Below are 72,089 nucleotides of genomic sequence, written 5' to 3'. Positions count from 1 at the left end.
ATGCTGCTAAATATATATATATATATATATATATATATATATATATATATATATATATATATATATATATAAAGGCAAGAATTTTGCAAATTCAAAATAAACCTGTAAATTGAAACACACTGACCTTGGCTCTCCAAGAATGTGAAAGACAGCCCTGTACCAAAATTGCTCAAGGAGCAGCCACAGATCTATGGTCTTGACCCATGCTACTCATTCATGGACTGTGTGACCTTGACCTGACAATGTGACCTCTCTATGCCTTTCTCTTATATCTGATATCACAAGAGAGTTTAGGTTTAGATGACCTTTCAGAGACTGCTCACAAAAGATGAGATTTCTGCACCAGTCATTGACCATGGAGGTACTCACTTCACCACTGAGTGTAAAATACAATCCAGGTTTTTCCACATGCAGACTTTTTTCCTAACATAAATCCATTTGTAGGCAATATTTAATTAAATCATAAGTTTAATCTTTAATGTGTCAGAACCTCATTGGTTGTTGAAAATGGTTCTATTCTCTTTGAACGTGCTGCACATTTGCTTCAGTACAAGGAGAAGGGAGCTGGGCCGGAAGCTCACTCTGAGTTCCCGCCCTCCAGAGGCTGAGAAGAACTGCCACGTGTTCAGAGCTGTCAATCATCCTAACCAAGGAAACCCAGATACAGAAAGACAACACATTTTCTCTCGCACGTGGATGTTAGCTTTAAACCTTTAGATGCGTGTGTCTCATCTTTCATATACATAGGTTAGGACACGATCGAGGGTCCATGAGGTGAGGGGTAGCTTTCAAGGAAAGAGAGATTAAACTGGAGTATTATCAGGAGGTGAAAGAGAATAATGGGACAGGAAGAATTAAGTAGTTTGGGAGGAATAGAACAGAGTAGAGGGGCAAATAAGGATAACTAAGAATAAAGACATTTTAGGTTTCCTAAAATTTGTCATAATTGTACATGAGTTTAAATGGAGTTTCCCTAGAACAGGACCAAATATTGCCCAACTAGACACCACAGGCTAGCAACTAGAAAGCCTAGTATAAGGCTAAGGATAAGAGCACTGACTGCTCTACCGGAAGACCCAGGTTCAACTCCCAGTACTCTCACAGCACAGCTAACAGTATTGGGTAACTGTAATTTTACGGGATCTGAGGTCCTCTTCTGACCTTTATAGGGGTAGCATACCTGACGTGCACAAACATACATGCAACCAAACACCCACACATATAAAATAAATAAATCAAAAGGGAAGAAAGAAAACAAATGGGTGAGGAAATAGAAAGAAGAGTTCAATCTATTTGCGTGGTTTGTTCCTTATATTTTGGAAAATTTCACATGTCATGTCATCTAAGACTAGAGTTTTGTGTTCTCTAAGTGCAAGTGAAGTTGAGGGACTAGAGGGAAGGGGGCAGATTCTAGGAGAGATGAATATTTTCAACTATAATTCAATTCTCCACAATACTTTTAATCTATTCAAATTTTCTAGTTATATTGAGAAATAATTCTTTATTTACTGCATTCAAAATAGTATCCTGTGATTGTATTTATTCACACACACACACACACACACACACAGAAAAAGAGCCATGATTTTTCTGTTTAATATTAAAAATTACCTGTTATTTTTGTATAATTTTCAAAGTAATTCTTTATTAACTTTACATAGACAAAAGTGAGTTCGTTCTTGTAATTCTGTTCACTTTCTACTCAGAACTATAAATGGGTTTTGTTGTTGTTATTTTTGTTGTTGTTGTTGCTGTAGATGATTAATCTGCTTTAATCTCCCCAGCAGCGGAGGGCAAGTTCCTCACTACCTGCCCCAAAACTAATATAAAAACAGCTAATTTATTCTCAAACTTCCACACTGCTAATGCTTCCTCTCTGATACTCCTGAATTATTACTTACTAAAATCTATATTCCATCTTTGCTACCCCAAGCCCTATTGTCTACCCCACCCGGGCCCTTTTTCCCAGTCCTGACATTATTGCCATGCCTCTCTTCTCTTCCTGCAGCTTTCCAGCCCAATTCTTATTCCTCTTTCAACATGGCGATTCTGCCTTTCCTTCTTGTGTTTTGTGTTTCTTGCCATGGAATTCTTTTTTTATTTTATTTTTTAAGGTTTATTTATTATATATAAGTACACTGTAGCTGCCTTCAGACACACCAGAACAGTTCACCAGATCTCATTAGAGATGGTTGTGAGCCACCATGTGGTTGCTGGGATTTGAACTCAGGACCTCTTGGAGAACAATCAGTGCTCTCAGACCGCTGAGCATCTCTCCAGCCCACTTCTTAAAACTCTGCTTCTGTGTCTCTGCCCAGCCATTAGCCATGGGCAACTTTATTTACCAATCAAAGCCAACTGGGGGCAGGGACCCTCAGTGTCTTACATGAAGACATGTGAATTCTCACATAATTGTGGGAGCCCAAGTAACAAACAATAAGCCAAGTCAGCAATAGTTTTTCTTTTGTTATTTTGGTTTATGACTTGATTCTGTGATACATGGTCTCATGTAGTCCAGCCTATCAGCCTTCTCTTCTGATCTCCTTCCACTTCACAAGTGATTTGACTATAGTATGCACCATCTTACCCCCGTACTTGGTGCTTCGGGTCAAAGCCAGGACTTTTGTTATATAAATCAAGCATGCTGCCACCTCAGCCCCATCCCCAGATCCCATTTCGTGGCTTGGTTTTATTGAGTTTTATTTGGCTTTCTTTCTTTCTTTCTATGGCTCTTACTTGCCACTGCATTCGTTCTTGTGTTAGTCATAGAGCAAATCAGTTTACAGTTTTTATTATTTTTAGAACATAGCCATTTGGTTGTATAAAATTTCATGAAAATCACCTTAAGAGCCAGATATAGTGCTATATACTTGTATTTCAAGCCTTAGAAAACTAGAAGATGATGAATTTGAGGGCAAACAAGGCTGTAGAGGAGTCTAAAGTCAGTGTGGACTGCATATCTGACCCTCACTAAAGCAATAGACACTTTAACCTTACCATATAATCTTTATTCATAAAATCAATAACTTCATTTATATTTAGCATCTTTGACTTACTTTACTTTAGCTTCTAAATATATGGAGTAATTTAAAGATATCTTTAAAAGTTACCTTACTCTTTAATGTATCTTACTTTTGGTGATATTTTGCCATTATTGCAGGAGGAACTGTGATTGTGAGATCTTCCTTCATATGTTAAGGATACGAAACAATATCGTTCGATATTTAGAATAAATGTCATTCTCAGCCTGAATACAACTTCAGATTCAGAACCCCAGCTCATAGTACATTGCTATGAACCCCTGAATTCACATAACCTACTAATCCTTCACAGACATGCCTAGAGGCTAATCTGAATTCTACATGACCCCTCAGAGGCCTTCCAAGGGACTTTCCCCTATGAGATTCTAGATCTTGTCAGGTTGACATCAGGAACCATCATATGCTGTCTAGAAATGAGCCCTGCTAAAATCACTATCCCAAGCACAAATAGAGACAGAATATTTTTTCTCATTACAAATATTCTTGTTATAAATATAAATATCCTTCACAAATATTATTCACAATCTTTAACATTTTAAAGGTATTTATAACGAGTTGCCATTATCAGAAAAATATCAGAACTAAAAGTATTAATACATTTTACCAATTATGAAGCTCTTAAGATGTCTTACATTTTAACAAGCTTTAAAATAACTCTTGACTTCTTTCAGAAAACTACTATTTATACTGCTGAGTAACTCGTCCCTAAATATGAAAGTAGTTTAAATCAACTGAAAATATAAATCTGTTCTTTCTAAAACCAACATTAGAATGTCCATGACAGAAATTGCCTCAGATAATTTATATTAGATTTTTTAAAAATATTATCTATCTACTTTTTAAAGTTTTGTATTATTTTTAATCATATTTATTTGCTCACTTATATATGGAAGTGTGCACACGTCATATTGTATGTGTTGAAGAAGGCAACTTGCAACAGTTGGTCCTTTCCTTCTACTATTTGGTCCCAAGGATCAAATTCAGATTGTCCAACTTTACAGTAGTGGTCTCACCGACTGGGACAACCGGCCAGTCCATGGTTTTTAATGCATACTAAATAATGATACGTAATTCTGAGATGTAATGGATGCTATGGTACATGATATGATGATGAAATATTATCTATCACCTCAAACATGTATCACTTCTGTGAGTTCCTTAGCCTCAGCTTGCCCAAGTAAAACTCATAGTACTTTTTCCTAACTTGCTATATTAATCCCCATCAATTATATATCAAGAGCTGATTTTATCTGTAAGCATGTCTAAGTCATTACAACTAGAGATTAAAATTATAAATAACTGTATAGAACATAATCTCAGTTTACTATGTGATTTACACATATAATCCTATCTCACATACACTTGATTTAATTAACAAAAATCCAAATGCTTTACATGTTTTACACGTTTTATATCTCTGGTATCTTAAATCTTTCTTTATGTACTTCATAAATACCTGCCAGTTTTTCAATAAAAGTTAAATATAATCTTTCTTAGAAAAACCCAGAACTCAGTTCTTAGCAACTGTCTCTCTAAAAAAACATAACTGGAACATTCATTTAGTATAGAAAACAAAGAGATTACCTGAATTTGATACTTAAAACTTCAAAATTATATTTCTGTTATGTAACAATCATAAATTTCAGTAACAAACTCAAAGACAAAAAAAAAAAAAACTTTTTCCTAAGGTGAATATGCTTTCTATACCATCCATAAATTTTGTCTGGATAAGAAAGAATCCCCTGGGATTTATCACTGTGACATAATTCAAACCATGCAACTCCAGGAAGATTAAGACTGTGTGTGTGTGTGTGTGTGTGTGTGTGTGTGTGTGTGTATGTCTGTGTGAGCATGTGTGTCTGTTTGTCTATATGTCTGTGTATATCCCTGTATGAGTATCTGTATATGTTTATGTCTGGTGCATCTGTGTATCTGTGTGTATGTCTAAGTATATGTTTGTGTGACTGTGTGTCTTTATACCTGTGTGCTGTGTGTGGAAATCTATGTGTGTCTGGAAGTCTATGCATGAGAGAAAGAAAGAGAGCAAGAGTGAGAGAGAGAGAGAGGGGGGGGGAGGGAGGGAGGGAGGGAGGGAGGGAGGGAGGGAAGGAGGGAGAGAGAGAGAGAGAGAGACAGACAGACAGACAGACAGACAGGGGCAGAGAGAGACTGACAGAGAGAAAAGGAGGGGATACAGGCCTCATTCCTGTTTTCTTTCTCTCCCCATTCTTTCTAGGACTAGTCTGGGAGAAGCAGACAATATTTTACTCAGTAAGGGCCTGTAAATGCACCAGAAAAGGTTTCTGCTGTTCCCACTCCCCAGTCCTTTCATTGTGCTGGGAATCTTTAATCTGGGCAGAGAGAACAATTCTGCTTCCTCTTAAAATGATTTTATATCCTGAACTAAGCATTTAAGCTTCAAAAGCCATGCTCGTGTTCTGTCCCCGGTGCTTGCACTCCCAGTGTGGTGTGTGTTATTTTCCCTACAGCAGTGAATAATTCAGTCTTGGTAGTTCAGTGATGAAAGGAGACAGTGTGGCAAGAGCAAGGGGGCAATGTGTCCACAGAAATGAACCAATTTGCTTAATTAATCTACCCAGGAAACGGGGCTTCAGTGCCAACAACGGTTGTCTTTAAATGCAACTAAGTACGCTAGCTCGAACCACATAGCGTACACTACCACTTCAGGGCTTGTAAAAACAAGCAAAGAAAATAGTTATGTTCAACCTAATATAAGTGCGTATGCTCTATGAGTCAGCTCATGGAATTCAGCACCGACCGTGTTTAATAGAAATCAAGGATCATTCTGAATCCCCCGTTCTCTGTTGGGACTGGCTGCAATTCTTCTCACATAATCATGCTTAAGAGCAGGCTTGCTTGCTCTTCACTTCCTGGTAGTCATTTCGACAGGCTGGGAGTGTTCTAGAGGGAGCCTGCATACTCAGAGATGCACGTGTATGGCCGTGGAGCCACACAGCTCGAGCTGTGATGTATAGTCAACACAATCAACAACACCGTATGTGTGAGCTGAGTCACCTTCCTGTATCAGAGGACACAGGAAGCAATGAGAGCATTTCCCCTTACGGGTTTGAGTTTGGGACAAATTAATATTTAAAAGTCTTATAGATCATATCATATGGTTTCTTTATATTATTATTAGACACTATAGGTTGAGTTTGCACCCATGTATTTACTGAAGGCAAATTATGAGGTCAGAAATTAGTTTATGGGTGCCAGGGTGACCATTCTCCAGGGTAAGCATGGAGAATCTGTGGGAGCTGATAATGTTTTCTGAAGTCGGATTTGGTGACTGTTATGCAATTCCATATGTTTATTAAAAATCACTGAATTTTACAGTCAAAATGAGTATTTTTTTTAACTGCATTTAAGTAGCTTAAGAAAACAGTTGAAAATACCTTTGGCCATTGTTAATACAAATATGCATCTTATCACCTGATAAAAAGATGGATCTGTAATTGAGAGGCAAAAAAGAGAAACCTGGCATTGTGTGTGTTGGGATTCTGTAAACCCCACCCCTCAATTACCTGGCAGTAGCCAGGTATGCACCGCCCCAATGACCTGACACTATAAAGGGGGCTGCTTGCCCCCTCCTCTCTCTCTCTCTCTTGGCCTCTCTTGCCTCCTGGCTCTCTTGCTCTCCCACCCCTATCCCTCCTCTTCCTCTTCCCTTCCCCCCTCCCTCCACGTGCATGGCTGCCTCTACTTCTCTATTCCACTCTCTCTCTGCCTCTACTACCCTCTTAACTCTCCCATGACCTGAATAAACTCTATTCTGTACTATACTGTCGTGTGGCTGGTCCCTCAGGGGGAAGGGATTCTCAACATGGACCCCCCAGAGGCATCTCTCTTGCCCCAGGCCTTGCCACACTCCATGGGCCATATGCCCCCCATTCTCTTCATCCTTCCCCTAACATTGGTACCAAAACCTGGTATGTTATCTTTTCACAACATTGGTGCCCCATGACTTTTCCTTTCAGTGACTTTTTCTTTCAATGGTGCCCCGTCATCTTTTCCTTACAGTGTGAAGAGTTGTTGCCATAGTAACTGATTAGCATTTTTAACATCCCATGTATTGATATTAAGGAATATATCTTTAGCCATCCTGCCATCTAAATATTCACACTGTTTGTAATAAGTGTTACTTCATTGTGTTTTGTGGTCTTCATCAGAAGGGAAGCTGAGTGACCCGGCAATGAGGACAGCACTCACTAATCTTCAGACAGTAGTCACCGTGTTTAATATACAGGATATTGCCATCTGAAAGATTATTTTCTTTGACAAATCTCATATGGGAAATGAAGCAATTTTAACTAGAAAAAGATTTTCCGTGTCCTCATCATATGTGCATCTAAAGAAGGAAAAACAAACTTCCTTTAGAGTGGTTTTAATTATTCACAGTCTCTGACGTGATTTCTACATAATTCAACACAAATGCCGCAGGATTCTTCTGGGCCAACTCTGGGGAGCACAACAATCACCCTCTCTACCACTCGGTAGTGAAGCCTTTCCCTTTCCAGACCACACTGGACTCAATATTCAAAGCATTCAGATAGACTGTTCAGCAAAATGGAGTCAGCCAGCCAATGCTTACATAGATCAAGCCAGTTTCCTAGGATTCTCTGAAGACCCATTTGCATTCTTTCTTGAAACAAACGTTTAAGGGAAAAAGAAAAGATCCAGGCTCACAGAGTGCCTGCCACCTTCATATGAAGCCTTCAGCTCTCCCCTGTACAAAGATCCACATTACTTTGCCAATATTATTTCCCATAACTAAATCGTACTTACTCCTTCCTACTTCACTGTCCTGTAATCTGCCAACACTCAAGATTCCTTCCTACCAGCCAGTCTTAGCTGAGGGAAAGACCATCTTCAAATGTCCTGCACATGAAGCTATTAAATTCTGCCCCATTTTTTAAGAATGCTCTAGTGCTACCCTTCTACAATATATTTATGATATATTGCAAACCAAGAACCATTCCTTACTCCTTTTGAGCCTTTTAGAAATTTTATCTCTTTAGCTATATCTATTACATTGTCGGTATGTGGCAATACGCTAATCCCCTTCATTACTCACTCTAATATTAGCTTGACAGTAATGAGCATATCACAATGTCTTGGACTCTCTATTCTGCTCCCACACGTATCCCTACCCAATACCATTCTTGGAATTACAATGTGCTCAGTAGCATAGTTCAAATGAAATAGTAAAAGCTACACCATCCTGACCTATAGTAACAACTTCCCAGTACAATATCAGTTTCCATGGGGAGAACGATAATCAGACAGGCTTTATCTGTCTCATTTGTGTAAGCAGTGGGAAGTCTCTAGACAATAGCATGGATTCTTGTGACAGTTTTGTAGATGCTTCCTCCTGTTGCCAACATTTCTTTGTTCATGCACATACATATTTCCTAATGTCTCATTTTCTATGTTTCTACCCAGGCCTGGGTGTTTGTAATGGAACTCCACCTTCTGCAGTACAAGACAGTGTGACATAGCAAATGTTATCAGCCTCAATTCAAGTCACCATAACCTCTGTTCAAATTGTGTGGCTCAGCAGGCAGACATAAGCACACTGTTTGCCCTGCCGTTCAGAGTCCGCATCACCAGTACAAAGATTGTAATAGCAATTCTGTGCAGTTATTGGGAGGAATGCAATGAAAAGAGCATGCTTAAGGTACTTTTTACCATACTTGGCAAATTAAAGGAATTTAAAATGGAATTAAATGTATGAATTCAATTAAATAAATATTTATCAACAGACCACTGGGTGTGATGAACCACTTTGGGGATGTGAAAGTGGGCAAAACAGACAAAATCCTCTTTTCCAAAATCATTGAGCCTTGTGGAAAAACCACAAACAATTCAACATCTAGACACAGTGAGTGCCTTGTAGTAAGTTGTAGGAAGGCCAGTTCACTGTTAGGACACAGGTCTTGACATCTATTAGATCAGAAGACTCGGTTTTCCTGCATCATCAAATCATAGCCTAAACGATAACATAGTACCTTCAAACTACAGCGGTCATTACTAGTCCATTTTTTGTCCTATGACTGAGGCACACAACTTAGCGCCTACACACTGCGGGCATGATTAGCAATCAGGTCTGTTTGCTGTCCCCATGCTGAAAGGTGCAAGGCGCCACATTACAGATGGGCTTATGCCTTCTGGATCACACTTACCTCTAGAATCCAAAAGCATCATGCTGTAGAGAACCAGGAATCAAATGTACACATAAATATCCATCCCTTAGATACAAAGAATAGCCTCGGGATGAAATATAATCAATACATGTGTCGTGTATTTGCATAGTTTCCTATTTTGGGTAATAACAAAACTCAGTTTGAAGACACAGGGGCTGATTAGCTCTTTCTGCAAAGCAGATGCCCTCCCCTCTACCCCCACCCCGCGCCTGTGCTTCTAAAGCCTGTTTTCCTCATTTTCTGAAACAGCATGCTAATTTTAAAAAGCAAAATAATAAAAGACATTTGGGTTGGCAAATGGAAAGTTTCAGACCCAACGATGCAATTTCCCCTCAGAACAGCCTTTGGAGAGAGGAGAGAAATGGGTAAGCTGCCTTTCAAAGAGGAACCTGCGTGTGGTAACCTTAGGAGACCCAGAGAACCATGGTAAAATAAATCACACAATATTAGGCAAATGGAGTCTAATGGCTTCCCTGATTAACAAGAATGACGTCAGCAGCAGACCTTGATTCACTCCGAGGCGCCTTGTCCTCTGTCGCTGAAGAGGGTTGAGAAGAGCTGCAGAAGGAAGAAAGTCAAGGAGACAACTCCCTCCTTAGATTGAGCTTTGCCTTCCTCTGAACTTCCCTGGCTCTTCTTTGCTCCCGAGAACAGGGACTGTGGAGTTTCACCATTGCATGCCTTTAATGTAAACTGGGCGTGTCTTTGGTGAGAGCAACTTAGAAATGTTTCTTTAGAATTCCACCCATTCATTCCCATTCAACTTCTTTTCTAAGGGTATCTTCTGGGCTACTCAGATGGCTCAGTTAGTAAGCTACTTGCTGAAAAAGCCTGTGAACCTGAAACTGGATCCACAGGACCATGTAAAAAGACAGGAATGGTGCATAGTAATAGTAATGCAGGAATAGTGCATGCTGATCCCTTCCCCATCGCTAGAGAGGTAAAGACAGGAGGATTCCTGGGATTTGCACTCCACCCAGTCTAACTGAATCAGCAAGCTTCAGGTTCAATGAGAGATCTTTCTTCATAAAATAACACAAGAGAGATAAATAAATAAAAACACTAACTTCAATGTCTGGACTCCTCACACACATGCACATATATGCACACAGGCATGCATGCATGTACACATACATGCACAGACATGTAAAGGACACTTTGCAACCAAGAAATGTAATTATGATGTGTAAATCTTCTAAGTCATCAACAGAAAATAAATTAACATAAAGTATTAATTCAAATTAAATTATTTCTCTTCATTTTACTTTGGTTATCCACAACTTTTTCATACATACATAAAATATTGGATTTTCTGATGTTTCAGTATGAGGTAAGCTATGAGTAGGCTGTTGATGAATATTGTCCAAATATTGCAACATAAATTTCCTGGTGTCCTAGTTTTTGCTCAGGGGTAATAAAATGAAAAGTAAATCCTAAATGCACTGGGGTCTTTTCAGATTAGAATAGTACTCTCAAAACTTCGTGAAAGTTTAAAGAAATCATGATGCTCCTCTTACGAGTAGCCCCATACCTCTCAAATTTCTTTACTACAAAAAAAAAAAAAAATTAAGCTGGTCATATTTGCTTCTTAAGGTTACTGCAAGGACAAAGTCAAGTTACTATCTGAGATCTTAAGACACACCCATAATGAACTGGACTGCTAGACAGTGTAAAGTGGGAAAACACCAATCCAGAGTCTCAGCACCAGATGTGTTCTAACATCTGGCCCTAAGTCTTGCAGTGGGTACTCCCTGTCTCTGTCTGGCTTTCTCATTTGCAGTTTTTTTTTTAATTGAACAACTTTACTTTAAAAACAAAGATAAATGTACAGATTTTAAGCATTTTTGCATAAAAGTATATGAATACATTTTTGTCCGTGCTTGGTTTTTTAAAAGGTTTGATAGTGTGCATTAAGATCTTACTAGTTACAATGAGCATAAAATACATGTAAAACAAGATGTAGCCTGGAATTAGTCAGTTTTCATGGTGTGTAAAGATTAAGCATAATGGTTTTCTTTTTTTTTTTTCTTTTTTTTCTTGAACTTCATATAGTCTGTGAATTGTGTCTGGGGTGTTCAGAGCTTTCTGAGGTTAGTATCCAATTATCAGTGACTGCATATTAAGGTCAAATATTGACAAATGGGATTTAATGAGACTGCAAAGTTTCTGTAAGGCTAAGGACACTGTCAAGAAAACAAAACAGCAGCCAACAGAGTGGGTGAAGATCTTTACCAACCCCATATCAGATAGAGGCCTAATATCCAAGGTATACAAAGAACTCAAGAAGCTAGACACCAGAAAATCAAACAACCCTATTAAAAATGGGGTACAGAGCTAAACAAAAGTTCTCAATTGAGGAATATCGAGTGGCTAAGAAGCATCTAAGGAAGTGCTTGGCATCCTTAGTCATCAGGGAAATGCAAATCAAAACAACCCTAAGATTCTATCTCACACCAGTCTGAATGGCTAAGATCAAAAATTCAGATGACAGCAGATGCTGGCAAAGATGCGGAGAAAGAGGAACACTTCTCCACTGTTGGTGAGGTTGTAAACTGGTACAACCACTCTGGAAATCAGTCTGGCGATTTTTCAGAAACTTGGACAAAGTACTACCTGAAGACCCAGTTATTCCACTTTTGGGCATATACCCCAAAGAAGCTACAACGTACAACAAAGACACATGCACCGCAATGTTCATAGCAGCCTTATTTATAATAGCCAGAAGCTGGAAAGAACCCAGATGTCCTTCAGTAGATAAATGGATACAAAAATTGTGGTATATTTACACAATGGTATATTTACTCAGCTATCAGAAACAATGACTTTATAAAATTCTTAAGAAAATGGATGCATCTAGAGAATATCATCCTGAGTGAGATAACCCAGTCACAAAAGAACAGACATAATATGCAGTCTCAGCTGCAGTTTTAAAGAGTCAATCTTAATAGACTATAATGTACCAAGAGCTCATATCAAATCAATTTTATGGATCCTCTAGATTAATTATGGCTCTCAAACAACATCCATGACATCTAATGTCTTATGTGTGACCTAGTACTTAACTTTGCAAGGAAATAAGTAGCTCGTATACAGATTTTGATAGATGATGATGGTTATAGCACATGATGTCTCCCCGGAGAACTGTCAGCAAGACCACTTGAACTAACCTTCTTCAAACCACATCCTCCTAGGCAGTTTGACCCAACCTCAAGTTCATTTGTTTCTGCTGTGAGGACCTGACTGCTGTGCAAGATGACGAACTTATCTCTTAGGGGCCCTCCATGCTTCACAGATGCTATCAAAACCCAACTCACTGTCGTTGAGGGAAGCTAGTCCAAAAAGTCATTCTGATGACTAATCTGAAACATGAGCAGTCAAGTGACTTGCTCATCAGTACCAATGATCAAAGTGGGTGTCTATTCTCTATGCATTCATTTAGCCTCGCAATTAAGTCAGTTGTTGCTGTCCAGGCTGATGATTGCTGTTATGAATCTTTCTCCTGGTGGCTGGTGCAGGGGTCTTACTCTGAGGCCCCGGTTTCTGGGTATGTATCATCCACTTGCTCCCACTCCACTGCCCTTGATTCATGCAGAAACATCATAATCAGCAGCACGGCATTTGCCTTCCACACACTGCAACCTGATGCTTTCTTGGTATTTTTTGAAACTAAATCATTAGGTGTATTATTTGAATGGTTTTTCTTTAAAGCCCATCATAAGGAATTTTCAATTACATGCTACGTTTTGCCTTCTGGCATCTACCTTCTAATCTTTCCAGAAACATCTGTGAGATAATGTGTGGCATTCAATGCAAATGAAATGAAAATAAAGAAGACTCTGTTTAAAATATATTGAGAATTGCAAGAGACACACAATAGGGCCTTGACCTTCTGGGCCATGTGGGCCAGGTGTAAGAAGTGCCAAGTGCACATAGAGCCAGTGTCTCACTTCTATGACACCTCTACAAAGGTGAGCTACAAAGCAGTACCTTTCTCACAAAACAAATGACAATATTGGCTCTAGGGTTTTATATTGTAATGTATTGACATGTTAGTTCTCTGTGTCAAATTCTCAGAGATAATGCCATGAATAAGACAATTCACTGGATAAAATGGGCCTAATGAGACCTGGGAACTCTAATCCCTACAGTTCCATTCAAGAATAATTTCTAAAATCTTGGCTACCTTTTTAAGTGATGAACCCATCTCTAGTTAGCCAGGAAATTCCTGTGCACTTGGGCAATATGACTCTCAATTCATTGCTAAGTTACTTTGCAGGTGGTCCTCCTAGACAAAAGACTTGATCCTGAACACAGACTCTTCAGGTAAGTGATTGATTTCATGGCAGACCAAACTTTCAGATTCTAGAGCCAATAGCATATCTGCAGGCTAGAGCTTGCCCAGCCAGTTAACAGGGGCTCCAGCCTGAATCAATAAGTGGAGCCTAAAAATAAAGCCACATGATCCTTTTGGGAAAGTGCTTGACTTAAAACAGACCCAAGTGGAATATTCCTTAATTACTGCTGTTTTGCAATACTGTTTGACCCCTTCAGCTCAGGCATGTTGTGGCTCCCCAGGGTATTTCTAGGCATTGTACTTAGTAATTTAAGCCTGCTTCCAATCTGCTGATAGCATCATTTCTTTGACCAAAAAAACTCTGGTCCTTGGCAGAAAGTAAAACTGAAATAAAGAGAAATATACCAAGTGTGTTATATATTCTACTATCAGATGCAACTAGTGTTTTGAAGTACTAGAGTTGCTTAGAAGTCTGAGTAATATTTATACAATAACCAATTTAAATGTATGTTCTTTACATCATAGAGTTGAAATACTGAGCATCGACTGATTCAAAACTTTAAGCTCGAATTCATTAAGGAATCTTTATGGGAATCTTTCCTCAGATAAATTGTATTTTGTTTATAGTAATCATTCCTGAATCTGGTTTTCCCTCGTGCAGTTTATTATATTCTGATGTTTGTAAGTATTGCATTCCTTTTAAGAACGGTGCTCCAGTCTATGGCCTGACATTTAACTCAATAGAGTGACAGTAACAGCACACAGATCCAGAGACCATTGTCCCAGTGTGGAATTAAGCAAATACCATACGCGTAGCTCAGTGGACAGAGGCAGAGTTCGTATGAACCTGGCATTGGTGCCATATCTCTCCAGTAAGAAAAGTGAACATCAGGACAGACGGAGAAGGAAAGTTGTGTTTCTTTGATTTTCAAGGCAAAATGACAAGCCTTGTATTAAAACGTTATCGGAGCACCTTGGTCTTAGGGGGCCTAACATCAGCCTTACTTCCTGCACATGTCCCGGGAGCAGCAAGGTAACACATAGGTTAGTTTCTTTACCCAACTACCCTGAGCCTTTAAAGTCACGTATTTAACCTTTCTTCAAATTCTAAATTTTAGGGATAAAATTCCTACTTTAAAATATGGTTAGGAAAGCTGTCTCTGAAACATGTTCTGTTTCCTGTTTGCACAAACAATACTTAAGTATACAATACTCCCGTTACTGTAATAATCACCTCCACAAACCACTTTCATGAAGATCCAATGAAAGCTGATAACTCTTAAAATTTTTTATTTCTATTTTTGACTTCTGCCTTCTGGGGTAAACTGGAATTACTGTCCACCTACCTGGGAAAAAAGGGGGCAGAGGTCCTAAACTTCCATAGATGGAGATTTTTTAATACAGTTAAACTGAGTTTATCTCTTATTACAAATTATTTTCTGTGGAATTTGTAAATGTATCTAGGAAAAGTAGATATTTTTACTTTTAAATTCGAAGCCGACCTTCTTGTACGGCTTGGTCGCTCTCACTCTAGGTTCACTCTGCTCCCATTGGCTTCACCTGGAACACTAACTCTTGCTTCGGCCCTGGTAGACACTGTGCATGTGGAATGTCTTAGGTGGCTCCAGAGCATCCAGAACCATGTCTCCAACACAGCATTCAGTGTTCCTTTTCCTTCGGATATAATTTTATCTGGGCAAAATGGTTTTTCCTTCACATAAAAAACAAAAATGTTTGTAAGACTATGTTTGCTTCGCACTAGAAAAAAAAAAAAAACATTTACTTGATGCTTAGCTTTAGTTTTAGAGTTGCTAGGGGGCAGGTCCCCAACTATTCAAACTGGAGGGGACATCGTGTTCATTTTTAGTGAAAGAATATTCCAAGTACTTTTCTAAAGCCTTGAGGATCACACTGATTTTTGTTGTTATTTCTTACGTTTCCTAAATACTAAAGTTGCTTACCCAATTTTATTTGCCTATCATGTCCCTCCAGAAGTTTCAAGACAGAATTTCAGTCTGTTATTTTCAGACAAACACTGGCTTTGAGTTTCATTGTGTTTCCTTATTGGATAGTTGCAAGGACTCCATTGTTCAAATTTGCATGCGCTATGAAAATATTTATTTGTGTAAATTATACTTACAAAGTTTAGTATTTCCAAATGTGTATCATGAAGACTTCACTAATTATAGAACATGAAAGATTAGAGCACAAAAGCAGGAATATCCTTTAGGAGGGGCTGAGATATAGATAAATAATCCTTCTCTAGCCTCACTCCTAAATTTTTATATAAATAAAAGGAGCTACAAACAATGCTTTCAGCGTTTTTCATAGATGAAGCCTTTGAAATGCACTTATTACTTGTTCAAATGGTTATTGTGACTAAACTATACGAGTCTCAACATCATATCCATAAGTGCAAGTGACACATCACATTCATCGGAAGCAGGAGATTCTGTCTCCAATTGCCTTCTCCAAAGAGTTACTTTTTGCTATCCACCTCCCTGAGTGACTGGACACTATCTGGGATTCCTAGAAAGAATGGTGTGCCAACCACCACTTATCTTTGCATTGAAGGTAAATTTCCTTCAAATTTAAGTCGTCATACTCTTAAATGGTGACTTACTCACCTCCCCATCAAGAAAACAGGAAATGTAGCATTTCTAAACTTCTAGCAACACATCACTGAGCCCTATGTACTCAAGACATTCTTCACTTGAAGAAGCAAAGGATGCTGCCTCCATCGGCGACAACCAGGAAGAGCTAAAGTTCCACTCCCCTTTATATTTCACTGCATTTGCTCTTATTTACAAGTACATATATAACATTAGGCTATATAAAGTGAAATCTAGACTTGAGAATACTTAGCATATCTTGTGACATCTGACTACCAAACACCTAACATACTAAAGGGAGAAAAAGTGACGGTGAGCATGAAGACCTGAGTTTGGGTCCTAATGTAAATGTTAGGGGACTGGAGATGCAGCTGTAATCCTAGCGTGTAAGAGGCAAAAACAAAAGATTCCCAGAGCAAGGGGGCTAAGTAAAGTAACTGAATCAACAGCTCTGTGTTGAAGTGAAAAACTCTGCCTCAGTAGGTAAAGTAAAACATCACAAAGGAAGGCAACCATTGTCAACCACTGGCTTATACATGTACACATACATATATGTGTACAATGTACTGTACACACACACATTCTTGTACCCACATGCTTATGAACACACATACACATATGAATACCAAACAAATACACACATAAAATAGTTAAACATCTGTTAAATGTACAGTGAAGTTTGCAAAAGGAGAATGCCCTTAGAATCAGGACTCCTAATCCAAAATGGTAACCTAGATTTAAAATACAAATGAGTTCAGAATCTGATAATCTCAGTGACTAGAAATCCATATTTTAAAAATCTCTTTTACCCACCCAGGCCCAATGACATGAGCCCATGCTCCCTCTAGTATAGAAGTTGAGTCTAGAGTATCGCTTGGGTCGTGATATGCAAAGCCAGTATAGTAAGTGACCATGTAAAATATATTAATAAGAAGAATTCCTCAAGAGTCACAAAATTTGATCTAAGTATGATAAAGCTGACCTTACTATCCTTAAGTAGGGGGCTGACAAGATGGCTCAAAGGTTAAAAGCACTGGCTTCTCTTCCAGAGGAGCCTGATTCAACTCCCAGTACCATGTAACAGCTGACAACTGTCTGTAACTTTCAATTCCAGGAATTGAATATATATATATATATATAATACATACATAAGATTCTTAAACGAGGCTGGAGAGATAGCTCTGTGTTTAAGATTTCACATTGCTCCAGCAGAGAACTGAAATTCAGTTCTCAGAACCTACTTCTCCCAACCACTGTTATTAGAGCTTCAGACATCAATGGGCATTTGCACTCACATGCACATATTCCCAAGATGGGCAGGAGAGATAATTTATTTTATTAGATATTCTCTGTATTTACATTTCAAATGTTACCCCCTTACCCCCTGCTCCCCTCCCACTCTACTTGTTTCCATGAAGGTGCTCCCTCTCCCAAACACCCTATCCACCTCAGTGCATTGTCATTCCTCTACACTGAGAAAACGTACCTTCACTGGACCAAAGGAATCTTTTCACATTGATGCCAGAAAATGCCATCTTCTACTACATATGCAACTGGAGCCATGGGTCTCTCCATGTGTGATCATTGCTTGGTGATTTAGACGCTGGAAGTTCTGGAGGGTTTGGTTGGTTAATAATGTTGTTCTTCCCATGGGGTTGCAGACCCTTTTGTCTCATTCAGTCCTTTCTCTAACTCCTTCATTGGGGTCCCCATGTTCAGTCCAATGGCTAGCTGCAAGCATCCTCCTCTGTATCAATATGACTCTGGCAGAGCCTCTGAGAAGGCATCCATATCAGATTCTTGCCAGTAAGCACTACTTGGCATCAGCGATAGTACTTGGGTTTAGTGGCTGCATATGGGATGGATCCCCAAGTAAGGGAGTCTCTGGATGATCTTTTTTTCAATTTCTGCTTCTATATTTGTCACTTTATCTCCTCCTATGAACGTTTTGTTCTTCTTTCTAAAAGGGACTGAGGCATTCATATTCTGGCCTTCCTTCTCTTTGAGCTTCATAAGTTCTGTGGATGGTTTCTTGGGAATTCCAAGGTTTGGAGAATAGTATTTGCTTATAAGTGAGTATATACCATGAGTGTTCTTTTGTGACTGTGTTGCCTCACTCAGCTTGAAGTTCCATCCATTTGCCTAGGAATTTTATGAAGTCATTGTTTTTAATAGCTGAGTAGTACTCCATTGTGTATATGCACTATAATTTCTGTATCCATTCCTTTATTGAAAGACATCTGTTTTTTTTCCAGCTTCTGGCTATTATAAATAAGGCTGCTATGAACATGGTAAAACATGTGTCCTTGTTAGATGGTGGAGCATCTTTTGGGTACATACTCAGGAGTGGTATAGCTGGGTCCTCAGGTAGTCCTCTTTTCAATTTTCCAGGGAACCACAAGACTGATTTCCAGAGTGGTTGCATCAGCTTGCAACCCCACCAATAGTGGAGAAGTGTTCCTCTTTTTCAACATCCTGGCCACCATCTGCTGTTACCTGAGTTTGGGGTATATGCCCAAGAGCAGTATTTTAATTTTTAAAAAGTCCTTAAATTGCTATGCATTTACTGAAAGAAAGAAAAATATAGGAAACTAACCTGTCAATATTGATGACAAAGAAGCAACTCTGTGATCCTCTGAATTTGTAGTTTAAACCTCCCCTGCCCATTTGGTCCAAGAACTCTATGCCAAACATAAAAATAAAAAGCAGAAGACCTACCATGATAATGCCTGTCTCCCAAGCAGAGCCAATGCAAATCATCTTCAGAAGAGCACATCTATGGCTCAGTCCTCAAAGTACTCTATCTCACCACATCAGAGAGAACAGTGGGATTCTAACTAACCAATTAGAATCTGGTGACAAAGCACTGGCCGATCTACTCAGTGCTCCTGAGAATGTGGTAATTAAGTCCACCATCATTCTTGGCGATTCCAAAGGCCAACAGTTCCCCCTGACAGGGAAAAACCAATAGATTTGTAGCAACTCCAGGAGAAATTAAGGATGACTGGAGTTAGTGACTGACACATGGAATGGTGTGATGGTGATTATAATTAAAGGCACGTATAATACAAGTCTTTGGAGTGAATACAGATAAGACTGATTGCTGGCTTGCATGCCACTTATATGCATTTTGTGTAATAGTGTTGAATACCCAATAATCCAATTGTTGTTGCCGCTGTGCTTAATGTTTATACAAGTCGGCAGCCAAAATAAGTTTATCAACAAGCCAGACCGGACAACACTAAAAGGAGATCTGTACTCTCCTGGGCGCAGACATTAAGTGGCAATTGTTTGGGTCATCATCTGGACATCTGGGTAGTGTGTCAACGTAGGCAAGCAGTAGTTGTTCAGAGAGATAAGACACTGGGAAGAAATTCAGCAGAAGGAGCCAAGATTAATAGAAGGCTAAGAGGAAAGGGCCCAGAGTTCAGGAAAGCAGCAGATAGTGATCTCCCTCCAAACGTCAGCAGTAAGTGCCTGCTGGGTATTGTTCACGCAGACTTCCTCAGTGTATAAGAGCACATACTTACTGCTTGCAGAATCAGTTATATGTACTGAGGCAGAAGAATGGGACTAAGAGTAAGGTCAGGAAGCCTTACATAAAACCTTACAAAATTATCATATTCAATAAACAAGTTGGCAAAGAGGAAGGCTGGAAAGCCCCTCTGCCAAGGTTGAATAAATTCAGCTATTGACAGTCCCAGAGCACTCTTAAGAGTCTCAAGGGAATCCGTGGCTCTGTGAAATAGTAAAACACCTCATCCTCAGTAGAGAGGTAAGATGCTAATAAGATATGGGAGGCATGAAGTTGTATGTAGACCTACACGTAATGGCATTCATGGAAGACACACACAATACAAATAAGCAAATGGCCTGAGCTGTGTGGCATAAAGCCTCACCCTTTATGCTGTAGGTCTGCTGAACTGCTCAACTTGTTATGGGCTTGAACCCACTTTCTTCAAGCCTGGAAATGTACTTTGCCTTTAAACTCTGTCAGGTTCTGTTGCTCCTGTCTCTATTCAACTGTTTAAGCACAAGCGATTCAGGAATCTCTTTAGAGATGCCCTCTAAGCCCTGGTATTAGCTAATATCTGCGCTTTCTGTGGATGCCATGCAAAACCTATGCGATGTCACTAAGATGCATTGAAAATGAGTTTATTTACCAACAAGCCATTGATAATCAAGTAATCACAATTCTCATTTTCAGGTAATTGTTGAAAATGGCCAAATCTTGGTATTTAAAAGTTCTCAAAGGTCATTATTCAGTTCTTGTAATATTCATTTTAAATTCTAACTATATAAAATTATCAAATCCCACAGAGAAATATTAAACAATAGCTACTTGTACATGTTTTAACTTTTTTGAGGGGGGTAGCCTGGGTTCTGCTTTATTGACCTCGGAGCACCCTTTGGATACATAGACAATAAGAACTGAGTCCAGGCTGAAAAATCCCAACCAAAGAGTATTTACATAAAATGTCAGGTGGGGGAGGGGGGAACATGAGGCAACTTGGTGCTGAGTTGAGGGGTAGCCAGTTGGCAGAGAAGCAGTCAGTGACAGAATGCCAGGTCATGCCTCCTTCTCATTAGTCTGAGCACTCACCACATTGCCGTGGGTGAGAGTCGGGATAAGCTTCCTGTCACTTATAAGCATGGCTCTTGCCTATTCCACTTTTGTACGTGGACCAGTTTGCCTCCATCCAGTGTCATGACTGAGTTGACCTTCCTGTCATCTGCTGTTACCTCTTCAAAATCTACTCCCAGGTGCAAACTGATCTCTGTGCTCTTGAAGGTTCTGTGCATTCTTCTTGACTTTGGTAGGCTTGATCATGCTGGCCACTTGCCTGACACTGGTGGCAAAGCCCACACTGAGTGACTTCATATAGTCATCAAAATTCTTGCTGTCCACTAGCTTCCAGGTACTGACAAAGGCATCCACTACGGTGCAATGAGAGAGGAGGCATGCAGGCACGAAGAACCACCATGTTTTAACTTTTATTACTTTGGACTTGATTGAAAGAGAAATAAAGGGCTGATCACTGTGAATGGAAACAGAGTCCCCTTCCAGCCAACCCTGACCATTCTTCATTGTCGATTTTCAGTGATCACCTTGTGAACAACAGCCATAACCAGTGGAACAATGCAAATAATCTCAACGTCCTGGAAGTGATGAATGAATAATAAAATCTGGACATAGACACAATGGAATCCTGTTCAGTTCTAAAGAAAAGCTGGAGACACGAGACTTGCAGGTAAATGGGCAGAGCTTCACAATATTATACTAAGTGAAGTAACCTACGTCCAGAAGAGCAAACATCTCATACCCTCTCTTATTTGTGGGTCGTCACTCAAAACCATCCTGTCCCTCCTTGCTATTTTATTATTTTATGCCAATATTTCTATGAGAGAATCACACACACACACACACACACACACACACACGCCATAAGGCAAGAGCACTAAACATCTCCCTATAGTCTGCATTCAGTAGATCTTGTCTGAAGCACTGTGTTCAGTTCAAAGTTGAGCTGGTGCGTCAACAACAGACTGAATAACAAGTCAACAAACAAACAATAACAGTCAAAGTACTGGCTCAGAGGGACAGCAGGAAGAACTACGAGGTTAACAAGGGAGGGTGGGCTTAGATTGTTTCAACTCTTTAATCAATTGACTACTGTGAACAGGTTGCTGTTAATAGTTCCCATGGCTTAATAATAATATTTGCAATGGTAGTCTGTTCATTTATACTCAGATCTTTTTTAAGGGGATTTTCCTTTAGGCTGTACATTGACAAAAGCTTGAAAAATTAATTATTCAGAGGAGTTTTGACTACAACTGTTGAAAATAATTCTCCAGGGCTGCTGCTTCCAACCATCTGGATATGTCAGATGTTCTGATAAGTTTAGATAAAACCTCTTTTATCAGCAATGCAATGCCCCAGCACTACTTTCCATATGCAAAAATAACCCCCCTCTCTTTGCATAGATATGTGTCTGTAAAACTAGAATTTCATAGCACAGAGCCTTGGAGTGCCACCGAAGGTCATTATACAGACAGTGGAGTGTTTTTATGCCAGGAAGAAATAAAGTACTTGGTGTCTCGTGCAATTCCAGAGCCTGATTTCCAAAGGATCGTAATGAGGAGAAAATAAAATGTAGCTGGGTAGACTGCTTCACAGGATACATTTGTGAGTATGAGATTCAGTAAGAGACTTGGTCAATAGAAGAATGTTGTCTTGATATAAATTCCTAAGGGCAGCTGACCTGCAGCGCTGCCTGGAGGGTATCGCTTTCTCCGGGAAAGAAATGAAATTGTAACGACCTATTTCTTTCCTGGCTTAGATTTTTCTGTATCTTGAAATAAGAATTGCTTTCTATAAAGATTAAATAAGCCTGTGGGAGATATATTGCAGTTTTAGAATATGTTCTTCTCATGTGGTTTTTATGTGTATGATAGACATATGAAATCAGAAAAGTTAGGATTATAATGATTGCTTCTTTTACCTTATTAGCTCTGTTAATTCCAATGAGTTTTTGGGTTTTTTTTGTTTGTTTTGTTTTGTTTTTTTTTTTTTTTTTTTGGAAAGGGGGTGAGTAAGGTCTGTCAGAAGCCTTGTTAATGTGGTTAGTAGAATATCTTTTTACCTTATGCTGTGTCTAAGGACAACTTCACAAAATTACAGTTTTTAAAGGGAAGGAATTTTTATACTGTTGCTAAAAGGAGCTGGTCACAAAGTAAAGCCACCCAGGTTTCTCCGGTCTGTACTCGACCTGCTAAGATAAAGGAGAATGCGGTGGAGATGTGTTGTTTGGTTGGTTTTTTGAATAAGAACAGAATTTATTGATTACCTGTCAGAACTAAAATGGATAAATTTTAAATTTATTTATCTTTATTTTATTTCAAGACTTAATTTAAAGACAGGAGGATATATAAGTCTATGTATACCACAGTATGTCTAAGACTCATACTATTAGCAGAATATTTATTAGTAGTCTATTGATGAGATATGCTCCTTTTAAACAATAGTCATCCAAAGAAAATATTGAAAGAAATATAAAGAACAATATTTAAAATAAATATGCTATGCTTACAGGGCTATAAAAATGGGGTTGAAGATTTAACTCAGTGGTAGATTGCAAAAGGCCCTGGGTTCAGTCTTCAGCTCTAAAAAAAATTAAAAGGGTTGCAAAAATACACATTAAGTTAACCCACAGAGTATAGGGGGAAAGTCAGCAAATTAATACATAATTAAAATAATCATAAGGGAATTAAATGAAAACAATGAGGAGACATGGTTCATTTCATATATGTTTTGGTAATCTGTGAAATAATATAAAAGTTATTGGTTGGAAACAAAGAAAAAGGACTTGTAGAAATCCTTGAAAAATGTTATATTTTCACACTAATCTTTCCACTTCCACTTACTTTTTTCATTACTTTATTCTTAGGTTAGTGAAATGTTTCTACATCATTGCACCAGCATGAGAAAAGTAGGATCATCACTAATCTGAAACCTGGTGAGTTTATCCACAATACAAATCTGTCTCACATGACATCAACTTAGGTCCGAACTCTCTTTTCTACCAAAATAAAATTCAAGTTCTCGGGAGGATTTGAGGTTACCTTTTTTGTTTGTTTGTTTTATTTTTACTCTAATTTGAAAAATGTAATTTAACTAAAGGTGTACTTAGCTGGATTTATCCAATAAAACAATTTTAAGTTGACAAGTGAAACACATTTCTTTATGTGCTTATTACACTTCTTTTAAAAATTAGAATTCACCATTTTTTAAATACTGACTAAAGTTTCTCTGCTGTGACTCTGAGACCACTTGACCTTGACATTTCATATTTTGGTAGAGATTAAAGATGAAGATCTATGATTTAATGAAAAAAGATCTCCAGATGTGTAGTGGTCATGATTTCTTTTTATTTTTAAATTAGAAATATTTAGAGAATACTTATTTTAGCATTTTTTTGCCCACAAACTGTGAGTTGTGTGTTATTCATTTGGGCAAATGAAATTTCAGTTTGTGTTTCTTCTCATTTTAGAGAGCTCACAATTTTAACATTACCTTCCAACTGCTTCCAGGCTCCCAAAACAACTTTAAAATATTTTGTTATTTTTACTTTCTTCTTTACTCTTTTTCCTCCCCCTTCATGTTTTAAGTCTTGTATGTTCTTTTTCTCTTATTTTTATTAGTGTTTTGATTGGAAAAGTGTGAATTCAACTGGTCAAACTGACCTTTATATTTAAAGTTAAATATTTGTGACTTGCCTCTTTACTTCAATCTAGAGAACATGGTAAGATATAAAAGTGTTGTCCTTCATCCTAGCAAAGTTATGGTACATGGTCATGAATCCAACAATAAACAATATGAAGGCACACAGGCATGTGGGTGGGCATTTAGTTCTACAACTCTTAATGTGTAAAAAAGGACCAAAGGTCCCAGGAAGACCTGAAAACAGACTCGCAATGCCAGGACTACATCCATCGAGTCCTATCTTGATGAAAGTCTGAGAATACCATAGAACACAATTCTTTCTGTGTTCTATGTATTCTAAGCATAATATGTCTAAATATTGTCTGCAATTTAATCATTGCTAATTTTATGACACTATAGTCTATTTATATTCTGTCATCTAAAAGAAAATCTTTGATTATGACTTGAGACACATCAATAATATGAAAACAACTGCTACAAATGTTATTAAATAATATACACATATATAGCTATTAAATATATATAATAATATATAATCAATCCCTTCTCATGTTGCCCAAGTGATGAATAGCATGTGTCACAGAAAATTGTTCTGTATCAATCATGTAGCTGAGCACAGGGTATTGTTGATCTAGACAGAGCATTGCTGGGATGAGAAAAATTAGAACCACATATGGGGTCTTGTAGCTTCTTGAGGCCCTGTAGCTTTGCAGGGGTGCCCATATGAATCTCACCCTCCTGTTTCCCTTTGAACTGAGCATCTACATAAAAGAAACAACCTGAGACAATCATCTTCAAGAGGACAAACTTGGGGAACTGTTCTCTGTCACCTTTCTACTCTAGCACTTAGACTTCAGGCCCTGCAAATACGATCTTGTGGCTTCTGTCCTTCAGTATGACATATTCCTAGAGGATTCTAAATACCTAAAGCTGACTCACCCAACTCCATCTTTAAACTAATCTCTAAAACAGTAACAAAATATGAGGTAGCCATAAAAAAAATCAAAGGAAAACACAACAGTATTTGCAGAGTATATTCACATGTAAGAGAATGAGCAATATTCATAAGGAAAAGTAGTCATCTGAATTGAAATTTAAAAAGGAGGAAGGACTATAGGTCTGATAGGATGCATACTTCCTTCCTGCAAATGTGTTTGGGAAATGCTTCCTGAGTGGCGGAGTACATGAAGCTAAGGGTCAGATAAGCCGGAACAGAAACTTTGCATGCATCTATTTTTCTAATCTTCATTGTTCCACTTCAGAGAAAAGGAAGCATCTAATCTGAGAGGTAAATTAATACACCCAAGGTCACACAGCTAAGAAAAGCCTCAATTCAAGCATGTGTTAGTCTAGTTTCAGAACCCTGAGCTATCTGAATATACCGCTCTCAGAAGCTCTGGGAAAACCCCTAAAGACAAGTACACTCACATAGTTCTTGCACTGGGCATCTAACCTCAGTGACTGTTGCATACTGGCTGCTGTGGTTTTGTCTGATTCCATTATATCTACTAAGAATATTATAATTATAATGTATATATTAGAGTTAAAGAGATGATAAAAATATAAAAGTATGTGCACATTGCTCTAGAAGATAGATGGAATGAAAAGACAACGAGACAAAATCAATTGTTGAAGAAGAAATGGTTAGGCCTTGTAGGAGACAAGGATGAGTAGTTGCAATAACTGTGTGGATGTTCAAGAACAAGTGAAAGACTTTGATATGGAAACTCAGCTTCACTAATAGAGTTCAGGGCCCAATTATATACAGCAGCATTATAAATAGCCAGTCAATGCCCTGGTTCTCTTAGCCTCCATTATTTCATTATAATCTTAATCAATTTTTAAAAAGACTTCTATTTTCATTCTTTTGATATCTTAAAACTTTGGTAAATTACTATTAACCACACTTTAAAATGCAACTATTCCTTCCTGCATTTAAAGTCATCCAAAATCTAGTTGCATACACACATAGCCACAAAATAAACTTTCCTGTCTACTTATCTTACTATATTTGCAGTTGAAATAGGCTTAATCAATTAACCTTCTTTTCTCTCATTTGTTCCCTCGTGAACATCTATGTAGCTGTACAATGTTTATTCTATTATTCTTCCCACTTCTCTTATGTCTTCTATCCATCATATCTTTTAGCAGGTTTACATGGTCACACTAATAAATTCACTGGAGCACACGACAAACAAGCTAGCCAGAACAGTCGAGAGAGAGAGAGAGAGAGAGAGAGAGAGAGAGAGAGAGAGAGAGAGAGAGAGAGAGAGAGAGAGAGAGAGAGAGAGAGAAGAGAGAGAGAGAGAGAGAGAGTCCTGCCTCTATATCCCTGATATAGCATTCCTCAACAGTTTTCACAACAGATAGAGGCTGAGAGGATGGGCACTCCATTTTATGACTTTCTCCACCTTGTTGCTGCCCATTAGGTTCCACGTTGCTCATGAATGGCATTCTAAGAGATCTGGCAGCATCTTCCTTTCCCTTCTGCAACTAAGCACCACCTCCTAACCTTTACCTAAGCAAGCCTTCCTCCGTTCCCCATTTCAGCATAGCCCATTAGCTCCCGTTTGCACCAAAGCTTACTGGAATGGCTTTACTATTTCCACCTCTGACTCAGTTCTCCTCCTGCAGGCATACAGGCCCCTAAGAAAATCCTACATGCTTTGTTTTGTTTCATCTTGCCCATAAGAACCGAAAGAGGAGAATCAAGGTCAATGTATCTCACTCCCTACCACTGAAAACTTGGCAAAGAACAGAAGTTCAAGAAAGTTCAACAAAGTCATAGAAACTCACTACTGATCCCCGGTGACTCACTTCATAGAACTTCCTATGTACAGTTAGTAACCTATTTCCATATTTTATATAAAACATGAGTTCAACTATTTCTGGCAAGTGTTTAGCTGTTTCTTTCAAAGTCCCAAGTTTCAAAAAAAGCCTACCATGACATGCATTGCTGCATACACACTTTACCTAGACTGAGTCAACACTGTCAGAATTTCAAAGTCACAATGTTCAAAAGTGACCAATTACCCTTCTCAGAATGCATTCTTAGGGAGTATTTATTGGGCTGTTTATGCTATCTAATTTTACTAATTATGAAGAGGCATGTTTTTCTTCATATATTCAGGGAGCACTCTAAAAATAAGAATTGTCCTCAAAAGTAACCTTTAGAAGTTGATTGTCAGAGACTTCTAATCAAAATATACTTCTCAGAGCTCTAGATCTTTTTAAAAATTGTTTTTAATGAGTAGGTGGGTAAGAGGAATTCCAAAGTTGCTGAGAAATCTAATAACTTACATTCTTATGGAATATATATGAAGTGAGGCATTTTCCTCATTTTTTCTTCATGACCCATAGTGACATCTAGTAAGTTTAAAAATTCATGTTTTTTTGTAATTTATGCCTTTATATGTTTTGAAAATTGACTCATGAGTTGTCATTTTACATAACTAAATTACATTCCTATATACTTTTTTCAGAAAAACAATGAGCAAGCATATCTGCTGGATGTGTAAGCTATGCAGAGATGAATCTAAGAGGTTCCCTTCAAAGTAAGTAGTTTTTAAATGTCATGACCATTAAAAAAATTCTTGGTCACATAATAAATAGGTACATATCTACTTTAATATATTTTGCTCTAAATATATTTTGCTGAGAAAAAAAATATTTCATTAATACCTGAGAAACTCCATCAAAGAAGCAATCATGTGTCCCGCTAAAATTCATTTCTATAATTTATGGTGTACATCTTAAAACTTGATAACTTGAATATTACAAACATTCTTTACAATACAGTCTTGTGGTATTTATATTAAAGAAATTTTTTTACTCTAACATATTCTCATAATTGAGCCCTTTGTAAGAAGTGACAAACACTTTCATTTTTCCCTGGGGTTTACAAGAATGGAAGCCTACAAGCACTCAGTCTTCTCTGAATGCAGGCACATTTGTGTTTTCTTTGTTTGCTTGTTTTTTACAGTGTCTCTCCATACAGGCCAGGCCATTCCCAACCTTGAGATCTTACTACCTAAGCCTACTGATCTAGGATACATTTTATTGTAAAGAGCCAGCCTCCCTCATGACCTAGTAGATTAAAATATAAAGGGTAACTGGAAAGATAACCAACACTTGGCTTTAATCACGAAAATATTCACAGATTGTAAATTAACCCTGTTAGACTAGCCACATATGCCTAACCTAGGTCACACTGAAGGCCTGAGTTCTGAATTCATTCTTGTGGATCAGAACTCTTGACCCATCTGACCTCCCACTGAAGTAAGAACAATCTCAAATGGTCACAAACTATGGCTTGGTGAAGTAAGGTAGATGTAGTAGTGGTTGATAAATTCCAATGTTCACAATTCTAGTGATCAGTTGAAATTTTGTGAGCCATGCATGTATACCCATGCAGAAAGCTATAACTAAATGACCAAAATAACTTTCTTCTACTTATTATCCCTAAGGCCTATCATAAGCAGAGGTTGTATTTTTTTCTTCTCTGCCTGATAGATTCTCAATAGAAAGGAAGAGTTCAGAAAAAGAGAATTCATATTTATAAGGCTGTCTAAGGTTATTTGATAGGACATTTTACATTCATAATAACTCTGTCAGAAATAGAGATAATAACAAAGCTAAGGTGTAGAGATGTATTAAGTCCTGCATCAGGATTATATGCCCCAACCCTTAGATGCTAAGCATCAGTGCCATGAGATTCATAAAGCCCCATGTCTGATTACTTTTCACTTCCTCCCCTGCCCAGAAAAAGGAAAAAAACAAAACAAAACTGAAGAACTCAGATCAGGAAACCCAGGTTGATCTAGAGGCAAAGATGCTTAAAATAATCTTTAAATACTTCTGAGGAAATCATCTTCAACATGGGCCAGTACAAAATCTGTGAGACAGAAAATGAGGAGAACAAAAATGAAGTTCAAATAAGACAATTTCTCCTATCATGGTCTGCATCTGTAAGTCTCATAAATCTTACAGGCAAAGAAATTTTCTTCAAAGCAATTTCCCAACACAGTGATATTTTGTCCCATAATTGGAGATTTTAGTCCTTTCTCTACAAGGAAATCTGTGAGTTAGAAAAGTATGCAAGAAACCTGCCTCCCACTTCCCACTCGAATAAATTGAAAGTGTTATTTTAGCTTATTCCTCTGAATGTTCTAGTGAGTGAAAAAGACAATGAGTCAGAAATAATTTCATACAAATGTTTTTGAGAGCACTCAGCACAGTGCACTGTTCAGCCTAGAAGCTGATATGAAGGTTTTCACAGAGCTGACAGGACCATCAGAATTGTTACAGGACTAATATTGTTTCATGTTCTGGATTACTTAATTTCTTCAAGCTTTCCTTATGATCATAACCAGTTAATGCTGATACTCACTCTTGAAAAATTAACATTCAGACTAACTCTACCATGCAGCAAAGAGAAGGCTTGGGTTGCATCTTCAGTTTCCTTATAACAGTACAAAAGATGGGAAGATACAGGAGAAGCAGGAGCTGGATGCTGATGAATATATTAGCAACTTTGATTTTGGAAAATGAAGTTATTTATGTGTAAGAAAGCAAGATAACTTGCCAATCACTTCATGAAGCTCACCAACCGAAACCCATAATGAAACATTCAAGTCACCTTCAAGTGTAGCTTTGTTCATTCTGTTAGGTCAAATGTAACTTGACTCTCACTAAAGTAAAAATATTCAAAATTCAATACATAAGTACATACATATAAAATAAGAAGCTGCAAACATGATAGACAAGACAGTTCTTGAAGATGTACACATAAGCTTTGTAGATAAATTCTGCATTCATTATGTAAGCGGGTACATGTGTGACAGTAGTAGAAAAACAGGAGAGAATCCCATGGAGACAGTGTGGGAATCTGTGTCTGGAACTTTCAAAGTGTGTGCCTTCTATCGGTTTTCAGTCAGTTTCTGCCACCCTACAAAATTACCACAGCTATACTGCCATACATGCTTGACTGCCCATAGCTTTAATGGTGAAAAATAAGAAATAATCAGAATTCTTTATACTAACTATATACACTCTGAAAGGCCCCTTGTAGAATATTACACAGTCAGGAAGATGTTCTATATAATTAATGTATAAGTTAAAAAGTAAGATCATAGTAATCACATATATAATGGGAACATGAAGAGCACAGACATAAAAAGTTGGTATGGAAAACATAGTTTCTTGGTTAAAAAATGCAAACACATACAAAAAAAAACTAATCTACCACAATTCTAATAAGAAGTAGGAAATGATATTATACAACTGACCTTAATATTTATGCAATTATCTCATGTATATACCTTTTATATTTTTCACAGTTAAAAGTTCAGTGAAAAATAAAACATAAAAGATGAAAGGATAATAAGCAATGTAAATTATATTCTTCTATTATTCTCAATATAGCATAGATTTATTTAGTTTAGCAAAACCTTGATGATACCTAAGCCCAATCAGCGCTCTTGTTTCTTTTCAAAGCCTCACTTTGGATGAAGTTTTAAAATGGGCCCAATCTTTGGAAAGTCTGATGGCTACAAAATGTGAGTATGATGTACATGTCATCTTTTAGTGAGTGGCCTGTTTCACATTCATAGTAGTGGGGGAGGGGTACCAGATGACAAGTGTGTCTCTGCTCACTGCCTTCTAAATGGCAACTGACACAGTTAAAAACGGAAAACCTGAAAATAGTTTGTCATGCCAGCCTCTGTCTTTTTTTTTTTTTTTTTTTTTTTTTTGGTGTTAATTAAAACAAGATTAGTCTCTGTGGGTCTCTATTCTTCACAAGTATATGTTTAAAACCCATTGGGATTATGCTGAAATAGTAACACATACTAAAATATACTGCCTTGCCATAGCTTGCTAAAGTTAGTGCTTGGAAACTATTTAAAATATCCAGTAAAAAAAGTTGCTGTTCTAAGTGCCTTCCAAAGTAAGAACCAATTAAAAACTCGTTCAAATTCAGTGGAGCTCTTCAGTCTTTAATTCCAGCGGTTCTGGGTATAAAGGTACAATCATCAGAATTCAAGTGATACAAAGGAAAAGTCAAAGCTATGTAGGCAAAATCGTAACTTTAGAAGCTGAATGCAGTTAAAATAAAAGATGAGGGGCACTCGGGGGAACTGTCTATTATGTTTGGAACAAAAGCCTGGTAGATGATAGAAAATGATAATAACAAGAAGACAAGTTAAAAGAAAGTAGAGGTTATTCAAAACTCGGCTGAACTTAGTTCCTTTCTAATATTGCAATCCCTATTAAATGTCTGCTAATCTTATCTATGAACATATCTTTTTATTTGGGACTTCCCTGTGTGAGGCTCTCTGTGAGTAATGAGTTGTCCAGATCTCCTGACTGTGAACAGGAAATAACTGTAGTACTACGGTATTTCGATGAGTGGGTGCACACAGTTGTTCTGTATAGCACATCCTGTCATTCTTAGGGATATCTGTGTTCCTAGGATACTACCTGCTCTCACAGCCTCAAGATCGTCGTTTAATACATTTGTTTTTGCTGACTCACAAGGCAGTGGTGGGAGGCTTGATATTTTTGACTCCTAGCTTTTACTATTAGAATTCCTTGGTCGCCCTAGCTCTCTCCTCAAGTTGTACATCTCCAGGTCTGGGGCACAATCTAATCTATTTGTTGTAAGCTGTTCCCCTGAAAATGTGCATGCCATAGTTCCTTTCTTTAATCCACTTGAAAGGAAGTTTGAGCTATGGCTTTAACTTATATCGAGTATTGCTTCTAGTTCTCTGATGTAATTTGCCAGCATGACCATGAATTAAGCAGTATATCTTTGCACAAAAAACGATAATTGACCTCTTAAATGGAAAAATAGAAATTTGCGTGTTAAATCATCTGTATTGATTCTTCTACAAACAGTTTTAATATGAGCTCTAGCCCATGTTCCCAGTGTTGCTAAGTCAATCTCACTTTTGTACAGATGTCTCTTCTGTAAAGTGAGAATAATATCATCTCTCTATTCAACACTACTGTATAGGTTGAACATGAAAGACATAGTTCGGTGAATAGTACACCTTGAGCACAAAAATAATTGCCATTTACTTGTATTAGTAATAACATTCACATCTCTGAATACACTCATTATTTCCTCTTTTTCCTACCAAAAGTCCAAACTCTTAGTACTCAGGATCCATGATACCCTAACCCAATTTATTTTCTGAAACTTATCTCTAGTTATGTAATTTATGAACCACAACTTGCACCAATGTGACAACTGCTCCATCCCTTACTTACACATCAGCAACTCTCCTGCCTCATACAGGAGAGTTTGCTCATTGTCCATTTTATTCTCACCCAATCCTGCACACCCTAAAATATTGAAATTCCAGTCCCACCTTTTCTATGAAATGATTTAAATATATTCTTCTGTTCTGTTTTGTTAGTACAATAATTATAACAAGTTAGGGTAATAAATTTATTTCCAAAAGAACTTCCTCAGTAAATTGTGAAACTCTTTGAAGAATAGATATTGTTTATTCATTTCACATTCCATGGAGAGATTAAAAGTGCCATTTGTACCTAGTAGGCATGTACTATTATTCAATTAACTATAAATATTAGTAAGGAAAACTCAACATACCAAGCTATAACTATTATGTCAGTTTATGTGCCAGTGTGGAAGACCTGACAAAATGAATGGAATGAATAGAGCTAATTACTTGACATAAGTATCAAGTGGGCACTTGGTTAGCTAGACTCAGTAATTGAGAGATAGTGTCATAAGAATAAGTAAAGCTTACCAAAAAGTCGAGGGGAAAAAAGGCATCACACTATTCTTTATAAAGCCAGTAGAACCATGAAGTCAAATTCGTATGAAGTTCATTTAAAAATCCTATAACACATATTCAAAAGGTGATTCAAAAAATAAATCGCGCTACAGATAGGACTAGTCAACTAAAACAACTAAGAAAGCAGACACTCTATATTCTATGAAGCAAGAATGTTTCAACTAACAAAGGACACTAAAATGTATCCCCTACATTTAGATATGCAAACTTCAATTGCTACACAGCCTTTAAGAATAAATAGATTAGAAACCCACATGAAAATGAAATGTGTTATTCTGGGCACCCGGAAATAATGAGAAACTAATACAGGAAGTAATTATTGGAAAATCATTAATTAATATCTGCATTCAACACAATGCCATTAAACTAAAGAGCTTTATAAAAAGTGGAAATTAGGAAGCACCAAATTTATGTCACCTTTTCTAAGACAGTTTCTCAGCAGACTTCCTGATATCCTGGTGTTTACAATCTTTCTGAGTCCTCTTGTGCAACATTCTTTTAGCCACATGTGTAGGCGCTGAATTATAGACATGTCAACTAGCCCTGTTCTGCCAAAAGCCTGCTAATGTCTATATTGTGTCCAGTTTGGATTTTCTGCCATTTTCTGTAAAGGGAGGTTGTTTTATGGTGTAGTTAGTGACATTTATCTGTGACCACAAGAATAATATTTGGATATAAATACTAGAGAAGGAATGAAACTGTCCTAACATAGTAGTGACAATAGATTCCTTTCTAAGGGCCATGGCCTCCCTATCCTTGGATGCTGGCTAGGTTCCCAGTGCCATGATTGTCTTCCTGTTGAGTTAGCCTTAAGTCCAGCAAGACTGCTTTTAGATGCTACCGTCATTGAAGTGCCATTTATTGTACCTTAATACAATCCTTGCCAAGATGAGAATAATGTAAATATCAATAAGCATATTAACTTGGGGGTCAAATGTTGTGGGATCCCATCCATACACAAAGAACCACAGACCACTAACAACTAATGGAAGAAATAACATTAGTCTCTCCCAGAAAATAATCCCTTATTGGTGTGTCCAAATAAGAGTGATAAGTCCTGAAATCATATTCACACAAAGTCTCAAAAGAGTAGACAGAGAGATGGTAGATAGATAGATAGATAGATAGATAGATAGATAGATAGATAGATAGATAGGCAGATACCCTTAGGTATGCATATGTATGTATACAACACACACACATACACACACACATATATGTATATGTACATATGTATATATGTGTGTGTGTATGCAATAATAATCAAAGATGGGAACATGGGAGAAGTTCAAGAAATGTTAGCTGGGAGGGACTATAAAAAAATGGTGAAAAGTGGTATGGTTCTATTTCAATAAAAAACATATTTTGAAGAAAGCAAAACAAGGAAGAAGAAAAAAGAAGAGGAGAAATGAAGAGCGGAGGGGAAGGGGAGGAAGGGGAAGAAGAATAAGTGAAGAAAGAGAGGGAGGGGAGAAGGAAGAGAAGGGGCAGGAAAAGAACAAGTTGACAGAGCTATGATAAAGTCAGATGTTAACTCAAAGTTAAGAATGTTTGTAACCTAGACATATTCTAGACATTACAGGATGGTACGCCACTAGCAAAGAAGTTTTCAAAGCTTTGAAGATACTTTTAAAAAATAATGTGTGCAAAGTCACTTAATGAGTAGATACTAAGCCTGTTTTGGTTTTTAGGTACCATGCTTGAAGAAATGCTTAGGGATCTATCACACATAAAATTCCACAGCAGGGGAGGGGGTTCTGAAATTTGTTTTTTAAGAAGAATTTTAAAAACACCATTTATTGTAGACTATGGGAAGTAATTATTGCACCAATCTTCAAAGCAATGCAAATGGAATTCCAAAGGCAACAATACTCTTGAAAAATAACATCATTTGAGCAAAAGTCTTTCCTAAGACTACATAGAGGAATGAATGGTAGTAGTTTATATACATTAAATTACTTAAGAACTAATGCTAGTACCAAATGAAGAAGTGCAATGTATTGATTTCTTGGTGTTTGATGTGAAAGTCGGTGTCAGTTAAAATTTATGTACACTAAATGAAGAAGAAAACATTCTATACTTTTAGTAGTCTTTTCAAATATATAATATTTTAGAAAATATTTTTAGAAGTGACAAAAACATAAATGTAACAGGAAAAGAACCTTTCATTTATCTAACAAAATCCTGGAGGATTATCTAAGATTTTCCCCCAAATCATAGAAACCCAGACTATGTCAGTAAAATCAAAATTGCTATCAAGGCATCAGATTTAACAAATATAAATATCAGAAGAATAGTTCGGTGGATGTTATTGGTAACTAAACACTAAGTGAAATTAGCAAAACCAGTAAAGATACAGAAAGATACATTTGAAATTATAGAATGCATCCCTCTTATGAAAACTTCATAGTGCCTTCTTGTACCACAAAAGCCAGTCCCTCAGGGAGGTCCTGTGTCTGCAGTTCATGGTGTCTTCAACAATAGGAACCTAATTCTATCTCTGGGAGCACACTAATTTTAAAAAGATAACAATAAAAGGTATTTCCTGATGTATCTTGTTTTATACAAATAAAAAGACCACTTGGATGACTCAAACAATCCTACCAAGTATGTGGAGAACAACATGAGAATGGAGATTAAATGAAGGAAGAGATAGATAGATAGATAGATAGATAGATAGATAGATAGATAGATAGATAGATAGATGGATGGATGGATGGATGGATGGATGGATGGATGGATGGATGGATGGATGGATGGATAGATAGATAGATAGATAGATAGATAGATAGATAGATAGATAGACAGGCAGACAAATACACACACACACACATACACAAAACATACACTCAGCCCATCTACTCCACTTAAACAGAGGCGACAAAGAACAAGAAAATGAATGCATAGATAATTCCATTAAGTGGAAAGGGTTTTTTTAAAAAATAGAATCAAGTGATGTGGAAAGAAGGTGCACAACTACAGTAATACAACTGAGAGTTGTCGGCAAGGGAAAAGCTGTCAAAATGAGTAGAACTGCCAGAGTCTCTGAGAGACAATAAAACTGTCAGAAGGGATAAGATTTGAACAAAGTGATTAGTCATAAGAAGCAGACATCTGTGCTGAGGTCTTTGGATATGAACCGAAGGAAAACATATCTGAAAGTTTCAATGATGTAAGAGAGAGGTGCTTGCAAATAACTGAAAAACATTTTAATATTTTGGCTGCCTAAAGTCTTATGAGGCCATGTGAATGATCTCATCCTGAATATTAACCAAAAATCTTTGTAAGAAAGTGCATATATATTTTTGAAAAGATCCCTTAGCTTTTTCTGAAGAAAAATGAAGGCAAACTAGTTATAAAGATAAGCCAGCCTTAGAGAAGCATTCAGGAGACAATACAAAATTGAAAATAATTAGCATCGAGAGCCCAGGATTACTAGAAGAGTAAAGATAAAGAGGGAAGAAAAAGAGATTGTGCTTGGGAACAAGGTGATGTTCCAGATTTGGGGAAAAAGAACCAGTGAATACAAGGAAACATCAAGTAAATTAAAGATGAACAAAATTAGTGTGTTACCATAGAAGCCAAATGATGCATTTCTCTCAAGTGCTGTGAACTGTGCTGAAGACTGAAAAGAAATAAGGTTATAGCCAGGCCCATTTTTATAACTAAACAGAAGCATTTACAGCCACATGATGGAAGAAAGGTAGAATTTATAAAGTAATTTACATAAATTTTGATATAAAAATTAGAAGATAAAAGAACAGAGATTGGAAGGTGGCTGTCTAGGAAGTCTTTGTGCTTTCCTCTGTAGCAAACTATGCTACAGTCAAACTGTCAAAACTAGAACTAAATTTTATAAATTACAGTAGGCTAGCTAGAAAGATTAATGGTAGATCCTTGGCATATTATACATGAGTTTATAAATATAGGTCCCAGTACCGTTTGGGGTGTCTGTGTGTATGCGCGCATGTGTACTCATGCATGCACATGTAAGTATGTGTATATATATAAGTATATAAGTATACATGCGTATGTGTGTGCATGTGTGTATGTATATATATACAAATATTTATATATATGCGTGTGTGTGTGTGTTAATTGTGTTTGTTTGTAAGCAAGTAACTCAATAAACAAAAAGCTCTTTCCTGAAAGCAGGAAGAGAAAAGCAACAAGTCATATAAAAAGAATTCCCATCGGATAACAGCAGATTAATCAGTACTTTTCTTACAGCCAAGAGAAAAATGGCATTATATACTCAAAACTGAAAACAAAAAAATTCAACCAAAAATATTATACCCAGCAAAGCTATTCTCCAAGGATAAAGGATGGTAAAAATTTCCAAAACAAAAAACAAACAAACAAAAAACCTCAAGAAACTTGTTAGCATTTTATCAGCTCTACAAGAGATGCCCAAGGGACCAGTTTATAGAAACTGAAGGATGAGCAGCCGCAGATCATTTTTATTTTTGCTGCAATAACTACCAACATAAAATGCACAAACTACAAAAAAATCCACAAAACTGTGCAAAACTATAAAGGTGAAAGAGGAATATAACTCTATTGGCACAAAGAAATCACTAAACCATAAATGAACAAGAGAGAGAAAAAGCATACATAAAGCCAGAAAAAAATAACACTACCTTCTTTATTTATCACTAATAACGTTAAATATCACCCCAGAAGTTCTTGTTTCTTTTCCTGGTTCTTTTTGCGGCAGCAGAGGGAGAAGAGCTTCAGTGAAGGTAACACTAGGTTTTCCCAGATACTTAGAGTTGTTGTATAAAACATTTTCTTTTCTTAAGTCTAAGTTACTTTACTACAGTAGATTGTCTGAGTGTCTGAGGCAAGAAACTGTTTAGCACTTCATCATTAAACATCAGGAGGTAAAGGAAAGTAGCCTTTTGTTCAGTCTCCACAGGGATTGTGTGGCTCTAACTTTCAGCCTGCTAGTTGAAGTCATAGAAAAAAAAGTGTTGGGAGGGACTCTTGAAAAAGTAATTCTAGCATTTATTTCAAGATTTAAAAAGTTTCCTATGAAAGCTCTATAAGAAAAAGAGAAAAGAAACTTGTAAGAAAGGGGAGATAAGATGATAAAAAAAATCAAAAGATAAACCAAGAAAAATAGGGATTAGCAATGCTAAGAAGGGTAAAGAGTGTCCTCCTCTTTGTCCTCAGCTCTTATACATCTTTTAGAAAACATAATCACATGGTAAAATGTTCACCACAGGTTTACACATATTCTTGTCCCTGCATTTCTTTTAGACAGGAACAATTTTGAATGAAAATGTTAGAAGGTGGGTTAGTAATCCCATCCCTCAATTGTGAGAACTGTTTGGCTACTGGAGGTGGTCTCTAGCTTCTGAGAAGTGGATGAGACAATGATGAATAGAGAAAAGGTAAAGAAGGGCACAAAACTGTGATTTGATGACAATAACTTCATTTTTTTCTTCTTCAAACTTTATTTTAAAAAACATGTACAGATTATTAAAAGCATTTTGGCATAAAACTATATGAATATATTTTTGTCAGTACTTGATTCTTTTAAAGGTTTGATAGCATGCATTGAAATCTTACTAGTTAGCATAAGCATAAAGTACATGTAGAACAGAATGTAACACGGAAAGAGTCAAAGTTTTCTTGGTGTGTATAGATTAAATATAATGATCTTTGAATACCAAAAATTGCCACAAAGCTATATTCTTAGCTCTTCAGTTATTAATGATTTAAGGTCTAGGTGTATCACACTCTGAGAGGGTGTTATACACTTAATCTTTTTTTACTAAGAAGGACTGAGGCTTTCACTTCTGACCTTTTATTATTTTTTTTATTTTTTTATTTTTAGCTTCATGTGTCCTGTGAGTTGTTTCTGGGGTGTTTAGAGCTTTCTGAAGCTAGTATCAAATTATCAGTGACTGAATATTATGTCTGTTCTTTTGTAACTGGGTTACCTCACTCAGGATGTTATTCTCTAGATGCATCCATTTTTCTAGGAATTTCATAAAGTCATTGTTTCTAATAGCTGAGTAGTACTCTATTATGTAAATATACCACAATTTTTGTTTCCATTCATTTATGGAAGGACATCTGGGTTCTTTCCACATTCTGGATGTTATAAATATGGCTGCTAAGAACATGGTGGTGTATGTGTCCTTATTGTATGTTGGAACATCTCTGGGGTATATACCCAGAAGTGAAATAACTGGGTCTTCTGGTAGGACTATGTTCAATTTTCCGAGGAACCACCAGACTGATTTTAAGAGTGGTTGTACCAGTTTACAACGCGACCAACAGTGGAGAAGTGTTCCTCTTTCTCTGAATCCTCACCAGCACCTGCTGTCATCTGAGTTTTTGATCTTAGCCATTCTGACTGGTGTGATGTGGAATCTTAGGGTGGTTTTGATTTGCATTTTCCTTGTGAGTAGGATGTCCAGCACTTCCTTAGATGCTTCTTAGCCGTTTGATATTCCTCAATTGAGAACTTTTTGTTTAGCTCTGTACCTCATTTTTTCATAGAATTGTTGATTCTCTGGTGTCTAACTTTTTGAGTTCTTTGTATACCTTGGATATTAGGCCTCTATCAGATGTGGGGTTGGTAAAGATCTTTTCCCAATCTGTTGGCTGCTGCTTTGTTTTCTTGACAGTGTCCTTAGCCTTATAGAAACTTTGCATTCTCATTAAGTCCCATTTGTCAATTTTTGACCTTAGAGCAGGAGCCATTAGTGTTCTGTTCAGGAAATTCCCCCTGTGCCTATGTGTTCTAAGGTTTTCCTTACTTTCTCTTCTAATAGTTTCATTGTACCTTCTTTAATGTGGAGAGTATAACGTCTAATGTAACCTGCGAGGATGAACACGTGTGAAGGCAAATAATTAAACATTTAAAACTAGGCAGGAGAAAAGGGCTTTGAGTGCTCCCAAATAGTACATGCCTGAAGTTATAAATGTCAGTTTTTCTAATCTAATCATTACACATAGTACACATAAGCTACAACATCACATGTGTACAACATACTAAGAACTGACACTATTTGTCAGTTATAAAAAATAGACTCTCAAGAAAAACAGAAAAGAGGATTTATAGAAATACTTGTCAGTAAAATGTCTTGTAAGCATGAAGACCTGAGTTCCATCCCCAGAGTTTTCATTTTAAAAGAACAATAATGCCTGGGCTTAGTTGTGCATATTTACAATTTTAGTTTGGGGAAGGCAGCGACCGGCAGAACGCTGGAGACTGTGGGCTACCCAGCCTACCCTACTTTGTCAGTTCCAGACTAGTAAAAGGCACACACACACACACACACACACACACACACACACAAATGCAAATGACAGAGATGGGAACGAGATATATGATCAGGAGCAAGAAGGAGGTGTGGGGTTAATACTGTTTTAATTTAATTCTCAACCAATGATGACAGACAGCAAATGGTGAGGGAGGCGTAACTGAGGGTGGATAATGTGGTAAAAGCAACTGGGAAAGGTAAAGTACTAGAGAAAGTAAAGATGGAAGGGAACCTGGAAAAACTTCAGTACAAAAGGAGCCAAAATATGTCTTTGGGGAAATTCTTGAGCTATGGTATCATAGAAATAGCAGCTGCCAACTGCACATTGTGGAGTGATCATTAAAATGATTGCAGAGATCACTTTAACTCAAGAAGCAGAGATGTGGGCTTTCCTGTGCACTGCTCAGCCGCCTAGCGCTGACATTCTGGGTAGGCAGGAGCTCTGAATAAGAGCTAACATTAATCCTTTACTTTGGCTCAAAATTATACTTTTATGTACTTTATACTCCCCCTTCTAATGTATCATAATTACAGGTAGACAATCTTTAAAAACACTGAATTTAACAGTGTAGGGTTGGCAAGCTGCTCAGGGCAATGAAATAAATCTCTCCCTCCTCAGAAACCACTGGGCCGGTGGAGCATCTTTATTGATGCCGGGGCACTTGGCTCACATGAGAAGTAACTGGTGGATTGTGTTACTCACTCTGTGCAATTTCTCAGCTCTCTGCATCTGTGAGAGATTTCCTGCCTCCCACTCAGGATTGGCAGCTTCCTACGCTACCATTTATCCTAATGTCTTCTAACCACTGCTGTTGTCATGGTTACCTTCATCACACTTTATATTACCGTACAACTTTGCCTCAGCCTTTCCCATTTAGCAAGTTTTGCCTTCTCCAATTTCTCATGCACTTTTTCACCTGCCAAAGAGAGGAAAGAAATGGCCTTTTATAGACATTGATGTTCAGCTAGCACTTTTCTTCCCCACTGTCAGAAAATGAAAAGCAATAATATACTATTATAGTATCCCCAGGTCTTCAGTACCTCCTGCATGGGGAATGACTGGAGCCTACTTTATTTTTTAAGATCTATAAAAGGCTCTAAAATGTAAAGCATGAGCAATATGGAAGCCTAGATTATAAAATATTCTATCCACCAGTACCTGCCATTTAACAGTGAATAGAAACTCTATATATGGTAGTTAATAACATATAATCCTGCTTCTCATTGTTTCTCAGTTGAACAGGAAGAAATAGATAAATACAATAGAATATATATATATATATATATATATATATATATATATATATATATATATATATATATATACAACCATGAGAGTTCATAGAACTTTTCTGAGAGCTGTGATATATAAGATAAATCTTAGATCAAGAATAAAAAGCAACACCAGGAACTATACAGATGAGTGACATACCACATAACCACAAAGTGTGTTTAGAGAAGTGCATCTGAACACGGCACAGGCACAACATTTATGAGTCACTAAACACAGGTGAGAGCGTAGAGAGAGTACAGTGTCCAATAAGCCTGGCAATTAGAATCAAAAGCAGCAGCTTCTATCATTTGAGTCGCGGGAAGATAGATTCGGTATGGTATAATAATATAACCACATTTTTCTAAAGAACATTTTCCTCTAACAAAATTCCTGACAATACGAAATGGAGCATTTGGTAAGATGAGGGAAGCTTTCTGATTTAAGGTGATTACAAATGCATCTCAAAATAATGTGCAAATAACAGAGGATAATGCAGCGATATAACAGTATTTTTAACATTTAAAGAGAATAAAAAAAAAACTCTAACTACAAAACAAAAATTTTAATGAAACAGAAGATGTACTTACTATAAGAGATTGTAGAAATTCTAGTAGAATTATAAACTCTAGTGTGCCCAGTGATGTAGATTGGGAGTACAAGAATTAAAAGTTAGTCCACACATATTTTATCATGTACCAATAGCCACATAGCACCTGCCAGACTTAATGCATGATTAAGACTTGCCTCATGCAGAAAGTACAAAATTAGAAAGGTAGGACACTATTCTGGCTCAGTGAAAAAAACTCACATGTCCCTTTCCTATCAAGGTAAACTGTCACATGTCTCTTTGTGGGTCACAGACAAACTAATCTCAGTTCTTTTTAAATAGCAATATGAAGATTATTAAAGGTACCACCACATGTTTAAAGGAAAATGCATATACGAAATATGACAGAAACTTATTTTCTTATTCTCTCAAAAAATCAGTCTTCATCTTTCATCAGCTCTTCTAAGCAACATCAAGTCTCCTGAGCACCATTTCAAACTTCAGAATGGGCTATTTGGGGCCATACTACCTAATTGAGTAAAAACATTTCACCTTGTAATTCAGTTATTGTGTGGGCCACCAGAACTACAAACTCAAAAAATAGATTTTCCATTTAAGATTTCTTAAGATTCCTGAATTTTTTTTTCAGAAATGTTGTTCTAGCTGATTGCTTAGGTAGCTAGGTAGCATTAGCAGGCAAAACTTACCTGTCTCGTACAGATGTTTGAAAAATAAATAATAAGAAACCAAATAAGTAAGCATAGTCATTCTGCACACTAGAACATGTCTGAAATCTTACACAGGTTCCAGCAGTCTAGATCAGCTTTGGCAAAACCATGCTGAAATTGTAAGTACTATTAAAATCCAACCTGATTATAATAAAAAAAGGTTTTCTTCTCATTCACAATATATGACAACTGAGGCCAATTGCAACTGTGTTCCTTAATCTTAGCACTGGGGTAAGAGAGTAGCATCTTCTACATTTGTTCTTTTTGTGAAAAGGGAAAAAAGAGCCACCTGAGGGTAAGAGTCTTCTGCCTCCACCTTAGAATACACATTTGCATAACTCTCACTGACCCGCACGAACCCAGTGGTTAGTGCAGAGATGGGAGGGACAGGAAATATGGACCCTCTAAAAGAGCACGGCCGGGAGTAATAGTTGGTGCTATGACAGGAACCGCCCACAATCAGGACATTTCATATACTGCCTATAAGATATGGTAATTTTGGAAATACATTAAAAAATCGATCGAGAAAAATTATCATTAGCAAGTATGTGGCTATGTCAGAAGTTATAAAAACCATTATTCTGGCCAAGGAGAAAAAGATATTTATTCATCTTTCATAAAAGGGAAGCTAGAGAAAGCAGGAAGCGGTACAGGTAGATGCTGGAGTATGAACTAAAAAACTTTTTAGTACAAGTTCAAGATTAAAAATAAACACACATTTAAATGTAATTTGGGACCCAAAATTGGCTTCCAGACCATATCCTCACCTCAGTAAACTACCTGTCCAATTGACCGGAAATCATCCCATTCAGCGACCTATGAACTTGACCAACATCTATTTTCTGATTTATACCTTACTTCTATACTTGTTTCTTATTCCTACTTAAGTCTTCAGTCATCATTCCCCTAAGTACCAATTATATAAATGCACTCATGTTAATAAGACTTTATTTCTGTGCATGCTGGGAATTTGGGGCTTTCAGATTTTCATATTAAAGAAGTAATGACTTTGTTTTGATTTTTTTTTCTTTGCCAACAGCTTTAGATATTTCTTTAACGTGCATGAATAACCACAGCTGTATTTCTCGGCTCCTAATTTTCAATGCTCATGATGCGGCATGCGCTATCATTAAGTGATGTCAGTGGGGAAGCAGACTTCCTATTTGAAATATTTTACAATGTATTTCCCATTGGGTAGCAAGGTCTAACTACTTCCTAGGCTTAATATCCATGTACACTGTGCCCTCACCTGATCTGCACCATCAGCCAAGGTGAAGTTTCTTTCAAACCTCTTCCATTCAGTATACTATTGGCTACAACTGTCCACGTAACTGTCAGCCATGCTCTGAGTCTCGGTATCCCCATGCCGAATTTGCAGATGGCCAACTTTCCCCTGAGAGTTTCAGAAGTGGTACCCACCTCTCTGTGTGTCATTTTCCCTGAATATAAAATGTTGTCTTCCTTCTTATTTCACTGGTGATATAATCAGTGAAAATCAAAGGAGCGTGTAGCATGATTTTCTTTTCTTCTTTTTGCTTTTATTTAGCTTTGGCAATTACTGGACATAAATCCTAATCTGCTCTTCTAACTGCTGACCTGGCTGCCTCCCCAGCTGTGTACCCCAGATACTTGCTGTTTCTCCTGGCCTTGTGCTCATCACCCATCTCCCCTCATGGTGGCTTCCTCTCTCTCCTTTCTTCCTCTTCTGATCTCTCCAATCAGGTCACTCCAAACCCATTTACCTGTAATCCCTCCAGCAACTGGCTCTAGCAAGTTTTATTTAACCAATAGTTTTAACTCAAGGAACAAGGTTTGTAGAACAAGAGCTTTTAAACATTGCAAGTTACTCTTAGGCCTGGACCTTCTGCTATAGAAATTACCATTACAAAATATATAACAACAGAACAAACTTCAACACCCACCCATGTGGGTCTTAAAGAAGAAAGACAAGGTCTTTTCTCCCAAAATTTTGTCTCTTCTAAAATATGCTTCTCACAATACAGTTTCCTATGGCATAAAGACAATGTGGGTGTGTATGACAGTGTAACTGACTGTCCTAATCTCTCCAATAGCGTTAACATTAAGATTAGTGTTAGGATTACTGTTAGGTTTAGGACTAAGATTAGGGTTAGAGGTAGGGTTAGGTTTCTTTCTTTATACATAATGTATTTTAGAAAAGAAAAGCAAGGTCTTTTCTCCCAGAACATCCTGTGTTTTGTCCATTCAACTGAACTTAGTAATCTCTTTTATGGATGTGGCTTGTTTTAGTAAGGGAATGCTGTTCTTTTATACTTTCCTGTTCTTTTACATATGTGTGTTACAAAATGCAATACAATTTCCTATGGTATATATACAATGACACTGCATATGTGTAATAGTTCTTCCATCTCTTTAATGGTGTTAGGTTGATTACTTTTGTGTACTTTGACATATACATTTCAAAGAATACAATACAATTTACTATGCCCTAATTGCAATGAACCTGCATATGTGTAACTGCCCTAATGTTTCCAATAATGTTAGGATTAGAGTTACAGTTAGTTCTTTACCTACATGTTGTGGTGTGTGTGTGTGTGTGTGTGTGTGTGTGTGTGTGTGTGTGTGTGTGTGTGTGTGTGTGTATGTGTGTGTTAATTAATTTATTTTTTCTTATTGACTTTGCATCTGGCCTACTGTCCCCCTACTAGTCACCCTATCCCATACTCCTTCTCCATCTCCCTTCTCTGAGCAGGTGGGTCCCAAGCTAGGAATCCCCAAATCTGTCAAGTCAAGTCTATGAAAGGCTATGATTGTCCTCTCCCATTGAGGACAATCCACCTAGAAAATCATATTCCATAGACAGGCAACTGCTTTTGGGAAAGCCCCTCTTCTATTTATTCCATCCCTACATGAAGACCAAGTAGCTTGGTTTCCTAATGCTAGGAAATTGATGTAATAATGTCTTCTATGAAAATGTAAGAAAATATGACTTTATTCATCGTGTCTATTCCATTTGATTATCATTATTTCCCATTACAGTTAACGATAATCATCAACATTTTTGTTAGCAAAATCCTATACTTTAGGAAATAATGGGCACTATGGCAAAATTTATGGTTAACAATTTCACAGAGAGGTACTGACCTTAAAACTCACCAACTTGCAAACATTAAACAATGCAGTGAGTGTTTGTAAAAGAAAAAAAATATGTTGTGAGTCTATAAGTGGCCTCACATTCAGTCTGACTAAAACATCATTCTATTAACATTAATTGAAAGTTGTTTTGTCATTTTAGCATTTAGCAATAGAATGTCTCATATATACCAAAAGACTTCACAATCACCACAAGGAATTTCGTGTCACTCTCAGTGATCAATGGTCCCAGGGATGATGAGTAACGAGCTGCACTTATGAGAGCATGACTAATCTATGAGACCAAGCTCCCCAAAATTGGGGTCAGAATAAAAGTCCTCTCATTTGGTACTCATCTTCTCACCCCAGGGGCTATTCAAGACCAGAACTGAAGATAACCATCAGAGCAGCAAGCACCATCTCATGGTTATGTTCAGCGCAACACATTGCCCTGTGTTAGGTTCAGAGATGTTCAACATCCCCCTGGATTCCATTCCTTACTTGGTCCCTATTTCTGCCCTGAACCATAAACTACGAATATGATGTTCAATTCTTCATCTTCCTGTTCTCCCACTGATTGGACACTGAGAAACACTCCAGACAACTCTAACTCATCAAAGTATCACTCACACATAGTTTGGATAGTTTCCTCCCAACCCTGACTTGCCAGATTGTTAACTTAGTTCTTACCTATCACTTTATTGTGATGTATTAAATATTTTATGACTTTATGAGGAGAGTTCTGTCTGCCTATATAGCTTAAGTCATTTGTGTGGGTTCTTATGACCTCTTGTGGCCTTTCTGTCACAGGCAAATCCAAACTGACAAGCACTAACTTCGCCAACTAGTGGCGTCCTTGAACATGCTTCACATGTGTAGAGACCTGAGGACATGAGTAATAACATGATAGTTAGAAGTTATCCACTTGTTCTTTATGCTGGGAGCAGCAGTTCTTTGGGCTTCTGTATCAAACTGTATGAATTGTTGTTCAAATTCTAAATGTTAACCCGTGAAAACAATCACATATTTTTCTACTTCTAGATGGCCCGATTGTGTACACAGCATATTTACAATTGGAACACAGTGATGAGAACATTAAGTTCTGGATGGCATGTGAAACCTACAAGAAAATTGCTTCGCGGAGGGGCAGAATTTCCAGGGCAAAAAAACTTTACAGTATCTACATCCAACCACAGTCTCCTAGAGAGGTAACAGTGCGACGCTGTAGTTGGGACATCCCTTGGAAGATATTAATAACTTGAGCACCATTACGTGCCAGTAATATTCCATCCCAATATTTCCTAAAATTATATAAATAGGAATTACTAATTGTATTTGTCGGTCACAAAACCTACAAATTAGATAACTTAATGAATTTCCCTGTGTGCTAGAATCATTAAGTAGTAACCATAGGATTCAAAGGTGAGCTGTTTGATCCAAAATCCTCCAGCCATCAGCCTATCTTAATGTCTAGTACAGTTAAAAAGAGCAGAGGGTTTGTTATAAGGCATTATAAATTTGAAATGCTGTGACTGAGCACTCTAGTGAGGTTTGGTCCTCTGACCTATTTTACATTAGCATAATCCAACAACCCCAGCTGACATCCAAGTTGCCATTACTGTTCTCACACTGCCTAACCCTGAGGCTCCTGACAGAGACACAACCCAAACTTACAATTCATGTTAAAGGCAAGGGTGGAGGATAACATAAGAGATTTCTATTACTCAGCATAACCCTATATTATTCAATGATTCCAACAAACCCATCTGGAAAATTTTAGTTTTTTTGAGATAACCACTTCTCCCCTCTATTTCTTCACTTCTCCTCACTTGCTTCCCATTTCAGAACTTGGTTGGCTAACACAGCATTTGTGACTACTAAGAAAAGTAAAGTATAAAGCAGCCACCAACTTCCTTTAAAAAAAAAAAAAAAAAAAGATCTCTTCAATTCATAGACTTCCATGCTTGCAGACTACCACTATCACACCACTAGCATGTCCCAAAGAAGGAGTGGTTTATAGAGTTCCCTAGTCACTGACTTTATGGGTGCTAATGGTAGATTTTTGCTTTTAAAAAGAGCAAAGACTTCATTTCCTAAAAGTCTTTTTAAATACCTATGATTATTGAGCCTAAACTATCCTGTTGCTCTGAAAGAGGGTAGCCAACTAAACCATCCGATTGAAGGCATATGCATTTGTTGTGCTTAATCTATAATTTTTTTTCAGATTAACATCGACAGTACAACACGGGAAGCCATAGTCAAAGGCATTCAAGAACCTACTCAAGCATGCTTTGAAGAAGCTCAAAAGATCGTATACATGCACATGGAAATGGACTCTTATCCCAGATTTTTAAAGTCTGAAATGTACCAGAAACTATTGAAAACTGTTCAATCCAATAGCTCCTGATTGCCACCCAGAAATTTAAACTGAAGGTGGCATGTTGCAATTGCTAACTTTATCTAGAAAAAGACATGAAATGAGGAGGAAGGTAGAAATGAACCAGAAAGCAAGACACAAATTGATCTCTAGTACCCGAGGGAAATTTACTCTAAACCTAAAAAGCTCCTAGATGCTGCAACACAATTTATAGCGTACTTACAGAGAGGAATTAACAGAAAAGAAAGAAGAGGCTTTCTTTATCATATAAACACTATAACATTTTTACTTACTATACTATGCAACTAATGATGTTTTTCATTAAAGAAATTTGGCAGGCATAGCACGAATAACTGATTTTAAAACCATTGCCCTGTGAATTTTGTCTCTATGTATTCTATGGATATGCTCAGGATATCTTGAATTAGTATATAAATGTATTAGTCATAGTATGGTCAGTTAAATTTTAGCATTAGCTATATTGAATATATGATATTTAGAGGGGATTTATCTATACATTTTTCTCAGCAGTATGACCATGATTGGCCTTATCACTCTGTCCTCTATGTTAAATCTTTGGAATGATTGTAAGCTTTCACTATGTGTGGATCTTTTTTTTTTAATTTATATTTTACATTTGCAATGCCCTTGGGCTATAAAATTGTTCTTTTATTTAAAATTAACTTCTTCACAATATGAGCTCATCACAGTGTTGGAAATCAATAAGTAGAAACTAAACGTTGTGCGTGTATTTTTCAAAGACACCTAATTGTACCTTACAATGAACATGTCCAAGGCCCTAAAGTTTGCAAAACTGAGAAAATAAAAATAAAGCAGGTTAACTTGCTTGTTTGGTGTCACATACTGCCATTTTAAAATACTGAAAGAATTTAGACTCAACTCCCAGTTCTGGAGTTCTGGAGGGGCCAACAAAACTTGCACGGGAACAAACTTTGAACTGTTATCATTTATAGTGTAAAAAGATCAAGTCTTGTGTTGCTGATGGACAGAGCACTGAAATTGACCCTCACCCTATCCCAGATTCACTTTCAAACCTCATGCTTTGTCTTGGTTTTCAAAAGCACCTTAAAATAGATTTTATCCTTCTGGTGACACCAACCTGAGTTCTCATGGTACCACTGTTCTGACACCTTGAGCTACTGTGTTCTACTGAACCTAAAAGAATAAAGTCTGATAGACTCCATGCTTCACAAGGTCCCAGGCATTTTGATTATTGCTTTCTACATTCAAAGAGATCAGCATGGGTGACTGCACAGCCATCAACAATGTACTGGGATGCTGAGAAATGCTAAGGCCCCAACCGCCTGCCTCCAGCCCCAGAGAAGCCAGCCAAACAGTACGTAAGTGAAGAATCACTGGCAATGGAGTAGGGAAAGGGACGCTCTGGCTCCACACATGGAAAGAATACTAAATATATTATGAGACTTAAGTTTCACTTTTTGGGTTTTCTAAACTGACAATTACATGAATTCATTTAGATCTCGGTGCACTATAGAAGTTTAAAAAAATAAATGTCCCAGTGTCTCTGCTCTTCGGTTTCTTTACTTTCTTTTTAAGAATGTACTTTACATTTTATTTATTGTGAGGGGGGGCGCAGATTGTAGGCACATGCATGCAGATTGCATTACAGAAGTCAAAGAACAACTTGTAGAAAGGAGTCAGCTGTCTCTCTCTCTCTCTCTCTCTCTCTCTCTCTCTCTCTCTCTCTCTCTCTCTCTCTCTCTCTCTCTCCTTATGGGTCTCAGAAATCACTATTAAACCAATAGGTTTAAGCACCTTTATTCATTAAGCCATCTTTTAGGACCAAGATTCCCTTTCTACACCCTCTCTTTACTTTCTAATACAGGAATATAGTATAGTATAGGAAAATATCTAGGCTCAGGGAACAAAGACATTAATTATGAAAACTCTGGACTTGAGAACAAGAGAGGGGATAAAAAAAGTATTTTATTTATAGAAGTTTCCCAGTGTTGTTAATAGGAAAATTATAGAGGAGAAATAAGCTTTATGAGACTTGTACATCTTGGTAGAAAAAAACAATATACTGTAAAAATAGAAGAGCAAATATAAAATTATTACATAAATGACATTTATACAGGCATCTGTTTAAGAAAATTAACCTGGCTCCCATAGCACCAAGACACTGTGCAGACAATTAATTATGACATGCTTTCCACTCTCAGTGACATGCGCAGTGGTAAATAAAGCCCATAGCACTAATGGCCCAGTATACATGGATGAAGGCTGCTTTGGAAGCCCAAAAGAAGCACCATCCTCTACACAGCAGAACGTGAAAAGAACAGGAAACATGCTGTTTGAGGACTGTGAAGAATAATTAATAAATCTCTCAAGGAAGAGGGAAAGGCTGTGTGAACTGGAGCAAGGGCTGAAGACAGGAGAACATGAAACACTTGGGTAGATGCAGAAGATGGTGGGAGGTCTGCTATGAGGCTGCTCCAAGTTCACAACCCGGCTCCAAAGTCTAGCAGTTATGCATGTTTCTGAGAACTATTCAATCTCGTTGAAATTTATTTTATTTTATGTATGAAATAATAAAATTAATTTATTGATATGGGCTTCTTTTTAAAATTTATTTATTTTTATATATGAGTACAGTGTAATTGTCTTAAAACACTCAAGAAGAAGGCATTAGATCCCATTACAGATGGCTGTGAGCCACCATGTTGGTGCTGAGAATTGAACTCTGGACCTCTAGAAGAGCATTCAGTGCTCTGAACCTCTGAGCGAGCTCTCCAGCCCATGCTCATGGTTGCTGTACTCAAAAAGAGCATAAAAGGTAGCCATATCAGTCACCTAAAAGCCCGTCCTAAAGGGAATGCTAGTGATGCCATGCAAATAAATTAAAGAGAATATTTCTGAGGAAGAAATTGTGAACAGATTATATTTGAACAATGAGGGAAAGATCACAGACAACCAGTTTCTAAAGCAACCAGTATAAGCTCAAATACCATTCAGTGACATAGTGACCTAAGGGATTTGGAGACTATGTAGATGGTACAGTTATCACATGCCATAGAAACCTTAAGTATGTTGGCTAGCTTTGTCAACATGAAATAATCTGAAATCACTTAGAAAGAGAATCTTAATGACTTCCTAGTTGATGTAGGAAGAGCCTGCCCACTGCAGGTATGACCATTCCCTAAGTGAGGAGAATGTAAGGGATTCCAACGTGTCTTAGATAGAGAATACTAGAAGTAAACGTACATGCATCCATTTCCTTCCACTTGACTGTAGATACAATGCAACTAGATACTTTAACTACTTCTACTCTGACCTCCCTGCTGTCATAGACTATAACCTGTAATTGTGAACTGAACTAAGCCTCTTTTCTCCTGAAGGGTTGTTTGTGCATGTATTTTATCAAGGCATCAGAAATGAAACTAGAACCATTGGTAGGACCAAGTAACCAAGAAAGTGGATCCTAGAGGGAAGCAGTACATAAACAATGAAGTCCTAGGAAACAAATCAGCTCTCAAATAATCCCTAGATGTTCCTTGTAGGCTTATTACTATGGTACAGCAATGATAAAGATAGTAATTTGTTGTGTTTTAAAGAGTAGTATGCATTTTGACACATTCATTTATTTAACAAATGTGATCAGACATAGAAATAAACCTACCACCAACAAACCAATCAGAAAAATACCTTCTTGAACATTACAGTGTTTGTCATTAATAAAAAAATTAGTCAATAAAAATTACATAACATTACAATAGATTCTATAAACAAAGTAAAAACGAGACAATAGAATAAGGGCAGATGGATGTGCTGGAGGAAGTTGTTGTACTCATCTCAATGTAATTCACACACATCTTCTTCCCTACATTACTAACCAAAGGTGAGAAATCCAAGGTTTTATTAAGAAATTATTGCCCATATAAAGCTTAAGAAGAAGGAAGACCAAAATGTGGATGCTTCAGTCCTTCTTAGAAGAGGGAAGAAAATACTCACAGGAGAAATGCAGAGACAATGACTGGAGCAGAGACTGAAGAAAAGGCTATCCAGAGACTGCCCCACCTGGGCATACATCCCATATGCAGCCACCAAACCCAGTCACTATTGCTGATGCCAAGAAGTACTTGCTGACAGGAGCCTGATATGGATGTCTCCTCAGAGGCTCTGCCAGAGCCATACTGATACAGATTAAGATGCTTACATATAACCATAAAACTAAACACAGGGACCCCCAATAGAGATGTTAGAGAAAGAAGTGAAGGAGCTAAAGGGCTTTGCGTCCTCATAGGAAGAACAACAATGTCAACCAACCAGACACTCCAGAGCTCCCAGGGACTAAACAACCAGCCAAAGAGTGCATATGTAGCAGAGGATGAAATTGTCTGGCATCAATAGGAGGAGAATCCTTTGTTCCTGTGAAAACTCGTTTCCTCTCTGTAGGAGAATGCCAGGGTGTTGAGGTGGGAGTGGGTGAGTGAAAGGGGGAGCATCCTCATAGATACAGGAGGAGGGTCGAACCAGGAAAGAAAATAACATTTGAAATGTAAATGCATAAACTATCCAATAAGGAAAAGACAATAACAAAAAAGGAATTCTTTAACATGTATATATGAGCATGTATATGTTATGAGCATAGAGCAAAGTGATACTCTCTTAGCACATCTTAAATGTGTTTTTAAAACTTAGTATTATTCACTATGAATAAAATATTATACATCAGATCTTTGAATTTCACTCATCTTGCATAACTGATAATTCATGCTCATTGATTAGCAACTCTACAGTTCCTTTTTCCCTTCAACCCTAGAAAGTACCATGCTATTCAAGTTTAATTACTATAGATAGACATTTCATATTCCTAGAATCATGAAATGTATGTCCTTCTTTACATGCTTCTTTTGTTTAGCATTATGTTATATATATATATATATATATATATATATATATAGTTACAAAATGCAGGACTTTAATTGTGTTGAATTATATTCTATAGCAAGAACAGAACATATTTAATATATCCATGCATGTCATAATGTCTGTGTTCTCTCTTGTTTCTATTCCCCTCACTATTATTAACACTTAGCAATCTTTTGTATAACTTCTTGTTATGCATGTATCTTCTTTACAATATATAACTTACACAAAAGCAAATACCAGAGCCAATAGAACTGAACACCAAGACTAAAAGTAAGTATACCTATACTGAGACAAATGATTTTTGACAGAGGTGCCAAATATACATGCTTCACAAAAGAGTGAAGGCACAAAGGTTATATACCCATGATTATTAAAGTACTGTTTATGATACATTTGGTGAGTAACCTTCACTGTCAACTTGAACAAATTTAGGATGACCATAGATGCTCATTTCTGGGTATACCCTATAAGGGTATTTCAATAAAGGTTTAGTAGAGGAAGGCCTAGCCACATTATAATGATGAAGTCTGAGACAAAATGCAAAGAAGAAAGAAAGGTTAGTATCCACATTCATTGCTCTTTGCTTCCTGAATTTGCCTCATGTCATGATGTACTAGACTGTATACTAAAACTGGGAGCATAAATAAACCTTTCCTTAAGTTAGTTTAGTCAGATATGGTATCACAGCAATAAAAAAGCATATGATATTCAAGATATAGAGTTAGTTTAGGTACCTGTCAAATATTAATTGGATAAAGTCTGGAAATATATGATGTGTGTATTAGTCAATTCTATAAAAAACTGAGTGAAAAAGAAAGACATCATACTAAGGAAGATAAGCAAGACACAGAAAACTAAATATCACATTTTCTTTATATGAGAAAACCTTTTAAAAATGTTCAAGACAATCTGGTGATGTGAAACTAGCAGAAACCTTCTCATCTGTTAAGAACAGAGCTTTGAAAAGGCAAGAGAGGGGAGAACAGAGAGGGCAGAGAGGGAAGTGGAAGGGGAAGAAAGAGTGAGAAAGATCTAAGCACAGTATCTTCATGTAGAGAAACGCCACCAAGAAATTGCGTTAATTAATGTAACTACACTTGTTGATAATAAACAGACAGGGAAAGATGATAATGATAAAAACAATACACTCATAAGGAAGAGTGAAGCATGCTAACCTTGCATCACAAACTAAAGCCAACTTGAAATGAGTCATAGTAATTCAAACGTAGGACTTGAAATTGCATCTTTTCCCTCAAAAACAAAGAAAAAGACCACAAACTAGAAAGATTCATGAAATGAGCCTAAACAATAGTCTTCTTTCTATCATACCAACTATATGAGCAACAGAAACAAAAGTAGACAAGTGAGCCTACATCAAACCTAAAACTTCTATAAAGCAAGGAAAATAACAAGAAAACATAGTGAAAGTCAGTCTAGAGGATGAAAGTATTTGCAAACTATCTGATAAGAAATTAGTGTCCAAAATATATAACTCCCAAAACTGGTAGAAAAACAAAACCTAATGACCTATTTTTAACATTGTTTAAGAACTTGAATAAATTACTTTTCTGCCATGAGCCCACACTAGATCCAAGATTGTTTACTGATTTCTAGTTCCTCATCCATTACAACTGCAGCTCCCCATGAACAAGCAAAATGTAGACAAAATATACTATAACCTTATCTGTATAAATGTACAAATATATAATTAACATTTTTATGAAAGAATGTATTTAGTGCTCTCATTTTATTTCAGTCTCAAACCAAATCCATTCTAAATGCATATTTATCCATGATATATGTAGGAGGAGAGGAAGTGGTGGTGTCTAAGAGGCACACAGCTTGGTGCTTTATGGGCCAGTGGTTAAGTGGCGAGAACAAGCCACCCTGTGGTCATGGAACCTGTTCTGCAGGGTGCTTCATCAATTTGTAAGGTGAAGGGTGTAGATACAGCAGGTAACAGACAAGTTGTCATACAATCATATTAACCACTAATAAGCAATCTTATCCATGATCATCAGCAATGCATGATGGGAAGAAAGCTGGAACAAAGAGCTACATACTAGATATAGGGCATTCAGTACAAGGTAGGAAACAGAGAATTATGATCCTAAAAGATCCTAAAAACATAGTTATTAAAAGAAAGCATGTGGATTTAGAAAAAAATGTCTCATGAAAATCAAAAGGGATGGCATTATTTGTTACAAGAGAAACTAAAACAATAAAATATGTAAAGAGAAACTGGAGAGGTAGAGGGTTGAAGGCAGCAGCATCCTCAGGTATCAAAGAGTATGCAGAGAACCAGTGTTTTTCTATTTATTGAGCACAGACACATCAGTTGCTTCATTAGCACTTCATTAGCATTTAAGACATGCTGAATATTTGGCAATCTGGTATGCAGGAGATAAATGAAACAAGGCCTACATATTTAAGAGAAGAAAACATAGATGACTAACTACAATGCAAAAATGCACTAATGGCAAACAAGTAAATATTAGTAATCACACATCTTTACAGAATGTCCAGACCCAGCAAGGAAAAGAAACCTGAAGGCAAGGAGAAAGTTTGGTGGATGTATGAACATCAATCATGAAATATGTCCTTTAAAATAAGTAGCATGCAGAAAGAAGGGGGCAAGATTAGAGAATGACCTGCTGCTTTTCATAATGTATTTGCTCTCTTACTGCACACTTAACCATGCTCCTCAGACAACTCTTGCCAACAAGTTCTTTCACACAAGATCTGCAAGCAAGAAGGATCTGTGACAGCTGCAGTAAATATAGTCTGCCTTGAGTTGGCAGCACCCGCCATTATGAGTGATTCAGACGCCAATCCCATCCAAAGCAACTCCATCTAAAATGGGAGAATATGTGTGAGAAGTTTTTATGCCTCATTTTGGCAGTTGTGTATCTAGACTTGCCACGGTACGTTTTATTATTAGCTGAAAGGTTTGGTGAAACGTGTCATGAGGGCTTACTTTTGAGAAAAGAAGGAGAAAAAAACATAACATTCTGAAATCTCACTTCCAGGAAGAGCTTGGATGGCATTGGATGCCAGGCACAGCCAGGCAATGCTGCAGGTCACTTCATTGTTCCCAGCACCTGCCTGGGAATAAATGGATAACAATGTCATTATAAACTACACTTTAACGTAGAGAACACCAGGGACAGAGAGATTTAAAACTTATCCAAACTCATTCAAGAAAATAAAAAGTCAAGCCAAGACTAAGTCACTGGACTGACTTATGCTTTCTCATAAATCCAATACAAGGTGGCACAGTGAAGATTAATGTGCAGCCCTGTTGAGTCACTGCATGAAGAACAGTCTCCAATACCGACTCCTTTTCACTTTTTAATTAATTTATTTATTCACTTTACATCCTAAGAACAGAACCACCTCTCCTCATAGCCCCACCCCCACCTTCAGATCATTCCCCATTCCACCCTCCTCTCCTCTAAGAAGCCCCTCTGGATATCATAGACCACCTACACCACACACACACACACACACACACACACACACACACACACCTCCATGCCCCACTCACTCACCCTTACCCCAGACAGGTCACTTACTGCCCAACTAGGCACATCCTCTCTCACTGAGGCTAGACAAGGCAGCCCAATTATGGGAATGGGATTGATTCAGAGGCAGGAAACAAATTCAGGGACAGTCCCTGCTCCAGTTGGTGGGGATCTGCATGAAAACCAAGCTGTACATCTGTACTGAGGTCCTATGTCCAGTGCATGCTTGCCCTTTGCTTGGTGGTTCTGACTATGGGAGCTCACAGGGTTCTGGTTAGCTGATTCTGTTTGTCTTCCTGTGGAGTCCCTATGTAGCTGCTTGAATTACAAATGCTAATTACATTCCCCCAAATCACTTCTTACACAAGTGTCTACACATAGCTCGTGGGAACATACATTTCTTTAAGTGTTTCTCAGCCATTAGAAATTCCTCTGTTGAGAATTCACTATTTACCTCCGTACCCCATTTTAACAGTGTTATTTGGATTGTTGGTGTCTAGCTTCTTGCATTCTTTATATATTTTCGATATTAGCCTTCTATCAGAGTTTCTTAATAAATCCCAAGATGGATATTGCTAGCATTCCAGTGATATCATGGGCATGTTTGCACTCATCACCCTAAATACAGACATATTAGGAAATTCTGTGGAAAAAATCAGTAGGTGTCATCTGAGAAAAAAAATCATAAAGGCCTAACATTAAAAATATTCTTAATATTTTAAAATATTTTAGTTAATATATTAAAGATTAATGTTGACACCCAAGAGTAAGGAAATCCTTCATCTGACCCAGACCTGAATAATCAGGCAAGTTAAAGATATGTAGAAATCAAGACAGTTTTTGCAAACCGCCCTTGGCCAGATGTAGCTTTTCTCTTCATGAAATGCAGCATGTGATGTGTTGCTGTCATCCGCAGAACCTCTGCAGGGCTGGCAATCTGACTCCCCTCAGTCAGGGATGTGATGTACAAGCCTGAAGTCAGGCCCTCACGGGTGATGATCCAGGCAGTGAAGCCCGGGCTAGTTTTCATTTCCACGTTCTCTATTTGCCCTCACCGCAACCACAAGCCCAGCTTATTCTAAATATCTCCCAGTGGCTTTTATACCCAGAACTAAATGTGTTTATTCTCTACACAATATATAGCATAATGGGGACTGCCCGGGAGTAGTGGTACATGCCCTCAGACTCATTACTCTGGAGGCAGGGGCAGGTGGATCTCTGTGAGTTTAAGGTCAGCCTGGTCTACATAGTCTGAGTTCAAGGACAGCCAAAGCTACATAGTGAGACCCTGTCTCAAGAAAGAAAAAAAAATGGTATTGTTAAAGTAATTATATGTCTACTTGTCTGCATTTCCCATTAAATGGTTATCTTTTTATGACCAGAAACAGTCTGGAAAAAAATAGTTTTAGAAAATATATTCTTTATCGGCAACAAATGCCTGTTGAAGTAACTCTGTCATCTAGAAACAAAGAAACAACCTTCTATCTCAGAAGCCATAAAGTAAACTACAGATAATGGTAAAACTGGCTCATGGCTTAAATGAAGAAATAAAATTTTTATAGAAAAACTAAATCACCCTAGCAAACTATAAAGTGCAACAGAACCAGAACACTAATCATAATTTCCCAAATATTATCTAATTACTATTAAAATATCAAGCTGGCAGTGATCACGAAGAACAATGAGGGAATCATAAAATGAAGCCCCATGAGTTACTGTCACCTAAGACAGAGTGAGGTGATTCCTTTTTCAACAAACGCTTCCTAATAGAATGTGAATTTGGCAAAAATAATCATCTCCATGAATCAGAAATAATGAAAATAAGAACAGGGAGATTATAAGGCACTCTGAGTGCAGAACTATTTGTTCTTGGTTGACTGTTCCAGATAGACACACACACACACACAAATATCTTACAGTGAGAAGGCTGTGAAATGTCTCAGGAATGGTTGTAAATAATGAGGGTTCTAAAATAACATTTTACATTCACACGTCCCAGATAAACTTTATCATCTCCAAACCTGGTTCTAACCCATTTTACCTGGTTGCAGAAAATACCACATTAATACCCAAACAAGGACTCTTCCTAAAATTCCTGTCACATCTCATATGCTTGTTATCAGTCTGTCTAGTCATCTCTCCCCCTTGAAGTCCTGAACTCTCTCATTCTCTATCATCTTCATAGCCTTTACCCACAAGCAAACCAGTGCCTATTTATTATGCATGGATTATTAAAATAGGGTCCTAAGTGTCCTACCCTCTCCTACCTCCCCAATCTCACTTCATTCTGTGTCCAACATTCTCCCTCCCTCCCTCCCTCCCTCCCCCATCTCTCTCTCTCTCTCTCTCTCTCTCTCTCTCTCTCTCTCTCTCTCTCTCTGTCTGTCTCTCTCTGACTCTCTCTCTGACACACACACATACACCACAGCAACCATTTAAAAATGTGTCACATTCTTCAATGTTCTCTAGTAATTTCTATTGCACATTACAGAAAATATCCCAAATTCTTCCATGTAGCCACCCATACCAGAACCAATGTAACCACCCTCTTACATTCATAGACTCCAGACCTCCTGTACTGTTCTTGCTCTCCTTCACTACACAAGGTGCACACACCTGACATGCCTGTGCCTGTCCTCTGCTCAAAAGTCCAGAACACCATTTGATGACTTCATTTAAGCTAACGCTGCTGCACCCATTTTTTGAACCTGTACCTTTATTTTTCTTCCCAATTGTCACATATTCTGTGTGCTTTCTGTCGATCTCTGTCCTGTACAAGTCCCCTCTCCTCCAAAGGGGAAGGACTTGTATTCCAATGACCAATTCTATGTTTTAAAAATTATCTTAGCTTCCAATATCTCACATTGTGTGCATTCCATTGAATGTTTACAGCTCCTTTGTGAAAAATCAAGTGACCATATATGTGAGGGCTCATTTCTGGATCTTCTATTCTATTCCATTGATCCACTTGCCTATCTCCGTACCAGTACCATGCAGTTTTTAAAACAATTGCCTTGTATATAGGTTGAGGTCAGGGATGGTGATTCCCACAGATGTTTTCTTGTTGTTCAAGGCAACTCTTATAAGGACATTTTATTGGGGTTGGCTTTCATTTTCAGAGGTTCAATCCGTTATCATCAAAGTGGGAACATGGCAGCATCTAGCCAGCCATCATGCAAGAGGAGCGGAGAGTTCAACATGAAGGCTGCTAGCAAAATACTGACTTCCAGGGAGCTAGGACAAGGGTATTAAAGCCCATATCCACAGTTACACACCTAATCTAACAAGGCCACACCTCCTAATAGTGCCACTCCTTGGGCCAAGCTTACACAAATTATCACATTCCTTTCCAGGCACCCATGGACTTAAAAAACAAGTCTATGGAAGCTATACCTAAACATAGCATAAGGAAAAATACAATTAGTCCAACTTCCAGAGTCCCTATAGTCTATAGCAATCTCAACAATGTTAAACGTCCAAAGTTCAAAGTCTCTTCTGAGATTCATCCAATCACTCAACTGTAATCCCCATAGCAAGACAGGAAACCAGCTGGGCAAACTCCAAACTCTGCATCCCCATTGTCTGATGTCAAAGTAGTCTTCCTATTTCCAACTCCTTTATTTTTTTTGATTCTAACAAACTTCTTTCTCCTGGGCTGGTTCTACACCCTGTTAGCAGCTTTCCTCAGCAGATATCCCATGGCTCTGGCATCTCAAACATCTTGAGGTCTCCAAGGAAACTTCAACTTCACAGCTTCTTGTTCCAGTGTCTGGGATCCACATATGATCTTCTGTTCTCCTCCAAAAAGCTTAGGGCACATCTCCAGCTCTGCCCTCTGTACCACTCTAAGCTCAGGTTGATCTACTCCACTGCTGCTGCAGTTCTTGGGGTCATCCCACTCTACTGGCATCTCTAATACAATGGGATCTTCTGCTGCAACCAGGCTTCGGGATAGCCTCTTATAGGATCTCTTTATGGTGCCAAGCCTCAATTCCTTTGCATGACCTTTTCAGTCCTGGGCTGTCAACTGTAACTGAGGTTGCACCTTCACCAATGGCCTTCCATGGCTTCTCACGGTGCCAAACCTCAGCTGCATTTCATGACCCCTTCATGGCACCTGGATGACTCTTACACATTATTAAGTACAGCTGCAGCATAAGGTACAACCTTGGTTATCTCTGGAACGCAGTGCAGCTTCTTTGTGCTCTCAGAAAATACTTCCCAGAAGACTTCATCTCAGTAATGCTGGTCTCTTCTTGATCACTGCTTATTTCTTAACTCCAGCTTACCAGCAACAATTGTCCCAGTAGTCTCCTCTTCTTTTTTATAAAGACAGAGACACATGGCTGAAGTTGCCAAAGTTCTGCTGCTTGCTGGAACTGGTACATGACTCTTCTTGTTCTATTACATCATCACCAGCTTTCTGATTTCTAACTCCTTCACTGCCTAGCTTGGCTTCCCTGAAACAACTTATAATTTTTGAACACAAGATTCGGCTCTATTTCACTTCCTGGTGCCCTATTAATACTCAAACCATATATTTTATGGGTTTCTTTTTTGTTTCTGAGTTTGCTATGCTTATTTAAAACTGTTCTTCATGAGACTTAACCAGAAAAAAAGATCTAGGATGGGCATTTCAGAGACTTTGTCAATGCAATTAATCTGAGTCTCTTCACCTTAGCTTCAGGCAGACTCTTAAAACTAGGGCACAAAGCAGCCATGTTCACCAAAATACTACAGAAACAGTCTTGAGGCCACATACTGAAATTATTCTCCACTGAAATCTCTTTGACCAGGTCTGCACAGTTCAAATCACTCACAGCAACAAAGTCTTACATATTTCTATTAGGATAGCTCATAAAGACCCAACTAAATCATTCCATGGCTTTCCAAATCCAAAGTCTCCAAATCCACATTCTTCCAAACAAAAACACAGTCAAATCTATCACAGCAATACCCCAGTCTTTGATATAAACTTTTTTCTTAGTTAGGGTTCTACTTCTTTGAATACACACCATGACCAAGGCAACTCTTATAAGGACAGTATTTTATTGGAGCTTGCTTAAAGGTTCAGAGGTTCAGTTCATTATCATCAAGGCAGGAACATGGCAGCATACAGCCAGGCATAGTGCAGGAGGAGCTGAGAGTTCTACATTTTTATCTGAAGGCTGCTAGCTAGCAGATATACTGGTTTCCAGGCAGCTAGGATGAAAGTCTTAAAGTCTATACCCACAATGACACACCTACTCCAACAAGACCACGTCTACTCTAACAGGGCCACACCTTCTGAAACTGCTACTCCCTGGGCTGAGCATACACAAACCATCACAATATGCTACATGTATTATGAAAAATAAGTGAGATAAAGGAAAGAAAACATTTCATAATAATCACTTTTAGGATCTATTGGGTTTTTTTTTTTAAGTTTACCATATTTAGGGAAGTTAATATCCGTGAGCCTCCATTTTCCCACTGGCTAAAAAATAACAGATTTTAAAAGATTTAAAGACACAATAGAATAAATAATTACCAGGGGAAAGAGATTTACTTCACTTAATAAGTAGAAAATTGCTTCCCAAAGTTGTAATGAACTGTACATGTTAGGGCTTAACTCTAAAATGTCTTAAAGTCTTAGTTGGCAGTTTTTGAGTGGTAACTCAATAAATTTCTGATACCATTAATGGGTTGTGAATTCCTAGCTCGACAGATTATGAAGACGTGTAAAACAGAGGGCATATGTCACTCTAGGCTTTGATGGCCATGTCTTGTTTCTTTAGCCCTTTCTATCTGTCTCTCTGTTTCTTCTCACCATGTAATGGACAGCCTTACTTTACCCACATTCCCTATCACAATGTGTTGCCTTACCTAAGCCTATAACAATGGGAGTAAGAGAGCATCCTAGAAATCTGGAACCAAAATAAATCCTTCTTCTTTTAAATTATTCATTTTGTCATGGTTAACAATAGGTGACTGGTAGACCATTTTAAGGACCCAGCAAATCAACCAACCTACAGCACTTCTCAATAAATGCTGATGGACACATATTTTGTTTCTACTGTGCCTTTCTGTTGTTTATAAATGAGAAAATGCAGCTGCCCAGGATAAGCTTATCCAATAGTATAAACTGAAAAGTATGAAACACAATTGTTAGTCTGAAAATTGAGATATGTGTTGGCTTACTGGTCCGCATTTTTATGAATAATAATTTCAGATGTTCATCTCTACTTGTAGGGTCATATGGAATAAGCCAATTACCTCATAAAAGAGCTGGTTGTTTGAACCAGTTGGTGGTGGTTCATGCCTTTAATCCTATCGCTTGGTAGGCCGAGGCAGGTGGATCTCTTAATTCAAGAACAGCCTGGTTTTATTTCTATTACATTATGAATTAACTCTTCTCTTCCACATCACACCTACCTGATATCAGGGTGTTTAGAGGACCAATTTTAGGATAATTTTATTTCAGTAAATATGTTTATATAGCAGTATATCCTTTTGCTTTTAATATTTCCTGGAAACCAATCATTTAGACAAAAAGAACAGCTTTTATGTCAATAATCCCAGAATAGTGTCTTTGCCATCAAATGTTTTAAGAATCTTTGAGTATTTTCTGATTACACTCCAAATTAAAGGCAAACATTCCTGTCACAGAGCACACAAATCTGCCAGCCTGCTAACAGGATGAGTGATGGTGAGATATGTTAATTATTTGCTCTCTAGTGGCTGTGATTGATTAATTTTGACTGGTACATCTTGTAACGTTATGGAGTACAGTAAATATTAGAGTCTGTTATTTTTTCCTGGGTAAGGAAGTCATGTTCATTAATGGCATACCTTATTTGTAGCTCTTTCTACAATCTGATAACATGCTGGACTATTCAAGAAATATTTTTTTACAAGTGAATTTCACACTGAGAAACCAGTGGCACCCTCAGGTCAGATGAGTTGGCTGTGTTTCTCCCTTACCCTACCATCCTCCCCTGATGGCCCTAACATACATACTTCATGTAAACTATCCAATATTTTTATGATCTTTCGTGTTAGAATATAGCTTTGGGCTATCAAGATGGTCAAGTAGGTAAAGCAAGTGCAACTGATAGCCCGAGTTCAGTCTCTGAAACCCAAAGAGCAGAATGTGACACCCACTCCAACAAGAGATCAGCATATAGAAAAACTGGAGGCTGCTAAAGAAGTAGATGAGAATGTCATTAAGACATTAAGCAAGTAAATAAGAAGGACAATGTACGGACTTGTCATTCTGTAAAATGTCTAGTAGAGTCTCCAGGACACAACAGGGTCCAGTGCTGCATCTGTCTACTTGGGTTCCAAGGCAAAGGCCAGAATCAGACAGTTGACCCATTTGCCATGGCAACTCTGGAAGGACGGATGCCCTTAACTTTAAAAACTTTTACACTCCTTGAGGAAATAAAGCAGTCTTTCACAACGTTCTTGGGAAGGCTCTGACTCATCCTTTGAGGTTGTGACAAATGTGGATCTGGGAAATAAAAAAGTGTACTAGACTATACACCTAAAACCCACCAGTTCCATATAACTTAAATTTCCTGGAATTATAGTCATCTGGAAGTCGTGCTTTCATTTCCACAAACATTGCATTTTAATACAGCTAATTGTCAGAGATGTGTGTTTAAAAATACAACTTAAAATGATGTAATTTTTGTGAAATTTTAAAGGATCTGACTCCCACACACTGTGCAGGAAAACAAAACTTAACAGCTGCTCTCTAGTATTACAAAGCACTGAAAGTTAAGTAAGTCTACTGTTAAAAAACACACAATCCAAGAAAATGTAATTAATTTAATGGAATTAGGGCTTTGGCTCTGTCTTTCCTGGCTAAGCTTTAAGAGACACTGTGAGTAGCTGTTCATAAGCCAACACATCTCCCACAGTTCTGCCCTGCATCATCTGAGACCTAAGATGTCCACATGCTCTTATCTCTCTTGGCTATGAAACTGGTACCATCTGTAACATGTCTATTCTAGAAATCACCCCTACACCAATCTCACCAAGTAAGCCTGAACTAACTACCCCCAGAACATTGCTATGCATGTCACTTAAACTCTTGGTGTCACTGTTAGTGTCCTAAACCTAGAATGTCATTAGACACACTGAGTTCCTGTGCTTTGTTTATTAACCAGATCCCATGAACCGATGACTAATCAGGTACATTTTACAGTTTAAAAATGTCACACCTACTTTATTCATTCAAAGGTAATTTATATTAACAACAGATACCAAAGTCCTAGGACTGCCTGTGCTTCTGCCTGGAACATTTGTGTACAAGCTCTGAAGTGCAAGGTCTTGATTAAATTAAGTAATTGACTTTGGGTGTAAATTAAAAATAAAGGTATCTAATGTTCTAGAATGTGTTAAAGGCAATTTGTAGAATGTAATGAAATTTTACCATGTGCAGTTCTTTCAGCACACACGTTCATCTAGACAGAGCAGTGTTTCTTAGCCTTAGCTCCACTGGCAATTTGGACTGGAAAACGGTGAGTGATTGATCATGACCTGTACATTACAGGCTCTTAGCTGTACTGGTTCATCTTCAGTGTTGGCACTACTGAATGTGGAATCTATTAGAAGACATGCCTTTCTGGGTCTGGGTTAGTTCACTCAATGTGATCTTTATGCTCTCTCTCATTTAAGGCTACAAGCACCAAGATGTCTGATGTGACAAAATATTCTTGAGTAACTGCAAGAACAAAGAAAGTATAAAGAGCCATTTTAAGGTGAGGGAGTAAGGAAGCAATAGGTATGAAAATAGCAAGATACTAATTACATAATAGGAGAGAAACTGGGGGGGTCTTTAATTAAGAAGGGTAAATGGAGCTAAATAGAAAGGGAGGGTTGGTCAAATAACAGTATGTCTGAAAAAGTCATAAGGAGTCATACTATTAACTACCTACCAAAAAATAATATAATATAATATAATATAATATAATATAATATAATATAATATAATAATGTAAGTCTGTGACTGAATAAGCATAAGTAGTTTAAATAAAATGTCTCCATGTGGGCTGACAGTGCTCCCTCCAAGAGATAAAGAACCTCTAGTAAAAACTCCAACATGAGGCACTAGAGGCCCTCTTTTGAGTCAAAGTTGTCTAAGGCACTTCCACAACATCAAAAGACATTGCTGTTGATCTTGTTTGTAAGGTTAGAAGGTAAAATTTTATTGCTGAAGACATCATGTTTTTTAAACACAAGGTCCAGAGGTCCCTAGGCTGGATTTGACCTGAAAATTCTCTTCCCTTTAGGACTAGCTCTTATGGTATCAGAAAAACATCATAAGGGTTTACAAAAAATTTAAGCAACTAACAATCCACAGCATCTTTGACACTTATGAACCACCAGAAGAAGCATGGCATGGTAAACATGCGATTGTGGCATGCATTCCTTGGCAGTAACCAACAGCTTCCTAATTGGATTTCAAACTGTTCATCAAGAAAGAAATCATACCTAGTATGGAAATCCAGCCAGTTGCCTGGGGATAATGAAGTCATGGATCTTGGAGAAGAACCTACAACCATTGCTTTATTAAAGCTGAATACTGCCTAACTACATTCAAAGTATCTGTTCTTATACCTACGAATAAGTGTCATCCTCACCTTCTACCAAGGAAACTCTTTTTGCAACAGAGACAATTATAAAAATTGTCAACCTGGCAAGATGCACAGTTAGGAAGCCCAGTCCAATGGCTACATCTACAATACAACTTCTATACCTAGGCTTGAGGATTGCAGAAGAAATGACAGAAGATTATTCCAGATGATCAATGGCTTCACTGTGAGATTGTGTTTCAAAGGAAGGTCAGAAACTTCACTCAAAGTCTCACCAACATGTTTGCCTAAACATGAGTGAAGAAGAAAGATGCTAATAAACATGTTAACATAGAGAGGGTGAGTGCCCAAGAAAGACTCACCCTGAAAGTGGATGGTGATATCCCATGGACCAGACTGAAAAAAGGGAAATGATGAATGGGAGCCAAGGACCGCAGTTTGCCTTTCTCTGCTTCTAGGCACCTAAAAATAAATCTTATCATAATCAAGAACATCATAAAAATAAATGTTGGCAAAATATGGAGATAGATGGGCAGCTGCTGTTCTCGGTGAGGTGTAATAAACATAATAAGAGGTACAGCATGGTAATGATTAACAGAACACTGAAAACGGTGGTACAGCTGTGCACATGACAAATGTTACAGTCTAAGAGACTTGACCTGAATCCAGGCGGAAGAGTCCAGTTTTCCCTGCAGATGAGCAATTCTTTAAAATGTGTACACAACGGTAGGGAATGTTCTATTCAGGTCATAGACGAGAAACAAAATGAGATTTCAGAGAAAATAAGACTACTATCTAATCTTTCTGGGGAAATGCAAATCCCAAATGCAGGTTTCTGACCTCAAGCATAAGGTTTTACGACGTTTCAAGCTCCCTGACTTTTCTCATTCAGCACAGGAATGTAGTTCAGCTCTTTTATGTGTACCTATACTAATGCTGTTCCTCTTCCAGCATTTAATAAGGCAATTGAGACTAAGAATTTAAGGATGAATTATTACAAGTTGACTAAATACATATGGATATGTAAATGTCATTAGAACATACGTGAATGCCTTATTCAAGTAGATAACATAATATTTTCCTAAGCAAAAAACTAGGAGGTGGAAAAACATCTAAGCCCTTCCAACAATGGATGGGTAAAACACAAGCTAGTATGGCTAAGACAAAAGATATTCTGATGTGTATTTTTTTCTCCTCCTCCTTCTAGGTCTTTTGTTTTAATGGTAACTTGATTGTTCTTGTATCTTCCTAATCTACCATTTAAAAAAAAAAGGTTCCCGGGCATTATGATCTCATGTTGTAAATCTGGTTTTTCAATGTGCTGAATGTTCAAAAGTAAGAACTGTCATTGCAATCTGATATGCCCACACAGACTGATATATATTTGTGACTCATTATGCTCAATATATTACACTTTACGTGATGCTTCAGGAGCCTTGTATTACATTTTTTATATTCCCTTTGTAGTTAGAGAAGTGGACAGCTACTGTGATATTCCAGTGTCACAGTGTGGGTAGTCATGGACTGGAATTCAGATGGAGAGCTATCTAATGTCAAGCAGTCTTTGTGCTCACACTGTGATTTAATTGGAAGGAAGTCTGCTCTAACAACAAACTGCAAAATGTCAGTTGCATGCTTCACATGGGGAATCAGACATGGCCCCTTTTTCTGTTTGGGCGTGAAACAGTCACGCCAAGAGAATAAAAATTCCCATATCTTTTCAGTTCTCCTAAGAGGAGAAAAGGAAGAGAAAGGTTCTTCAGCCCGGCTGCTTGTTTGTGCCACTTGCTTTATTCTGGCTTGTTTTGTTTTATTCTGTATTGCTTTGGTTTAGTTTGATTGGGTTGGTTTTGATTTTGGTTTTGGTTTCGGTTTTGGTTTTTGTTTTGAGACAGGTCTTTATAGCCACAGCTACCCAGAAACTCATTCTGTACCCCAGGGTGCCTTCAAACTCATGGCTGTTCTCTCATCTTGCCTTCCTGAGACTAGGATTATAGAAATAAACTACCACACTCACTCTAATGCTATTTTTGATACATAAAAATAAAATGTTTAAAACAAAGATCAATTTGAGAATGCATCATTTATTGGGCAAGCATATTCTACCCCACAGCATCCAACTGCACAACTGTGCTCAAAGTAGACACTGAGTTAATTCTACCTAAACAGTGTCACAATTTTATTAGCGTATACATTTTCATATTTCACACAAGTTATAAGTTTAATAATAATAATAACTTAGACAATATAATCCTCAAGAAATAATTCATTTTGTTTATAAAAAAGTTATGCTTCATACATTTTACTTAAATCTACTTTGTCCAAGGCTGCAAGATATTAAAGAGCCTTGGGTATGTTTGAAGTGCTGAGCAGAGATTCCAGTTAGAAATGTTAACATTCACATATTGAAAAATACCCCACAATGGATTGTTATAGTATCTGTGACCTCTTTTCAATGTGCTATACTGAGCTTCCTGAGAATAAAGAAGAGAAATGATTTTGATAATATGTCTTACCATACCTGAAGGTTGTAATAGGCCCCTGGAAACACAAATCTGTGTATTGGAAAGCCAGCTAGCAAGAGTGCAAGCCCACATATGTTTTCTTGATAAGGCACTAAAGCCAACTAGACTCCCTGGCCAAAACAATACATATTCTCAGCATAATCATCACCAAATACTTTCTGGTTTTGCTTTAGTTAAGTGTAAGCTTAATCTAGAGAAAATCACTTTGAGGTGGAACCTTAAGGGTTCTTTGGAAAGTTGGTTGTCAGATGGTCTTCCTGAAGGGAACATGGGTGAAAGGATGTTTTCCTAAGGCAGACACATGAAGGAACATGTTAATGAAAGAAACACAGGTAAAAGGATGTTTTGCTAAAGCAAGCACATGAAAAGACATGTGATGGAGGATTTTTCACTAATGACATACCTGTATTTGTCCACCTTATATTTTGTAATTGATGTTTAGAGGAAGTATAAAAAAAATAAAAACTTCAATGAACTGTAAGAGAAGCTTTGCATACTAGATGTGAATGCTTCTTGGTCTCACTGATCTTGGCTTTGCTAAGAGAGGCATTGCAGAGAATGTCTCCTGGTGTCTCTGGTGGTCCTGGTCATTCCTGTTCACTGGTGTCAATTTGTGAGGCTGGGCTGTCTCTGCTAGGTCATGCCCTGCTGCCGATTTATGTTTGCTATCCCAGCTCTACCAAACTGGACTGTTGGAATATTCATGAAGTGTTTGTGAGGAGATTGATCTGCCACTGCTGACTCCTGCTAACTAAACTACTGATTTCCTGACAATGCAAATGGGATTTGCTCCAAAGAACAATTTCTACAGGTCCACTTCTCCTGTATCTTAATAACCTTTCTTTTCCATTACTTCTGGTGGGTGATGGGCTAGAAAGGAGGTTAAAGCATTTAAGAACAATCATTAAAAGTAGGCTGAGAAAAATTTAAGTTTACAGTACTTTGTCATGTAAATTTACCTCATGGATATTGAGTCAAATTTCTACCCTAAGGATTTTTAAAGCAGTAAGTTAGATGCCACAGGGATCCACCATAATAAAGTGTTTAATAGATGTGTAGATGAATTTAGTCCAAACCCACATATTTGGCTAGGCTGAGTGTCTCTACTATTTATGGTTAAATATTTCCACTACCTGGAGCAATTCCTGTTCTGAGAGGCATTTTTGGAACACAGAGTACTAATCTCTTATTTTTAAAACCCAGTGAGTAAAGCGAAACCATCTAAAATCCCCACCAGGCAGAAAATAAATGCTAAAAATAGATGGAGGAGCACCTCCTGGAGAAATTAAACAACCTGTATAAAGTCACAGCAACTCTTCCCAAACTAGACAACAGGATTCTACTGTCCCCTCGTGTGATTTTATAGTGCACTTCTGAGGCCAATTGCTTTATGTATATCCCCAGTTTCCAGGTCACTGCTATTTAAATACCTTGATAAATATTAGGTACATTAATTCTCTACCTACAAGGAGGAACACAGCATAGATAAATAGCGCAAACAGAGTATCCCAGTGGAGAACCAAATAAGAATTCCCACTGAGGTTTCAAATCATTTATTAATCACACAGCACAAATATTTCTAGACCTTAATATTCTTCAACAGCGTTACACCATCATTCTCATCTGTGGATTTATTTTTCTCATTATAGTCATCCCTGAGGAGAGTATTGCCATAACCTCTGCTTTATTCAAAATATAATAATCTTATCTTCTCTGGTACTAATAAATTATACAAATGCCATACCCACAATTCACCGATGTTAGTCTCAATAATAAAGATAGTATGCTTGCATTTGTAAGTTGCTAGTTTCAGAAAAATATTTTAAAATGGACAAGTTTTTTTTTTCTAAATGGACCCTAAATTTATGGCAAAAATTCATGTGCATGTGTGTTCACGTGCGTTTGAATGTGAGTGTGTGCATATGTGTTTGTATGCTTATATGTATGTTTGCAAGTGTGTGCGTGCGTGCGTACATGTGTGTGTGTGTGTGTGTGTGTGGGTGGGTGGGTGGGTGGGTGGGTGTGTGTGTGTGTGTGTGATTATGTCTCTCTATCTCTGGGTATCCTTTAGTAAGAACAACGCTAAAATGTAGTTGTGTGAGTGAGAAATGCCCCCCAAAGTCGTGTCACTTGAGCAGTTAGTCCCCGGCTGGTGGAAGACATAGGTGGTAAGGCCTTTTTGGAGGAGGCGTGTCCTTGGGGGTTGGCTTTGGGAGCTTGAGGTTTCCCAGTTCTCTCTGCTTCAAATTTTAGGTCAAAGCTGTGAGTGCTCAGTTTCATGTTTCTGCCACCTACTGTCCTGCTGTCCCTGCCATGATGGAACTGTCTGGAACGAAAACCCAAAGTAAACTCTCATCTCTAATTTACCTCGGTCGCGGTGTTTTATCTCAGCAACAGCCAAGTAACCAATTCATACATCTCAATCTGTCCTTGAAATAAGGCTAAGACTGTACCTGAATTTTTAGTTTATGAATGTGATGTAATAGAACTTAGACCTTACACATAGATCTTTTTAGAGTACTTTGAACTCAAACAATGCTTACTTACGTTTACCCAATTTGTAGAGTTATTGATCAAACCTAGAGCCTGGCACATGTCAGACAGGCATTCTTACAGTAAGCTACAACCTAACCCATTTTGCAACTAATACTAGTTTTTGATTGCAGCACAGCTAACCACTGGGTTTACTTTTTACAAAAAAAAAAAAAAAAAAAAAAAAAAAAAAAAAAAAAAAGGAAGACGAATCTATTCTTTTCTACACCTTAAACAGTTTGACTAAATCATAAATTAATTTTCAAAAGTACTTACCTTCCTCTTTGTAATCTCTTCTGTAATTATGTTCTCACATATTTCAATAAACATATGTGAGTACACACACACATAATTCTTGATTAACTGCCTAAAATCACCTTATTTTTAGATTTTAGAATTATTTCCTTTTCCTGAGTAATCTCATCTCTAATTATCACATCTTCATAGTAAGTTTTTAATTTAATACCTTTAACACTG

At 37.5% G+C, this 72,089-nt stretch overlaps 1 protein-coding gene and 1 pseudogene across 2 annotated transcripts; one reads left to right on the top strand and one right to left on the bottom strand.

Annotated features, from left to right (window-relative positions):
* Positions 1-20,741: 20,741 nt before the first annotated feature.
* On the bottom strand, positions 20,742-21,260 carry LOC308421979 (fatty acid-binding protein, heart-like; annotated as a pseudogene). Its single transcript has one exon. The product of its transcript is annotated as a fatty acid-binding protein, heart-like (transcript).
* Positions 21,261-27,884: 6,624 nt separating this feature from the next.
* Positions 27,885-48,566, top strand: RGS13 (regulator of G protein signaling 13; the record flags this gene model as incomplete). The annotated part of the gene is made up of 4 exons (XM_080918631.1): positions 27,885-27,949; positions 30,891-30,952; positions 47,201-47,367; positions 48,384-48,566. 4 exons carry the CDS (start codon positions 27,885-27,887, stop codon positions 48,564-48,566), a joined length of 477 nt encoding a protein of 158 aa, XP_080774757.1.
* Positions 48,567-72,089: the final 23,523 nt, after the last annotated feature.

This window comes from Micromys minutus, assembly GCF_963924665.1.
Source record: "Micromys minutus genome assembly, chromosome: 6".
NCBI lineage: Eukaryota > Metazoa > Chordata > Mammalia > Rodentia > Muridae > Micromys > Micromys minutus.
The sequence above is the reverse complement of the archived record's forward strand: the minus strand, read 5'-3'. Positions and strand labels throughout refer to the sequence as shown.